At 37.4% G+C, this 72,089-nt stretch overlaps 1 protein-coding gene and 1 long non-coding RNA gene across 2 annotated transcripts; one reads left to right on the top strand and one right to left on the bottom strand.

The window, feature by feature from the left end:
- Positions 1-22,334: 22,334 nt before the first annotated feature.
- On the bottom strand, positions 22,335-25,664 carry LOC133709008 (uncharacterized). The gene is made up of 3 exons (XR_009846128.1): positions 25,468-25,664; positions 25,216-25,287; positions 22,335-22,434 (listed from the first exon to the last, which is right to left on the bottom strand). It is a non-coding gene; the product is annotated as an uncharacterized LOC133709008 (long non-coding RNA).
- Positions 25,665-42,808: 17,144 nt separating this feature from the next.
- LOC133712641 (protein SIEVE ELEMENT OCCLUSION B-like) lies at positions 42,809-46,289 on the top strand. The gene is made up of 7 exons (XM_062138750.1): positions 42,809-43,121; positions 43,250-43,342; positions 43,429-43,874; positions 44,064-44,158; positions 44,264-44,394; positions 44,498-44,962; positions 45,481-46,289. The coding sequence occupies exons 1-7, from the start codon at positions 42,891-42,893 to the stop codon at positions 46,066-46,068; spliced, it is 2,049 nt and encodes a 682-aa protein (XP_061994734.1). The 5' UTR covers positions 42,809-42,890; the 3' UTR covers positions 46,069-46,289.
- The last annotated feature ends 25,800 nt before the right edge of the window (positions 46,290-72,089 follow it).

Here is a 72,089-nt window from a genome sequence, read left to right as displayed (position 1 = left end):
CGCAGCGGGAATATCGAGGTGAGTAAACCTCACGTGGTTCATATTACGAACCGAATAAATTTAATTACTTTATTTTGTCGTAATTGTGTGAAAATATTTATGAAATAAATATTTGTTTTAAATCATATGGGCTTGATCAACTACGGTCCATAGGTAAGTAAAATGTATTTAAACTATAAAAATGAATTTCACGATTTTATTGTGTGGACTATAGTTGGTATTAGTGATTATCCCTGAGCGGATAATTACGTATATATATATTTATGTGGCATTGTGGTATGTGGATTATTGAATTGAATATTTCCATATGTCGGAAACATATATGTATTGGTAGAATTGTTGTGATGCAAACAATATTTGTGAGTGAGTTCATATATTGTTTTTGGGTATGACTTTTCGGGAAACAATATGTCGTGGGAAATGGTATTTCTATTGTTTTGAAAAGTGTTTGAGGATTTGGGGAGTTGCAGGTTGTGATTTCTCCTTTTGGGTTGGGAAACATTTTCAGGTCCGGTATGACCATTTTAAATGTTTTAATCTGACGACCGGTGGTCTGAGGATTTGAGAGTCACAGGTTGTGATTTCTCCGTTTGATTTGTTTTAACATTTTGGGTCCAGTGCGACTCGCTTAAATGTTTTGATCTAAGGGTCAGGTTGGCCTAAAGATCCGGGGTTTGCAGGTTGCATCCTCAGGCAATATATCGTAATTACGCCTTTGGCCCGGTTAGTGATTTCGATCAGTTAGAGCTCTAGTCTGTCTGCCAACGTGTCCAGGTTGGACCGGATTTTCATAATGATTTGTTAGGTTAACATTTCCTATGATTTTGTCACGATGTGACTTGTAAGAGTCCTTTTGGTAAAAGGTGTTGAGTTTTGGATGGATTTATTAGTGTGAGTTGATGATGTTTTTAATTAATTTCCTTGTTAATTCTTTTGTTTAAATTTCTATTCTTTTTCTCTTTTCTTCTTTTTCGGTTATATTGTTTATTATCTCTATTTATTTCCTTGATCATTTCTATGGTTCGATTTCCCGTTTATTTCTCGTTTTCATTTTATTGTTTGTTTTTAATGTAATCTCCTGAACTAAATTATATGCAGGGATTACTATGACTTCTGATTTTATGCGTGTTGGTTATTTCCTGAATTAATTTTCTATGCATGATTAATGTTCTTATTAGTTTAATTGGGAAGTGCAAAGATGGATGAGACTTGTAGAAAGTTGAGAAATATTATTCCGTATTGTGGGGATAAAGACATCTTGTTAAGAGTAGAGATGAGTGATTCATTTGATTTCTTTGTGTGTGATTTCAAATGATTTGGAGTTAATGATTTTGGTGATCAATTATCGAGATTGTGGTTTTCTTTGTGGATGTTGAAATTGTTGGTTGTTACTTGAGTTAAAAGTACTGTGTTATAATAAATCAACCATTCTTTCTTTTACTCATACTGGCTGTCAAAAGCTTACCGGGTTTTGTGTTGTTGCAATCCCGGTACACTATTCAAACGGTGTAGCGGATAATCCTACAGGACTGGAGAATTCAGGAAGGTGATCGAACCGTGTAGAGTAGCTGCTTTGTAATACTCTGATTTTCAGTTGTGAGGTTTGTTATGCTCATTAGAGCTTTACAATTTACTTTGTACGAGTGAGTTGTAATAATTAACTCGAGGTCTTCGAGTTTTGAATTTGAGCGTGAGTGGCGAGGTTGTTTCTGAGAAAGTTTAAGTTGTTTAATTCATGTTTCGGATTTGAATTTGTTATTCAAAATTCGGGGCGTGACAATATTGGTACCTGAACTTCTGACCCCGACCCAATATCAATATCTGGGAACAGTAAAATCGTTAACGGGGTTAATTTTTGAAGGGTAAATCTGTCATTTCACTGTTCATCATCTCCAAAACTCTCCCCTCTCTCTGCAATACCAGATTGCTTCTTCTTCTTCTTCTTCATACCTCATCACCACTATCAACCAACCTTTCACTTCTTCAATAGCCACCGTCCCATCCACCACCAACTCCTCTCACCTCTCACCTCTCCTTTGGTCGATTTGGGTTTTTGTGTGTGAGGTATGAAGAAGATAATGAAAAATCTGGGTTTGCAGAGAGAGGGGGGAGAGTTTTGGAGATGATGAACAGTGAAATGATAGATTTACCCTTCAAAAATTAACTCCGTTAACGATTTTACTGTTCCCAGATACTGATATTGGGTCGGGGTCAGAAGTTCAGGTACCAATCTGATATTTTTTGAACTTGAGGTACGAAAGTTATTAGTGGCTTGAAGTTCAGGTACTGTTTGTGAGTTTTTCCCTTATTTTTAACCGAAATTTCTACGGAAATCGAAATTTTCTCAGAAATTTCCTTAAATTTGAAGGACCGAAATTGAAATCGAAACCGAAATTTGAATCCTTGTCTAAGCCAATCTAAATTCATTAAAGTCTAAAGGGACGCTCACAAGACGCAATCCTAACTAAGCAAGAACAACCTCTCTTCTTTAAAGAAAAATCATTCATTTAGTCTAATTTACCAGCACACAATTGTGGTACAAATCACAACTAGAAACATCTTAGAAAAGTTTATAGAGTTTACCCTTACCTAAATAAGACTTGCATCCAATTGTCTAATAGCAAAAATTAAAATATAGCAGCTAACAACCTCGGCAACAAGTTGGTCTTCTTGCTTTTCTTTGAATGCTTACTCGAATAGAGTTCAGGCCCAAATGCCCAAGCCAAAATCCGAGTTACTAAAATAGAAGCCCAAACACGCTACCAGGCCGTCGTCGTCGGCATCATATTTTTCGGTAGTCGGCCTTTCCACCACATCATCTCTCTTCAATCAGCAAAGTACCAAAACTAGACAAATCTGGTTGGAAATCCCACTAATCTACCTTTGCCTACTACGATGCCTCCTGGACTCCACGCAACCAGGCGCCGAACTCCTAGTTAGGTCTAGCAAAAGCCAATTCCTGCGCTCTGCCTCCTTGAGCCCTACCAAGAATGCTCCGATCGACCTCCGATCTAACCACAACGCCGTTAGCAGCTATCTCAAATCTGTGATTCCAACCCGGATCCACCAACTCAAGCGCCTTCCAACACTAATAGCTACCTGCAGTCGACGATGGCAAGAGCCGCCTCTACAGGGCATGTCGCCACAAGCCAACGCTAAAACCGTGTACTCACCACCCACTACGAGGAACTCATCGGTTAAGAAGGGTCAGCAACCCCGCCGCCCTGCACTATGCTCAAAATCCTAGAGCTAGGTTTTGCTAGATACAATCCAATGTGTGTGGTTTGTTGTGCTCTAAAAAATAGTAAAGGAATTATTAAATATGGAATAGTAAAAAATATATTAATCTCTAATTAAAAAAATTAAGATATTTATTATTGATAAACATATATTTGTGAAATAGATCTAAATTAATATATCAAAATAAAATATTTTTAAAAATTAGATTATCCATTCTTATTCGTTTCCGTCCCCTCTCCCAACCACCAGTGTTTTTTTTTTTTCCTTCTTTTGAGCTCTCCCCCGATCATCTTAGCTCAATTCTTGAGCTTATATATGTTTGAACTAAAAGAATTAAGACTTGAGAGAGTCGGCGAGTAGCAGACCAGAACTTAAGTTTGCTTTCAAGGATATGGAGTTTTTCTATATCCTTATAATCTTTTTTTTTAGGGAAAATGATCCGTACGATACCCGAACTTTTCCTCCTTATAACTTTTGGTACCTGAACTTAAAAAAATATCAATACGGTACATGAAGTTCTCAGCCCAACCGAAGATTGGTACCTAGAGTCGTTAGGTCCGTTAAGGTGTCGGCCAACTGGCAATTTTTTAGGGGCATTTTCGTCCTTTCATGCCTTAATTTTTTTTTTTTCCTAAGCATCTCTCTCTCTTCTTTGAAATCGATTCTAGTCCAGCAAGAAAGAGTGTGTAGCCAGGTCAATCCTATTTGCTTTCCTTAACAGATTTTCAGCTTCGAATCCTCTCTCTATCTTCTTTGAATTTGATTCTAGTCCATTACATACACTCTTTCTAGATTCTTCTTCTCCTCCCCCCTCCCCACCCTGCTTTTATAAATCATATATGAAGCCCAGAAGCATCAAGATTCTGTTTCCAGTGGCGTCGAATCTCATTCCAAGGCTGACAAGAATGATCAAGAATCCAGGTCGGATCGTTCTTGACAGAGACACAGCACCAATTGGGTTGCAATTTCATAATCAATCCCAAAAAGAAATGAAAATCCTCTTCGTAAATCTGAAGTTTCATCTTTGATTGATGACTTGAATCTTTTATGCTTGATCTCTGATCGTTAATCTGAAATTTCATCCCAAATTGGGCACTTCCAGATCAAGGTCCGTTTGATGTTGTTTTGCAGGAGTAGTATGATATAGAGGAAGCTATTTTTCCTCTCTCTCCTTTCTTGTCTTCTTTTTCAGTCAATTTCTGATACAAGATCGCAAATTTAACTTGAAATTCCCAACACCAAGGGATCGTAGATTGATTGTGATGTTGATGGTGATAATGAGGTCATCAAATTCCAAAAAGTGGGGAATCATGTGGATTCATCACAACACAAGGTCCACTTCCGAATACCTATGAGGATTTCTGGGAGATGGTTATCCAGTACCGGTGCCCCGTTATCATTGTGCTTTCTATATTGGATACGGCTATTGGGAGAACCGAAACATGTTGCACAATCCAGGATACAATGAAGAGAAATCTTTAGATGAATTGGAAGACCTCACGGAGATGAGCATAATTGAGTGAATTCAACATAAGAATATTGGAATGAGTGCACCTTAGAAGAGGTGGCTGCATCAATAGATATTGCATTGCTCATTGAGATATTGCATTGCTCATTGTGATAATTTCTTTCCTGCATCTGTAGAGGCTTCTAGCCATTGCTATGCAAATCTGGAAATTAAGAGAAAACTCTCTCTCTCTCTCTCTCTAGTAGACCCAGAAGAAATCCCATTTAAATCACTTTGAAATTTCACCTCCACTGCAATCAAAACTGCCATTTTTGACTTCAATTGCACACACATTACAAACCCATCTTAAAAAACAGAGAAAACCCCCCAATATCTTTCAGTTACATATCCAAAGAACCCATCTTTTTGGCTCTAAAACTTCATCACACCACATTTGCGGAAACCCATCTTTCTATTTTGGGGTTTGAGCTAAAAACCCCAAAAATTCAGAACCCAAAACCCTTTTGCAAAACCCAGTCCGATCTGAGTCTGTATTGTGAAATTATTGTCAAAATTCTTCTTTTGCATTCACAGTAAAAAAATATTTAAAAAAATTGCTTTTTTTTTAAATATGAAGAAGATGAACTAAAGAAAAGAAAGGAAAAAAAAAAAACAAAGGGTAAATAAGTCATTTTAAGTTCAAAATTGCCAACTGGCAACTTTCGTAACGGACCTAACGGATTTAGGTACCAATCTTTGGTCGGGCTGCGAACCTCAGGTACCGTATTGATATTTTTTTAAGCTTAGGTACCAAAAGTTATAAGGAGGAAAAGTTTGAGTACTGTACGGACCATTTTCCTTTTTTTTTTTATCTCTTCTTTTCTTCCCTTTCTCCCCTTTCTAGGCAGTGAGAAATTTGCTCATAATTGGATTTTTTGGTGATTTGTTCCATGTGACTGGCATCTTTTTTTTATATTTTCAAGGAGTAATATTTTTAATGATCAGAATTGAGTACGTCATATTCCAATGACCGAGTAAGCCAAACATGTAATACCCCGGAAAATCCAAATTAAATTCCATGGTTTTTTAGAAATGATTTCACGATAGTAGGAGCGAGTACGAAGCTTGGAGAAGTTGTGGAATTAGTTCGAACGGTTTTATTTTCGAAAACGAACGTTTTTAGGGGGTCAACAAAGTTGACTTTTTATACGTTCAAAATTTGGGAAAACTTCCTTCATGAAAGTTGTAGAGCTCGTCGATACGAGTTCGTGGACATGTGGAACGCATTATTCGGAGTTCGTATGATTATGTTATGAATTTTTGAAATTTGGGAATTTTCTATAAATAGAGAAATTTTCCGAATTCTTTCTTTAAGGACAAAAAAATGGGAAATTTGCGTTTTGGCCCCCAGCTCTCTCCGTTCTCTCTCTCGTGCGTCCCTCAGACCCGACGGGTCGCGACCGACCCGACCCGGTCGGAAAGCCCACTTCCCGGACGCCACCGCCACCGGACCCGCACCAGACCGGCGCGCCTTGCCGAGCATAGCTGCTCTGTGGCCTCGCCCCGCCCCGCCGCTGCCTCCAAGCCGAGATCAAAGCCCGACCCAAGTGCAAAACGGACCCAGCCGGAAAACCACTTTTCCGGCGTTGCATGGGCCGATCGTTCCCATTTTCGTGATCTCCTCCTCCCCCTGATCATCCCCATATAGGCCTTGCTTGACGATTTGGAGTGTGGAGTGAAAGATCACAAGTTGAAGATTTCGACGTCCCTGATTCAATCTGGAATCTGATCAGACGCACGAGATTAATCCAACTTCAACGCTTGATCTAGGACGATCTAGGCCGAACCAGGCTTAGCTCCAGGTATGAAAGTCGACCACCCTTTCATTTTGAACCAGTTTGTAGTTGGTCACTTTGCCATCTGAGGTGGTTGACCGGCGTTGACCGCCGCGTTGACCGCCCACTGACCACCGCTTGTGGCGGCGCATCAGACCATATTTCGAGTTTTCATTATCTAGGCGATGATCTATGCATCCATACGAGCGTTTTGATATATAACATGGTCATGTTAGAAAAAGTTGATAAATAGTGGATTTACGTTTTGACGTTACTATTTAACGTTTTTACGTTTATCTTCGGTTTACGATCTGTGAAGATCTGACCATCGGTTTTGCTTCAATTTTGGATATGTTGATCGTATGACTGTCCCGGTGACCTTGTGAGGTCACGGGCGAAGATCCGACCGTTGGATCTTCGTATAATTGAGAAATAGTGATTCGGAAGGCGATTCGTGAGAATCTGACCGTCGGATTTTCATATAATTTTGTGGAGATGTTAGTAAAGGCGATTCAGGAAGATCTGACCGTTGGATCTTCGTGATAATTTTGGAGGATGATCCTAAAGGCGATCCGTGAGGATCCGACCGTTGGATCATCATTAAATTCAGATCCGACCGTTGGATCATCGTTTAATTTGAATCTGAGCGTTGGATCGTCGTTTAATTACATATTTGAGTTGTTGGCTAAGTCAAGATCATTATTGGACTAGGTGATTGACGGTTTGAGTTGGTGGACGATTGTGGATCGTATTTTGAGCTGAATTGAAGACGCAGCGGGATTATCGAGGTGAGTAAACCTCACGTGGTTCATATTACGAACCCAATACAATTAATTGCTTTATTTTGTTGCAATCATATGAACTATTGTTGGTGTTACTAGACATTCCTGTGTGAATGTCTGTATATATATTATTACGTGAAATAATATGTATTGTTGGAGTTGTGTTGAGTTATTGTTGAGAAACAATATATTGTGAGAGATATTGAGTTTATTGTTGAGAAACAATATATTGTGAGAGGTGTTGAGTTTTATTGTTGAGGAACAATAAATTGTTGTGATCTGTGGAGATCACTAGGTCACGAGGTGACCATGGCATCTATTAGTGAATCACGCTCTCGTACCGGGCTGGTGGTTATTAATAGTATTAAATCGTAATCACGTCTGTGGCCGGACGAGTGGTTACGTTCAGTTAGAGCTCTAGTCTGTCTGCCAAATGTGGAGTGACCTTATGAGTGAAATTGAGAGTAACTCATAAGTGTCAATATATATATGGTAACCTTATGAGGGAAATTGAGAGTAACTCATAAGGGTCTATATATATATATGAGTCTGTCTACCAAATGTTGGGAAATCTTATGAGCGAATTTGAGAGTAACTCATAAGTGTCTATATATATATATGAGAGTGAGGGATCTTATGAGCTAAATTGAGAGTAACTCATAAGTGTCTACATATATATATGAGAGTGAGTGATCTTATGAGCTAAATTGAGAGTAACTCATAAGTGTCTATATATATATATGAGAGTGAGAAAGTAACGTGGGTTTGTGGTAGTCTTGAAATCTAATAAATCAACAGTTCTTTCTTGTTTACTCATACTGGCTGTAAAAAGCTTACCGGGTTTTGTGTTGTTGCAACTCCCGGTACACTATTCAAATTGTGTAGCGGGTAATCCTACAGGACAGGAGAACCAGGACGGTGATCGTGCGGTTAGAGCAATTGTTAGAGTTTTACAACAATTGTAAGTTGTGAGGTGTGTTATGCTCATTTGAGCTTTATAATATATTGTGAGAGTGAATTGTAATAATGAACTCGAAGTTTCGAGATTTGGTTTTTTTGTAATTGTAATTATTCAGGTTTCGGATTTGAATTTATCATTCAAAATCCGGGGCGTGACAGTTTGGTATCAGAGCGTAAGGTGCATATTTGGTGATGTGTCAATACCTTTCGAGTGATGGCCCGTCTGCAGCGGATCCCCATCGTGTGCTCTTCGGTATTGGCTAAGTCATTGGGTATGCGTGAGTGTTGGGAGTTGTTTAGGCCGCTAGGTTGTTTAGGGAACGTGAATACCTTCCCTATAGTATTGACTTGGTTAATATGAAATTGTATTTGACTTATACTGTGTTTTAAGTGTTATACATGTATTAGCCAAGCATACTATACTCCTTAGGTGATGGATATTCGAAGGGGTTGTACTTAGAACCTTACAGTTGTCTTGTAGGTTCGTATGGGAATAAGTTCAGTGGCCGCAAGTTACAATCCTTGAGGAATAGGAACCTCTTGATTCAACTCTGTTAAGTCAACGAGGATTGTTGTATGGAAGTGAGGTTCTTTTGGATGTTGAAGTGTTGGTTGAAGGCATGATGTGGACTTATGCACGTACCTAGTGTGGATACGAGTATTAATGGATAGAAAGTTTGTCTTCTTAAGTTGGACGTACATATGTTTTTAGATGAGATGTACATGTCAAATAATAGATATCTTGTTTTGTAATGAGATGTCCTTGTGGAGTTTGTTAGTAGGGTTGAGGTTAGGGAAGAAATTATTGTGGTTACTTCTTCCTTGTGCTTGTAAGTTGTTAAGCAGGGTTTGAGGTGCGAGACAAGAATTTTATTTTGTGCTCGATGGTTAGAGATGAGAGACCATTGTTTTGGGTTGTCGTTGAGTACTATAATTCCTTCAGAATCAGGATTGTTGGTAGAATTGGAATTAGTAGTAGTTTTGGTGATTCGGAATTTGAATTGAGTTCGTGAGATATGTCTTATATACGTGGTTGATGTTGCTTGCATCATTTTGGAACGATATGTTGCGATTCACAAGGAAAACTGGATTTGAAATTTATTCATTTGAACACCATGGGTTGATGACCTGACCGTGACTTGTGAATATAGTTTTGTTCAAGTGAATGAAATTGAATTTTGAGGCCTATGTATGGTGCAGGAAGAAGCATGGAGGACATGTTAGAGTCAGGCAAGGGTTTGCCTTTGGTGATTGATTTTAGGTGATATAGTTAAACGCAATTTCAGATATTGATTTTAGTGACTTTGTTAGGTATCCATAGTGGTTCAAGTGAATTACTATGTGATATGGAGTTTGATTCGATTTCTGAATCGCTAAATGTTAGGGATTGAATTGTGGTGAGTTTTTGTTGAAGCAATTGATAGATGAAATTATCGAGATTCTATAAGAGTTGTAAGAGTAACTCTAAAGACGTGGGTTTTTCCTAGCTAACTCAGGATGTGTTTAGCTTTATAAATCCCTAATCCTATCGATGAAATTGTTGTGTTTGGTTTGACTCAGAGGATACTAGCTAGACCTCGATGCGACTTAATTGATTGTTGGATTCTTTTTGAGTGATTGTTTTTATTGCATCATTATGAAAGATGTGTGCAGTAGAGTTGTTTATGGTTTTGAAAATTGTATTGGGTGACCAAGGTTCGATCCTTGGTGTTGTTGTTGGTTAAACAAAAAGAAGAAACAACATGCACACCATCTTATTGATTTATTATTACAAAAAGGAAATTGGAACTACGCTATACTAAGCCTAATCAGCAGCTCCGGATGGGTTGAGGCTGAGCTCAAGAGAAACGTTTGAGCCACTGTGGTAACCGCCTGAGCCACCAGAATAGTAACCAAAAGCGCTACCTTCCTCGGAAGTAGTCTTCAGGTTACCAAAGACGTCCTCGCCGTGCACGGGGAACAGAGGAAGAGTTTGAACCTCCTGGTGATCTCCTCCTCGTTGTTGCAGGGATGTTTGTCCTCCTGTTGTGCCAAAAGAGTTGTACTGGTATTAGTGTTGAAGTGTGAGGAAGAATACGAAACAAAATTTAAGTAAATAAATCCTTCATTACCAGTAGAATAGGTGGAACCAAAGTTGAGATCAATGGATCTACCATCATCAGTAGAACTAGTGGACCCAAAATTGATGTCAATGGATCCACCAGCTGGCCCAAAATTGATGTCGATGGATCCACCAGCACCAGTAGAACCAGTGGACCCAAAATTGAGATCAATGGATCTACCAGTACCAAGAGAACTAGTTCTCATGGGCACTGGAGCAGCCTGATTACACCTATTCATCTGCTTCTCTCGAGCCCTGACGTTCTGGAACCAAAAGTAAATGTTCTTACCCTCAACATACCCATACTGGTTCAGCTGGAGACAGATCTCGTGAATCTGCTCTGTAGTTGGGCACTTAAATCCCTTGACATAGTAAAGATCCTTGAGGATTCTTATTTGTTCTGGAGTAGGAATCCACCTGGTACGGCTTCGCCAGAAATCCATGTTGGCACTACTTCCAGCTGCTTGGGTGTTTCCTCCCTCCTCTGTTGGTTGCTGTTGTTGTGGTTCCATTTGTTGCGGGGTTTGGAGCTCCATTAGTTGCAGAGTTCGTGGCTCTTGGGTCATGGGGTGAGAGGATGTGGAAATCGAGGAATACATGGTTTAGTGTTTGAGGGAGATTTTGTTAGAAGGATTGGAGTTGTTGAACTGGTGATTGGAGATCTGAGATTCTCAGAGGAAAGATGAGATCGAATCTTCAAATGGAAGAAAAGATCTGAGAAAGAAGGATTGAAGATTTGGAGGAAAATATTGAAGATCTGAAAGTTCAGAGGAAAGATGGGATTGAATCAACTAGATGGGAGAGAAGATCAGAAGAGAAGGATTGAAATTGATGAAGAAAGGATTTGAGAAGAGAAAGGCTGAAGAGTTGAGAGAGAAAGACTTGAGCTCGGAAGAAAATTTCTTTTCTTTTGGAGTGAACAGTTTTTCTCCAGAATGCACCTATTTATAGAACAAGGTGAGCAGATCTCCACCGTTGGATGAACGATCTCAGAATTTGAATCCACGCGTTGGATTAAAGTCGCCCCGAAAACCGGAAAAGCTGTTGGCGCGTGTTGAGCGTGTAAGGGGACCGAGGGAATCTCGAGGCGCTGTGGCAGACAGCTGTAGCCGAAAGCAGATTTGACTTTCCGTAAATCACGGAAGAGACGTGTCGTGGCACGTGGAGTGTACCGACAGTTTGTGTTTATTCTATTGCTTTTGATAGAATAAATAAAAGAATTGTGAGGACAACAGCGAGAGCAGCTGGTGCTCTAGTGGTTGAAGAGCAAAGCTCTTGTACAAGAGGTCAGAGGTTCGAACCTTGCCTCTCGTTTATTTTTATTATGTTCGCTTATGACATAATAAGTAAAACATTTGTACACATTATATTAAGCACAGCTTGTGCTCCAGTGGTTGGTGGGCAAAGCCCTTGTGCAGCAGGTTAAGGTTTCGAACCTTGCCTCCCCCGTTATTTTATTTATGTCGCTTATGACATAATAAATATAACACGTGAGCATATATTAATGAAGGCAGCTCTTGCTTCAGTGGTTGGGAGCAAAACCTTCGTGTTTGAGGTCGGGAGTTCGAACCTTACCTCTTACAAATATTTTTGGATCTCGTATATGCTTGATATACGGACGTATATACGGTATGTACGGTATACATACGTATATACGGTCTGTACGGTATGTATACTTATATACAGTTGTACAGTATGCATACGTATATACGGTCTGTACGGTATGCATACGAATATACAGTTGTACGGTATGCATACGTATATACGATCTGTACGGTATGCATACGTATATACGGTATGTACAATTTCATACCGTAGCCGAGCTGGAAGTTGGTGGGCCGATTGGTAGGCCCAAATAGTAAGCCCAAATAGTAAGCCCAAATAGTAAGCCCGAATGGTAGGCCCAAATGGTAGGCCCAAATGGTAAGCCCAATTGTTCGGCCCGAATAGTAGGCCCAAATGTTAAACCCAAAGTGGTTTGGGCCGGTTCGAAATGTGGATGGTCCGATTTCTTCAGGCCCAATTGGCCAGCCCTAGTGCTTAGCCCAAGGATTGAGCAAGCCCAAGTCATCATCATTGGGTGACATAATTTATTGGCGTGCTTTTGGGGATGATTTGTTTTGAGTGATGCATCTCTATGGTTGTGAAGAGTGGTGCATGCTTAAGTTTTACTATGGAGATTTACCGTGATGCTAATTGAGTAGCGAAACACTTTGTGGGAGTGTTTACTGTGCTTGTATGCCAGTACAGAGTGATGATCTATGTGAAGATCTATGTGATGATCTATGTGAAGATCTATGTGAGGATCTATGAGATGATCCATGTGACGATTTTGTGTATGTGATGTGGAGTGTTGTTGAGCAGTTGTTGTGTGAGTTTACGTTTGTGATGAAAGGATTTTAGTGGCCATAGGAATGTATTTTTATACAAGGGCTGTGGCTTTGTAGATTACTACAGATTTGGAAAAGATGGAGATTCTATAGTTAGGTCAACCTTAATCGAGAGGAATTGACTTACGCTTAAATTTCGGGACGAAATTTCTTTAAGGAGGGTAGACTGTAATACCCCGGAAAATCCAAATTAAATTCCATGGTTTTTTAGAAATGATTTCACGATAGTAGGAGCGAGTACGAAGCTTGGAGAAGTTGTGGAATTAGTTCGAACGGTTTTATTTTCGAAAACGAACGTTTTTAGGGGGTCAACAAAGTTGACTTTTTATACGTTCAAAATTTGGGAAAACTTCCTTCATGAAAGTTGTAGAGCTCGTCGATACGAGTTCGTGGACATGTGGAACGCATTATTCGGAGTTCGTATGATTATGTTATGAATTTTTGAAATTTGGGAATTTTCTATAAATAGAGAAATTTTCCGAATTCTTTCTTTAAGGACAAAAAAATGGGAAATTTGCGTTTTGGCCCCCAGCTCTCTCCGTTCTCTCTCTCGTGCGTCCCTCAGACCCGACGGGTCGCGACCGACCCGACCCGGTCGGAAAGCCCACTTCCCGGACGCCACCGCCACCGGACCCGCACCAGACCGGCGCGCCTTGCCGAGCATAGCTGCTCTGTGGCCTCGCCCCGCCCCGCCGCTGCCTCCAAGCCGAGATCAAAGCCCGACCCAAGTGCAAAACGGACCCAGCCGGAAAACCACTTTTCCGGCGTTGCATGGGCCGATCGTTCCCATTTTCGTGATCTCCTCCTCCCCCTGATCATCCCCATATAGGCCTTGCTTGACGATTTGGAGTGTGGAGTGAAAGATCACAAGTTGAAGATTTCGACGTCCCTGATTCAATCTGGAATCTGATCAGACGCACGAGATTAATCCAACTTCAACGCTTGATCTAGGACGATCTAGGCCGAACCAGGCTTAGCTCCAGGTATGAAAGTCGACCACCCTTTCATTTTGAACCAGTTTGTAGTTGGTCACTTTGCCATCTGAGGTGGTTGACCGGCGTTGACCGCCGCGTTGACCGCCCACTGACCACCGCTTGTGGCGGCGCATCAGACCATATTTCGAGTTTTCATTATCTAGGCGATGATCTATGCATCCATACGAGCGTTTTGATATATAACATGGTCATGTTAGAAAAAGTTGATAAATAGTGGATTTACGTTTTGACGTTACTATTTAACGTTTTTACGTTTATCTTCGGTTTACGATCTGTGAAGATCTGACCATCGGTTTTGCTTCAATTTTGGATATGTTGATCGTATGACTGTCCCGGTGACCTTGTGAGGTCACGGGCGAAGATCCGACCGTTGGATCTTCGTATAATTGAGAAATAGTGATTCGGAAGGCGATTCGTGAGAATCTGACCGTCGGATTTTCATATAATTTTGTGGAGATGTTAGTAAAGGCGATTCAGGAAGATCTGACCGTTGGATCTTCGTGATAATTTTGGAGGATGATCCTAAAGGCGATCCGTGAGGATCCGACCGTTGGATCATCATTAAATTCAGATCCGACCGTTGGATCATCGTTTAATTTGAATCTGAGCGTTGGATCGTCGTTTAATTACATATTTGAGTTGTTGGCTAAGTCAAGATCATTATTGGACTAGGTGATTGACGGTTTGAGTTGGTGGACGATTGTGGATCGTATTTTGAGCTGAATTGAAGACGCAGCGGGATTATCGAGGTGAGTAAACCTCACGTGGTTCATATTACGAACCCAATACAATTAATTGCTTTATTTTGTTGCAATCATATGAACTATTGTTGGTGTTACTAGACATTCCTGTGTGAATGTCTGTATATATATTATTACGTGAAATAATATGTATTGTTGGAGTTGTGTTGAGTTATTGTTGAGAAACAATATATTGTGAGAGATATTGAGTTTATTGTTGAGAAACAATATATTGTGAGAGGTGTTGAGTTTTATTGTTGAGGAACAATAAATTGTTGTGATCTGTGGAGATCACTAGGTCACGAGGTGACCATGGCATCTATTAGTGAATCACGCTCTCGTACCGGGCTGGTGGTTATTAATAGTATTAAATCGTAATCACGTCTGTGGCCGGACGAGTGGTTACGTTCAGTTAGAGCTCTAGTCTGTCTGCCAAATGTGGAGTGACCTTATGAGTGAAATTGAGAGTAACTCATAAGTGTCAATATATATATGGTAACCTTATGAGGGAAATTGAGAGTAACTCATAAGGGTCTATATATATATATGAGTCTGTCTACCAAATGTTGGGAAATCTTATGAGCGAATTTGAGAGTAACTCATAAGTGTCTATATATATATATGAGAGTGAGGGATCTTATGAGCTAAATTGAGAGTAACTCATAAGTGTCTACATATATATATGAGAGTGAGTGATCTTATGAGCTAAATTGAGAGTAACTCATAAGTGTCTATATATATATATGAGAGTGAGAAAGTAACGTGGGTTTGTGGTAGTCTTGAAATCTAATAAATCAACAGTTCTTTCTTGTTTACTCATACTGGCTGTAAAAAGCTTACCGGGTTTTGTGTTGTTGCAACTCCCGGTACACTATTCAAATTGTGTAGCGGGTAATCCTACAGGACAGGAGAACCAGGACGGTGATCGTGCGGTTAGAGCAATTGTTAGAGTTTTACAACAATTGTAAGTTGTGAGGTGTGTTATGCTCATTTGAGCTTTATAATATATTGTGAGAGTGAATTGTAATAATGAACTCGAAGTTTCGAGATTTGGTTTTTTTGTAATTGTAATTATTCAGGTTTCGGATTTGAATTTATCATTCAAAATCCGGGGCGTGACAAAACAGGTGGCCGGCCTCCCTTCCCAAGAACAACTAGAACTCCCCTTAACTACAATTACCATTTTTATTTTATTTTCATCTACTTATAATTACCATCTTTATTCAATAATGGATTAAATTCTGCTTACTACCTTGTACTTTCAAGGGTTCATCATTTTAGTCCTTACACTTCTAATTTAATCAGAAAAGTCCTTGCACTCTCCAATTTCATCAAATCGATCCAATCCATCACTATTCCGTCAATTTTCGCTGTTAAAATGCTGAAGTGGGACTTTTCACAGGGAAAATTTCCAAACTACCCATCTCTAGGCAGCCCGCCGACGCGTTAGTGTTGTGAATGCAGATGGGTAGTTTGGAAATTTTTCCTGAAAATTGACGGAGTGGTGACAGATTGGATCGATTTGATGAAATTGGAGAGTGCAAGGACTTTTCTGATTAAATTAAAAGTGCAGAGACTAAACTGATGAACCCTTGAAAGTACAGGGTAGTAAGCAGAATTTAGTCCTTCAATAATTGTTCAGATCAAATAGAATTTACATGAGAAAAAGAAAAAGAAAAAAATTAAAGCTGTATATATTTACTATTTCCTCATATTTTGTTGATCGGTTGAGCAATAAGGCCAAAAGTAAAATGCCATATTCCACAAGATTGCATTTTCTGCTAGCAAATATCAGTGTGAAACTATTAATCATTTTGGGTGCAAGTGTTCTTTCATTTGTGAGCTAGCTTCTGCTCTTCTCAACCCTTCGCCACTTCTCTGCTAGTTATGGAATCCGGGCACTACTTTTCGAGTTTCGTTGCAAGGTTGTTTCTCCCAATTATTCTCCAAAACTGTATGCATTTTTTTGGTCCTCTTGCTGCCCAAAACTACTTCAAGAAGTAAGACTTCATCCAAAATTAGAGTCAGGTTGTAAGACTTGGTTGAAATTTATTCAAATTAAGTATTTTTTTTTTTGAAAGAATATCATATCGATATATTAATAATTCAACCAGAAATGACCATTACATATCCTCCTTCTATCGTCAAGGGGTAGATAAAGAGTTTGTGATAATAGCACAGTGATACATAGATTAGTTATGGAATCCGGGCACTACTTTTCGAGTTTCGTTACAAGGTTGTTTCTCCCAATTATTCTCCAAAACTGTATGCATTTTTTTTGGTCCTCTTGCTGCCCAAAACTACTTCAAGAAGTAAGACTTCATCCAAAATTAGAGTCAGGTTGTAAGACTTGGTTGAAATTTATTCAAATTAAGTTTTTTTTTTTTTTTGAAAGAATATCATATCGATATATTAATAATTCAACCAGAAATGACCATTACATATCCTCCTTCTATCGTCAAGGGGTAGATAAAGAGTTTGTGATAATAGCACAGTGATACATAGATTAGTTATGGAATCCGGGCACTACTTTTCGAGTTTCGTTACAAGGTTGTTTCTCCCAATTATTCTCCAAAACTGTATGCATTTTTTTTGGTCCTCTTGCTGCCCAAAACTACTTCAAGAAGTAAGACTTCATCCAAAATTAGAGTCAGGTTGTAAGACTTGGTTGAAATTTATTCAAATTAAGTATTTTTTTTTTTTAAAGAATATCATATCGATATATTAATAATTCAACCAGAAATGACCATTACATATCCTCCTTCTATCGTCAAGGGATAGATAAAGAGTTTGTGGTAATAGCACAGTGATACATAGATTAGTTCCAATCATTTGACGGTTCCATGCGCATAAAGGAAGCATATAGACTATTAAATACTACATAGTAAATAGGCAAAGTAAACTAGACTCGATGATGCTCACAAAAAAACTAGAAGCATAGCTCCCTAACAAAGTAGGGAATTATTGTAATCAAAATGACTAAACTAAAAAAATAGGGCCTTGGTCAATACAACCTAGCCCAAAATAGCAGCCTAACAGCCCCAAGAAAAGACCCAATTCAGGCCCAATAAAGAATGGCTTGACCCAAGCCCAAAGTCCATCTTCAGCCTCATTGGTCATCGACTGCCGCAACCCAGCGCCAGACCTCGCCGCCGCAAGCCAACGCAGGACCTCACCACCGCAACCCCCGTCCAAGCCCGACTGAGCCACTCTGCATCGAACCTAGCCTCCCAAGATGTAGTCGGATCCAGCACACCGCACCACTGTCTAGCCCCTCCATCATGTCGCTGATCTTGGAGGTGTCTCGACGAAGCGCGACCCATGCCGCACCTCCGCCATCACGCCCAAGAGTTCGTCCGGTGCTCATCGTCAAACCATCTAGCCCAACCACCTCCTAAGAGACTTCCAGGCATATGGCCATATGGGTGTTCAAACACATGTCCGACAGCAACCCATTAACAACGAGGTGGACCAACGCCAACCCTTAGATTGAAGACCGTCTGAGTTTTTTGGAGCTCTTGGACTATAACATTTGTATGTCCCAAAGTTTGGCAAAGAAATTTGATAGTCTCAAAATATAGAAGTTACTTACCAGTACAAAACTTTCGCCTTGTTGAAATTATTTGCATGCCAAGCACAGGGAATTGTTTTTGTCAAGTGAACTTGTTAGTGTCTTTCTCAAAAACAAAAACAAAAACAAAAACAAAAAAAAGTATGATCTTGTTAGTGACAACTTCTATATTAGTCAGTTATTAGATTCATGCATGTTTTATAAGGTTTGCGACGAGTAGGATAATTTTACTTCATCTCTAGCTTCTTTAATGTTGACACCCTCTTCTCATGCTCGATCTATCTTTATTGTCTCTCCATCCTAAAAATCACCCAAGAATATTTTTTTTTATAAAATCTCATGGGATTTACATGATCAATAAGTTTGAAATTACCAAAGTCAAATTGAATAAAAAGTATACCTTGACCTCCTGGTATAGTTTCTTTTCCCAATCATAGAGCCTCTGCACATTTGAACAATGGCTGCTATATATACCACACCATCAGTCCCAATTTCGCTGCCTAAATGACTTAATTAATACCATTTCGTCGTAACCCATTTTCCTAGGAGGTCAGCCATCATAGTATTATTATCACCTAAGCAAGCTTAACTTCAGAGTTCTTGTGAGATCTGGTGCATTATTGATGGTATGATTGCATCCAAAACATAACACTATGATTATAAACTTTACTTGTAGAAAAAATTAAACTTTACTTGTAGGAAAAACCCTCTTTTCCTTTTACTCTCCGTTTTCTCAGCAAACAAACATGAATTCAACAAATTTTAGTCAGCATAACATGAATCATTTTTCCAACTTGAGACAGTGTAAAATTGCAACAATACTTTTTTGTTTAAACTCTGAAAGAAGAAAATGAGAAATTAGTTATCTATTAAATTTTTAGCGACTATTTGGATAACTAATAGCTTTTGACACACGTCTTTTTTCTCTAGATTAGTTGTCTGGTGATTTAGCTTTTGAAGTTTCCTTCGCTTTTGAGTATCCTTGTTTGATCACCTAAACGTTTGGTCATTGTTTTTAATTTTTGTTTTTGAATTGCTGCTTGTCTTTCCAGGTATGTATACTTTAAAAATATATTCTTGCTTGGAATTCATGCATGGGTACTAATTAGAACTTCAATTAGATTAGTCTGTGTAAGAATAGTTGAACAAAACCTTCATTTCATGACGATTTTGATGTCGATGACATATGGATTTAAGTTGAGGTCTGGTAATTTATAATGTTTGACTATACTAAGAAATGCATGCGTCTATAAACAGAACAGTATAGTTATCAGTAGCTCTTCTTTGTTTGTATTTATCTTCATTCGTCAAATAATTTGATTTTGGTTGTGAATTGGAATTGATATAGTGGTCGGCACGTGTTATTATTATTATTTTTTTTTCTAAAATAAATTATTGACACCGTACCGTTTTAATTGTGACTGCATGATAAAGAAGTTAATATAATATTATAATGATAGACACCAATCAAATACACAGAAGAGAATAGGAATGGTGTGAATTGCCACAGAAAATAGGAATGGTGTGACTGCATGATTGATAGGAGACTGACATGTGATTGATGACTATACAGGGGCTGTTGAAAATAGGAGACTGACAGTGATTGATGACATGTGACCACCGAAACTTAATGGGACGTCGTGTCCTATAGCTATAATTGTAGTAATGGACAATGTAAAATAGCGAAAATACTGTCTAGTTTAAACTATGAAAAAAGAAAATGAGAAATAAGTTATTTATCAAATTTTCTTAATTAACAAGCTCGATCTATCATAAATATATATAGGAAAATTATTATACATATACTAAAGCTGCTAGAGCACTGTTCCTAGCACTGTATATTAAAAATACAGTTTTGCCCCTTTTTTTGACTGAAATTTACAATCTTGCCATACCATTTTTATTTTTACAATTCTACCATTTTTATTATTTATTTTTTTTAAGAAAGTTGTATTTGTAAATTTTTATAAATTATGAAAAATGTTTATTTTTTTGTCGTATCTCATTTATTGTTAATCTATTATGCAACAACTCAACGACTACACAAATCATATTTTAAGTAACGTTGATGTTTTTTAGATTGCGAGTATTCATCTATTACATATGAAACTTAAAAAAATAAAAAAAAACTGCAGCACTGCGCGGGTCAGTTTGCTAATAGATACGATTCCCTTGCATGCCTTTGCCTGGTTATATAATTTATCATTGTACGTATATGACCATGAGCTATCCTACTGATAGTGATGAATAGATTCTTTAATTAGATTGTTTTAGGACCATTTATGCATGTGCTAAAATAATGACTGATTTTAAGTATTGCCTTCAACAGCTAGATATATAATACTGCAAACTGGTCCAGTCCGTATAGTCATCTACTGCAGCTAAACTCCAAGCAAAGGAGCAAATGTTCCAGATGCTTATATGCAACCATTTCATTATCTCCATTTAGAAGAGATAATGGTGATTGCAATGAGCGAGTCTTGACCATACAAAAACAATGGTGGGTGTCCTCCCCCTCGTCTTCAACTACTAAAGCTAGACAATTAACTAAACTACTAAACTCCTAGCGAAGGCTCCTGATGCTTATAAGTTATTCGTGCAACCATTTCATTATCATCTACATATGGATCATATGATCGGTTTTCTTAGATTCACATGTTCAGCCTTTACTCTTTCTTTACTGGCATACATGTTTTAGTCTTTACTGGGAATCTTTTCTTCAAAGATCAACAAGCGACTTTACGAGGTGTGTATGCATGGGTTTGGCACTACATTCCTAAATGTGTTTGCGTGGAATTGGAACACGTACACTTTCATTTTTTGGTTTGGATCCATGTCCTTACTTTCTAAGTTTCTATTGGAGTTTGAAGAACGACACTGTTTTCTTGTATGTCGGTTGGGAAGACAAAAATATAGAAGTGAAATGGTGGACCACAAGCAATATATATATTGATATTGTGGGTTCTGCATGCAGATACGGAGTAAAAGAGACGAGTACCATATAATTTTTGAGGTGATGAAATGGTTTTTAAGCTATTTAATTTGGTTCACCGATCGATCTTAACATTATCCGCACGTGTTCATACAACTCTTGAATTCAAACCAAATAATTAATCAATAATCAATGAAACTTGTCTTCTGCACTTGATTGCCCAGGTAAACAACAATTATTATATGTCCGTAGCCCGGCAGTACGTACGTCGCCATGCATGGTGGGGGAGCGGATGAGGGGATTGTATGAAAATGACCCCTCAGCTCATATATATGCCATGAATCATTAATCGACAATAATCTATAAGACATATACTTAAGTCCTCCATTCATATCCGCGCTAGTATCAGAAGTCGCATGCACATGCTTTTGTCCGAGAAAAAAATTTATGTTTGCATTAGTATGCGAGTTTTCATGTCTGAAGAAATCTGGATAAGTATAGTTTTCGATCTTGAAATACAAACGATGAAGGAATCAATGAGAGAGCCCACTGAAAAGGGAGGGCAGGGCAGTCCATCATACGTACTATTAATTTTCAGATTGGAAAGGAGGGAAGTCATGATCCGATTTGAGGGCTTCTGTAGGCAAGAGCTGCAACATGATCAGCTGCTCTATTCGTGGGCATTTTTGCTTAACCAAATCCAGCTAACTTGCCAAACTATGGAGTTATACAAAGTTATATCTAATTCTAAACTCAAGACATGTTTGAACACGAAACTAACGCGGACTAAAACATCGTTGCCAAAGCGAGAAATTCATGTTGAGAGAAATTGATAAGAGGTGTATATTCATTATTTTCACTCATAATATATTATTTTTTGATGACGCACTCATAATATATATGAAGTTATGAACAATCGACATTAGTAAGGCTCATAACTCATAAGTACACAAAAATATTTATTTTGTCATTTGTATATCATTACCAAGATAGGATACATTGTATGGTCCGGCCCTGCGGGTTTTTTTTTTTTGAATATGTGGTGAATATACATGTGTTTCACGAGATTTAAGACTTAAAACATTGATCAATCATATAAGCTTAACATATAGATGTTTACCACACGTCAAACATTAAAGTCTACAATTTCTGTATGCAATTAGTTCTTTGATTCCCAAAGGTATTATTAGACATCTCGTGTTCATGGATATGACCTTTAACGTGACCTCGAAGTTCTCAATAATTTCTAAGGGCCCTCCATATAATGTGTGTTAATTAAGTTCACACTCACGAATATTGAGATACCAGGTAATTTAGATCCACCACGAATGTTAGATCGGAGGGGGAATAGTCGAATAGACATATCACAATCGATTCGCTTCGTTAACCGTGCATTAAAACTCCTCCTTGGCTCCTTGAGCATTAATGCGGGAGATGGTACCTGAAAGAATTTTTTATTATTTTTTTTTCTGTTATCACAGAAAAAACATTACAAAGAAAAACCACGAGCCACACTCCCCCTCCCATTTGATCTAAGTGGAACATTGGGGACGCAAAAAGAGGAAGACAAGAAAACCAACCTTTAGGATTCTGATGACTATAGGCAAGAGATGCCAACTAATCAGCTACAAAATTAGTTTATCTAAATATGTGTCTAAAGATTATAGAATGGAATTGAGAAGCCAATTGCTTGATATCCCTAACCAGGAGATATATGCACCAAGGGATGGAAGATCTACCCAATATACTATCAATGAGAAGTTTTGAATCTCCTTCCCCAATATACGTCGATGTATGCCATACATTAACTTTTTTGAATATTTTAGACCGTCGGATATAATTAAACTGAGAATATATCTAACGGTTCAGAATATTCAATGATGGTGACCTGCTCACCTGGTAGCCTTTTTTTTTTTTTTTTTTTTTTTTTTTTTTTTGCAAAATTCTGAATTACATGATAAATCAATTTCATAAATTATAACTATAATCCACGACATAAACCCTAATTCCTAAAGACCAGAAACTATCTCGGCCACCCCATCGTTCATTCAACAGCTACTCATTCAACCTAGCAGAGTTGCGAAGGCTTCGTATCCAGGTAAACGGCATAATTGAATTTGGTTGACCCCATATATATTTCATTCAACAGCTACCATCATTGGAATCATTCAACCTATAACAATTTGGTCAGCACGTACGTTTATGTTGATTTTTGATTGCAGTGAGTACATGATCATTTTGCTCAAGGACGAGGACAAGGAGGCGAAAGAGAAGATGCTGTAACCCAGGTACATGGTCATTTTGATCATTCTGTTCAGTATAATATTGAACCAAGAAATCCGAAGGTTATCAACCCAGGTATGAGGCTTCATTTTTCTTTGCAGCAATTTTTATCTTTTGTAGTGTGAGAAACTAGTCTTTACTCTTTCGAATTATTTAAACTAATCCTCATCTTACTGCATAGCATAAGTTGGACTGTAGCTATGTTCTTGTTGCATCTTTGTCTATTATCAAACTTTCACACATTTGTGTGTGTGAAGAGGTGTATGCTTCAATCTTATTAGTTTGTCAAGACGTGTTAATTTCTGTGTTTCTTTGTTTTACGTTTTTCCTTCTTAAGAGGAGTTTTTATTTATGTAATGAGCACAAACCTCGCGGTCTTTTCTTTAAGTCAAGTCTTTGTCCTTTTCTAAAACTAGAAATCTTCTGCAAGTGTTTAATACTATTGGCTTTGTTGCTTTCATTGATGTCCTTAGTAAGTGTTTAACATGTTGGTTTGTTGGGTTGTGATGTATGGTGTAGGCAAAAATATGCAAAACCTGGGGAGCTGAACTATGACTGCCCAACGCTAAATTCCTTCTTCAACCACTTCGGTGAAGACGGTGATGGCGCAGTTGAGGAGGAGGAGTACTAGTTAAACAACATATAAAACTTAGCAGTGAGTTCATATCATTGATCACACAAGCAGATTACCTATAATGCTTCAATCAAATTAATTCTTTGTAGTTCCGAAGGAACATTCAAATTCTTTAACAATTACAAAAGGGATCCAAATACCAGAAACCACTGTGACAATTAATATGCATTGTTCTGGATAGGTTTTTTATGTGTTTTATTGTCCTCTCCTTTTTTTTTTTTTAATGTTTTTATTTTATTTTAGTAGTCTTTTGTTTCTCACTTTGTGTACAGTTCTACGTTAAGTTCATATGATTTTAAGAATATGCTCTAATATATATGAAGCTTTTACTAGTTTTACATTGCTTTCATCTCTTTAATTGGTCCTCTGTTTTACTCTATTAATTACTAGTTGGATTTATATTGTTCTCTATGTTTTAAAATGGGATGGTTCAGCATTTGTCAAGTGAGTTTCCATGTTGTTCTTCTGGTCTTGTTCTTTTTGTTTGTATCTAAATTAGATAGACATTGATCTCTAAATCAGACAATCAGTAATAACACATGAATATGTTAGGCTTCCAAATATTGAATAATCACCAAACTTATGTATTGCAGGTTCTTCTCTAAGTCAATTCTTCTACATAAATCAGTTGCCAAAAAAAGAGTTTTTAGCACAGAAGTAATTAGTTCATGATTACTATTTGCTACCAGTTAATAATCACTGTCATAATAATATTCAAAGAGTGGAAATACTATACAAATTGATTCCAAAGTCAAAAACTATACATGAGTATGTAACTTTCTGCAAGAAATTACAAATCTTTACAACAATATCAATGAAAAAGTGCAGTTGCCTTGAAGAATTGATATGTACCATACCAATTTACACATCTGCTTTCAAGTAACCAAATAGATTTATGAACTTTAGAAAGAGGTAACTAAAATTGCTCTAAAGTTCCAAAAATGAAGGCAACCAAAACAATAACTGCCCATCATCTTTGAAAACAAAAATACAAACATGCAGGTATGCTTTCATGCAGAGTCGAGAATTATCATATGATAAACTAAAATGTCCTTTTATCTTCAATGTAAGAACAATTCATGGTATCACTACTGCTCATGAATTACAGTAAAACTAAAGGATGCAAAACAGAAACATTAAGACACCCAGAATATTCACAAAAACCAAAGCAAACAAAATAAGCATATGTTCTCAACTCTACTTCAATTAAATTTCATGCCATCAGGAAACAACTAATAATGCCAAACAGAAAGAAAACTAATCCAATCCATATCTAGAAGACAAACAAAAAAATATGCTACTCACTCAACTGCAGAAGTTTCTCTATGGAACTGTTGCAGCCCGTCCAAAGTGTCTTTTCGAGCATTCTTGATTTACCTATATATGTATCAAAAAATGGGTACTGAAAATCATATTTCAATTGAAGCACATGCCCAATACTATGATTATATTGCACTAATGATGTCGTTGATTCCAAACCCCAAAACCATTTGCCTTGAGAAAGAAAGAAATTCACTTTTTGAATTGTTGTACATAAAATCATATAAAAAAACCAACCTTCACACTCAGAGTCTTCGGTTAAGGGCGGTGCTAAAGCCGTCTTGAATTCCTCAGATTCTTTCGTACCCGGCCCCTCAGTCTTTGGAAATTCGATCACTCTCTTTCGTTGTGAATTCCTCTCCCGTTTCCTCCAGAATCACCTTCCCTCTCCTCACCCAAATCAATCACGTACCCAGGAAGTCAGACATACACCCAACAATCTTTCACAAAAACCCTAAACCAAATAAGTGCTAAATCGAACAGAAACGACAACATGCAGAGATAGACAATCCAATATGAAACAGAATTTCAACAATTCACACTTTAGAAAATAGAAAATCTCCATCCCTCCCAACAAATTGGACATTACTGGAATTGGAGTTCGAATTAGTCGGCTTCTGGCTCCGACGATGACTAAGAGAGATCGAAAATTTTAGGGTTTGGGAATTCTGATTTGGGATTTTGGGGCTTCTTCGATTAGATTTCTGTAAATTCAAAGAGAAGAGAAACTAAGGATGGAGAAAATTGCAGCGGAGAAGTGAATCAAGTGATAGCGGAGCGATGTTCAGGCAGCCATGGATCTGACACGCTAGAATTTCAACTATGAACCAAGGAGGAGGAAGGAAGAAGGACGCTGGAAGAGAGACAAATAGAGAACCCCAAATCCTCAGTTCGAAAAAAAAAAGGGAAAAAAAAAACACAACACAATCTCTTGATAGAACGAATTATTGTAAAAAGTGGTAGTCAAGTTGTAATTAGTGTTAATATTTCACTATAACAAGTTTGAGAACAGTTTTACCAATAAAACAACGAATTGTGGTAAAAAGTGGTAATTTAGTTATAATAAGTGTTAATACTTCATTAGTACAAGTTTTCAGAACCACTTTACTAATAAAACAACGAATGTGTTGCTATAATAGTAAAACTTCATATATTTAAGTAAATTTACGGTGAGTCCTTTATGGTGTAATAAGGTTGTCTAACTTGTAATTACTGTCCTTTATGAGTTATTTACATATTTAACGATGTTTTTTCCTGATTTTACGACAATTGAGGTCCAAAGTAGTAACTAAGGTTGTATTTATGGTAATTCTTTACTATTACAAGTTTGAGAACCATTTAACCGATAAAACAACGAATTGTTGTAGAAGTAGTAATCAAGCTCTTATTTGTAGTAATTTTTTATATTACAAGTCTGAGACCCATTTTACTAATGTGACAACGAATTGCTGTTAACGTGGTAAAACTTTATGTATTTATTATAAATGAGGTGCGAGTCCTTAATTGTGTATTAAAGTTCTATATTTTGTAATTTAATACTTTTCTTGTGTAAATCTCATCATCCATGAGATAATTACTCGTTTGACAATGCATTTTACTATAAATTACAACAATTGAGGTATAACGTTGTAATTATGGTTGTTTTTATGATAATTACATGAAATGTGATCCATTTACAAAAAAAAATGATCCCTTTACCAATGCTACAACAAATGTTTTGTTTATATGGTAAATAATCATATTAGACCTAAAACTTTTCAAGTCCTTATTCTTGTAATCCAGTTGTTCTTTTTGTAATTAGAGTCCTTTCTTTTGTAAATTATATCATCGATGAGACATTTTACAACAAAAGACCACATTGGACGTATTTAGTGATAATTATAGTTGTAATAAAAGTAATTACAACATTTACGATCTTCATTACAAGTTTTTGAACGATTTACGTATAAAAGAATAAATGAGTACTTAGTATGGTAATTTTTTTTTTTTAAGTACACATGTCAAATTATAAGTGGATAACCTGTTGACCTGTACAACAGGTTTCACTAACTAATTTAATTTAATATATATTAATTAAAAAGTTGATGTATGACAAACATCAACACACCTTAGACTTCCCCTAATATGAGAGACTTTTTAAAGAAACATGAAGACCTTCCCGCAAAGCAGTAGTTTTTGCAACTAAAATGTTAGTACGTAGATCCAAGGTTCCTACAAGCAGCAAGTAATGGATTTCCATCAACATTTCTAAGGATAAAACCAATTGAAGCATTACCATTTTTAACTAAACCATCAAAATTTAATTTAACAAATTGATTCGATCTCTGGAGGTTGCCATTTTATATAAAAGGATTTTGAAACTTTAGGAGGAGAATTCTTAGAATTAACTTGAACGTAATGGTTTCCTAACATAACAGCTGCAAAGCAAGTTTTAGAAGGTGAAAGAACAACATCTTGAAAGATTAGTTTATTTCTAGAGTTCCAAATAGACCAGATAAGAAGAAAAATCTTTACCAAGCATTCAGAACTAGCCTTAAGATTACTAATATGATCTAACGAAGAAATAAAAGAACCACACCATGAAAGAGGATTAGGCAGTTGAGAGATCGACCAAACCTGGGAAGCAAAAGAACATTTCTTAAATAAATGATCAATAGATTCTGTAGTACGTAGCATTACAGAATGGAAAAAGATGAGAAATAGTATGATTAAAGGCTGAAAGTTTATCTCTTGTTCAAAGTCGATTTCTAATTAAAATCCAAGAATTTTTTTTTACTTTAGGGAGAATATTTAACTTCCACATTTTAGTTAGAAGTTTAGTTTTGGAATGTGAAGGAAATCGATTATATTGAATCCAAGAAGCACTCTTAACAGTAAAGGCACCAGAACTGGATGGCCCCCAAACAAACTCATCAGCAGTAGGAAATATAGGTAGAGGAATTGCAACAATTTTAGCTACAATATCTTGAGGTAGAATAGTAAGCAAGGCTTGTTGATTCCAGGTAGATTGATGAATAATATCGGCCACTTTGAGACCAATTTAAGCTAATACGATTTTGATCAGGAATCAGATAGTAGAGAGGAAAAGAAAGAATCCAATTAAAAGTCCAAAAAAGAATGGATTGACCATCACTAACAATCCATCTAAGACCTTTAGTAAGAAGATCTCTAACATCTAAAATACCTTTCCAATCTCTACATGCCATGATGGTTCCGATTATTTGCATTCTTTTATGGATAATTTAGGTTGTAAATGCATAATTTCAAAAGGGAGGAAGAGATAGATTAATAAAGCAGAAGAAGAAAGTTTCAAACCTCTCAAGGGTAAACAAGTAATCTTCAATGAAAATTGAGTCAAATGACTGATATAACCTCATACCTAACGGCCTATTGACGGAAAATTGACAAAGGTATTCTGTTGATGTGTTTTTCATAGTCCAGATACCTTTTTAATCACTTTTAAAAGTTGAGTATCATTTCATTCGGTGCTCAAAAGTTTAGACCCCCGTAGGTGAAAAAAAAAACCCTCAATAATTTGACAAGACTAGCTTGGGTAAAGCTATATTAGTTTAACATTTCTCATACATGTCTTATTTTATGTAATATTTACCACTTTGAAGGCTCATGGTACCACTTTGAGGACTCATGTGGTTACTAGAAAAAAGTCCTCATTAAGGTAAATAAGGTTCTCGTTAGAGTAAAGTAGGTTCTCATTTGAGTAATTAAGTCATAAAAATGGTAATTATAATAGGTTCTCATTTGAGTAATTAAGTCATAAAAATGGTAATTATAATAGGTTCTCATTTGAGTAAATAAGTCATCAAAATGGTAATTATATGTATGTTATATGATAACATATTGTAGAATCTCCCAAGTAGCTTATATAGTTACTAAACTTTTTACTGCATGTGGTAAAGTGAAATAGGAAATATGAAGTTGAGACTAAAGTTATAGACCTATAATCTAAAGTAGTAAAATGTTGATTGACGTTAAGTTCATGTACTATTTATAGGGTTTTCTTTCTAGAAAAGTTAATAAGTTTTTTTAGAAACGCAAAATATTAAGAAAAATGTTATTAACACTCCAATAGTCACTATTGCAACATTCATTTAGTTATAAAATAATGTAGTCCGTATTATATTAACGTGTGTTCTCTCCTTATTCCTTCTTTTTCTCCAATATTTTTGTTAGATTATTGCATATAGATCAGTGAAAATGATTTTGTTCTGGATTAATATGGGGAGATGAAAAATTATTATATAGTTATTGACCACCACATGTATTCTGGCTGGAATAATCTATTGATCCACATGGTATATATTTGTTGTTGATTGGTCTCATTAATTTATTTTATCTCTTGCATATATTGAGCTCCACTAAGATATTATGGGAAATGCTCATTTACCCAATTTTAGCTTAAAATTTGCTACTTGCTCCACTAACATTTTTTTAACCCCATTTACCCAAAACACTCTAAGGGATTATTTCCCCTTTACCCAATTAATTCTTTTTTTATTCTTTTTGGGACTTTTTTGCCCTCTCCTTCTTTCTCACTTAGAGGGAGAAGTCATCCTCCACCTTGCCGGACTTCGGTGACCAGTGGCCGGCCGCCGACTCCGGTGACCGGAATCCGACTGCCGGTGACCGGAATCCGGAATCCGGTTACTGGACTGGTGTTGGGATTCCGGTGACTGAATTTATTGCCCCATAATAATACCCAGAAACCATATTATTGCCCCCCAGTAATGTTATTATTGCCCCCCAATACTCATATTATTGCCCCCCAATACTCATATTATTGTCTCCCAAAAATCATATTATTTCCGTCCAGTGAATTGTATAAACTCCCAAAACCAAAATGAATACACTACAGGCACAATTGATCATATTATTGCCCTCCAGTAATCATATTATTGCCCCCCAATACTCATATAATTGCCTCTCAATAATCATATTATTGCCTCCAATAATCATATTATTTCCGTCCAGTGAATTGTATAAACTCCCAAAACCAAAATGAATACACTACAGACACAATTGATCATATTATTGCCCCCCAATAATATGATTACTGGGCACCCAGAAATTGCTCTGGGCACCAGATCAGAATGACTGGGGACGAAGAAACTCGATATCGGACCGGAGCGCCCAGATCTTGAAGCTTTGGGCCGACGAGCCTCGTCTCCCGCGGCTTCTTCCTCCACCGCACCACCGCCGACCTCAACCTCAACCACCTTACGTCTTTGTCGCCGTCGGGTTCCCCAAGGAAGACCCGGCCAAGATCCAGATCGAGAAACAGAGCCGAGTTGGCCCAAAATCCGCCGGAAAGGTTTCGTCACCGTCATCGACTCACCGGGCGACGACTTCTGCAGCGAAGTCTTCACCGCCCTGGATCAGATTCCTGTGCTCCGACGCTCCAACGAGGAGGAGGAGGAGGAGGAGGAGGAGAGAGAGAGAGAGAGAGAGAGAGAGAGAGAGAGAGAGAGAGAGAGAGAGAGAGAGAGAGAGAGAGAGAGAGAGAGAGAGAGAGAGAGAGAGAGAGAGAGAGAGAGAGAGAGTCTGATAGTAGGAGAGAGAGAATTTTGTAGTTTATTAATTTGATTGTGGGTAAAAATATAACTTGCGTTTAAATTGGGTAAATGAGGTCAAAAAACTCTTAGTGTAGCAAGTGGACAATTTTTAAGTTAAAATTGGGTAAGTGGTCACGACCCCAAGATATTATGATTTTATTGATCTGAACCACTGCATAACAATACCACACAATAATGTGAGACCATAAAATAATTGCAAAAGAGAAGACCAAGATGAGTTTTAAAGTTAAGGGTCTTTTCCTGGATACCCAAAAAGCTCTTGTATTTATCACAACTGCCCAAAACTTTTGTATTTCACTATTGCTGATAGAAAAAGACTAACAAGATGGTTTCTTTTGAAAAAGGTCTTCTGTATCCTATGTTGACCCGTGATTTTAATAATATTGTTCGACAAAAAAAAACTTTGCCCTAGACGACAAAAATTCTAACAAAACTAGCCTTCAACATGCCCAAGTTTTTTCACCTAACGGTTACTTTAACAGGCGGAATCACTGCTGCTTGGTCTAATTTTTGGTTCTAAGACTGATTTTTTCCAGATGAACAATACTATTAAGACTTTGGATTTCTATAGGATGCATGCATTTAGAAACATGATTGACAACGATGATTATGACAACAACAACATCTATAATTATAAAAATATAATGCTGACTTATATTAGTTGAAGAAGTGGGTGAGCAACCATCTGAATTCATTTATTCAAATATACATACATGCTGAATATTCAGAGCCTCATTCTCAGGTAAACAGCAAAAGGCTGTTTAGCTATCCATAAGGATGAGAACAGGTACTTACTTGTACTGAGAGCACACTACTTCACACTCAAACAGGAAGGGAAGCACACTGCTAAACTATTTGAGAGAAGACTCTTCTGCTCAATGAATCTAAAACTGATATGGCAATTTTCGAATATTGGACTGATGTTTCCGTTTTCGAATGCCTTACAAATGAAACTAAAGCTCTTTATATAGAGAGCGGAACTCAAACTAGAATTCAAAACATAACAATGTACAGAACAACTCCGTGACTTTTCAGCTTTCTGAGTGCTCCTGATGATGGAGGTCGGATGGAGAAAGCAGAAAAGGATTGGGTGAAGTGTCTCTTTCTTCTTTTGAAAAAGCAAAAGTAGCTTTAGAAAAAGTCTAAAGTTCTACAGTTGCAAATTTGGAGCTTTAGTCTTCTCCTGTGGCTTCACATGTTCTCATCTGTTTCAGAATTGTGGCCAAAGACAAAGGAGTTGTTGTCTGTCTGGGCCATGCGAGTGGTTGTAGCGTTGTCTTCGACATCTGTATCAACATACATCTTATAGTGGTTGTCATTTTCAAGCTTTTCCACCCACTGCATGCATGCCATTGTCGAGTCTATCTCTTTTCTGGTGAGAGATAGGAATAGATCACTGCTGACTACGTCAGGATGATCATAGGCAGTGATAATAGTTTTCTCTCCTGCTGCCAGGAAGGTATTGTTGATGTCTTCAGAGATGATCTTTTTAATGTACTCCAGGGCCATGGCCTTCATCCATAGGATGCTTGAGTTTGGCTGACCATTGTACCCAACGCAGGCAGGTTGTAGATATTTTCTTTGAATAATTCTCACATAATGATATGGAGAAATATATTCAACCTCACCGTTTGCCTTTCGGATCCATCCTGGGGGAGTGGATCTAAACTTTAGTCGAAGTGTGCTGTCAGCATTTCTGACATTCTTGACAGTGTTGACGATGATGGGCGGCAAACCTTTTAGATCATCATTTGTTTTAGTCCACAGATTATGGACAAAACCATTTTCAACAAGCCAAAGCTTGTGTTCTTGGGGATGTTCACTCTGAACATTTACCAGGTATCTTCCAACATATGGTCCCGCTATGATGAAGAGGGTTGGAGGAACTAGGTCTTCTGAATTGTGTCTTCCTATCAGATTGTGGAAGTCATGCCAATCTGTTTCAGTGAGTGCCATGATAGGGATCCTAGCACTTTCTGGATTTTCAAGGAAATTAATTTTTTCTTTCTTGACAGCACTCTGCTGTAGTTCTTCGAACTGTGGCCTGCCATTTTCATAGAGTTCCTCAGCTAAAACGAAAAGAGATGGGAACATTAGACCACTGCTTCTTTCTTGGAAGGCGAATAAAAGATTGTCCAGAATTGCCTTCTGGTGGTAGGCGAGTCTCCTGCCAGTTCTAAACACAGGAGTATCAAAAGTTCGAAGTTCATAATTAAAAACATTAATTACTCCAGTTGGAGTAGGTTTGCTTTTTGGCAAAGCAACAGCCGTCAACGGTCTTGATGAGCCTTTACCGTCTGCCGTTTGAGACGGGCTAGCCAATCCTTTACCCTGGGATTGATCAGTTATGGCTGGTCTTTTTGGACCTAGCAGGAATTTTTTGAGGATTTCTTCTTTGGGATCCTCGATATCCTCATGTTCTTTCCCAAGTCTTCTGCTTCTGGGATTGCGACCTTCGTCATCATCTCTTCTGTTGAACATGGCTAATTCTCTTGTCAAGGCGTCTGGAAGAAAGTTCTTGTTTCCTGCAATTAATTCAACAACATAATCATATTGGTTAAGAAATAATTGCCAGTTAGCTAGTCTTCCTCTATCAGCAGCTTTATCAAGTTTGAAATTTTTGAAATTCTTTACTCTGGCACAATCGGTGCGAACAGTAAAGGGTTTTCCAAGAAAAGCTGGAGAATTTAAAATCGTTTTCTTTACAGCCAAAATTTCTTTTTCCCCTGTGGGATAATTCAGTTCTGCAGGGCTGAACTTGCCACTACAAAATTTACAGATTTTTTCAATGTTAGTTCCAGGCGTTTTTGCCAGAACAACACCGGACCAGTAATTATCACTCGCATCTGTTTGGAGGATAATTTCATCATTCTCTTCTGGTTGTTGAAGAGGAGGGAGGTTTTTGCAGAGATTCTTTATCTGCTTCACAGTTTTTTCATCATCTTCTGTGAAGTTCCATTTTCTTTTGGAACTTGTCTTTGGGGATAACATTGTTGTTAACCCTGAGATCTTGGGGATGAAATCTCTCCCATAATTTATGACACCAAGGAATCTCTCTAGACTCTTAGCATCAGGAATTCTATCTGGGAACTTCCAGATTTTCTCAAGGATATGAGGTTGGAGTTTTATCACTCCATTTTTGATATTTATACCTAGGAAATCAACTTCATCAAGGATAAAGAAGATTTTCTTTTCACCTAGGATAATTCCATGCTGAACTATCAGCTTTACAACCTCATGGAGGTGTTTCATTTGTTCTTCTCTGTTTTTGGAGAAGACCAGAATGTCATCTATGTAGACGACGCAAAACTCCGCAACGTGCTTGAAGATATTATCCATTTTTCTCTGGAATATTGAGGGAGCTTGCTTTAAACCAAAAGGCATTACTAACCATTCGTAATGTCCTTGTGGTGTTCCAAATGCAGTGAGAGGTACACTCTCAGGATGCATTTTGACTTGCCAAAATCCTGACTTTGCATCAAATTTTGAAAAGACTTTAGCTCCTCTGAGCTGGTTGATCAATACTCTTACTTGAGCAATTTGATAGCCGTCTTTGACAGTCTTCTTATTGACATCTCGATAGTCAATAACCATTCTAGCTTTTCCTCGAAGGGTTTCTGCATGATTTCTCACGTAGAATGCTCCATGATGAGGGCTAGTGGAAGGTTGAATCAATCTCTTGTTCAGGAGATCTTCAATATCTTTTCTGAATTCTTTTTGGTCTTCCTCTTTGTACTGAGGAATGGCTTTGACATGACAGATAGCATTCATGTCATGTAATCTTAATTCACAGACCACTGGGTCTTTTTCCCAAAACTTCTGAGGATCTACATCGATGTTCTGCTCGAGTAGTTTCTTGATTTTCTCAAGAGTGGGAATTTTCTGAGACTCAAGCTTATTCTGAAAGTGCTTGAGGTTATGCTCATGGATGAAACTAGCTTCTTCTTCTTCACTAGTTTCTGCTGCTTCTTCTTCTTCAGAAGATTCTTCAACAAGTAATTCTTCTTGTTGTTTGATTTGGAGTATGGGTTCAAATTTGGGTTTGTAGGGGGTAAGATCACCACTATTCTGTTGCGATCTCTGATATTGGGTAGTAAAGTTTGGACCTACAATACTTTTGGCCTGAGTAAGCCTATCAGCCCAGAACACCCGTTCTCCTTTTCTGAAGCCGATTGCTTCTTCATCCTGAATAAATCTCTGTTGGAGAATGAAATCATTACCCAACAAGAAATCTGCGCCTTGTCCTTCAGATTGCCAGACGTTATGGATGATAAATGTTCCTCCACCAATGGTAATGTGAACATTTTTTGCTACTTTATTCATGGTGAGATGGCTTCCATCGAAAGTAACACCAGTAGCTGTTTTCTTTTCTTCTTTCCAGAGTTTTTCTGGAATTGCAAATCTTTTTGCAACTGTAAATCCTGATCCAATATCTACAAAGGCATGTAGATGATATTTTTTGTGATCAGGGAATTTTAGCCCAATCTCTATGTAGTTGCTGTATCTACTCGTAGAGACGACTTTCGATTGTTGAAGCTCATTTTCTTGAGCTTGTTCCTTTGGAATGAACGGTTTACATTCTTCTGGAACAATTTCTGGTGGTTCAACCAGTTCATAATTTATATTTTCATCGGTTCTTTCTTCTTTGATGATTTCTTCCTTTATTTTTGAGGAAGATGGTTCTACAATTTCTTGGAACAAAGTTTCTACTTCTTTCTCTTTTTTCTCAGAGAAATATTCTTCATATTCTTGATCAACCAATTGGCTGACAAAGCCATTCTTGGTTTTTCTTCTTGCTTCAGCTATGAAGCATTCTTTGTGATAAGTCTTTTTTGACTCTTCACAAAACATAGGGAGACCATTCTTTTCATGACATAAACAGTAGTCACAAACGAATGTACCAGGGTTCACCTGATAAGAAGACATTAACAATTCTGTCTTACTTTCTTCCCAGTTTTTGATTTTCAAAACATTCATTTGTCTGGATTCGAAGTACTCTACTTCAGAATCTGTCTCAGACTCAGATGAATCTTCTTCTTCGGACCAGGCAGAATAAACTGACCTGTCATCTTCTTCATCATCAGAATAGGCTATTTCGTAGCCTTTCATATTTGCTGATTCTACTATATGCTCATATTCTTCAAAGAGAGCCTTAGTAGAAGATCTTTTACCCTTTTCCGGGCATTCATTGGCATAGTGCCCTTCAGCTTTACATAACCAACATCTGCAAGCTTTCTTGCTTGGTTGTTTATGTTGATGAGTATTCTTCTTTTTCTTGAAGAATTTCTTTTTTGGATCTTCATCCTGTTGTTTCTTGTAATTGGAGCTTTTCTTGAATTTCCAATTCTTTCTTTGATTACTCTTTTTGAATTTTTTAGAGTAATATTTTCCTTTCTTCTTTCTGTGGAACTTGGCTTCATGGCATCCCCAGTTGGTTGGCATATCCAGTATTCCGTAACAGAAATTTTCAACTCCTTTGAGTTGTTTCTTGGCCATCTTAGCTCTAAGATTGGCTTTGCATTGTTCTTTCAATAGTTGCCGGATTCTATCGGCAATTCCTCCAACTGAAAATCTTTCAATTGGTTTTTCTGCTATGCTTTCTCGCACAGCTGTTCTCCATGGTTCAGGGAGTTTCCTGTGCAACAGGTTGACTAGATCAGTATTTTCTAGTTCACCAATTGTACAGTAATATTCTTGAAATTCATTCAAGTATTCTTCAAAATATCTCATGTCACAAATTTTGAGAGCATAGATATTTTATTTGGCCGTTTCTCTAGCCTTTTCACTCATATTTGCAAGATCTCCACAGAACTGATCATACAGTGGTGCTGCAAAATCATACGGAGATTTTGAAGTTTTGATCTCTTCCAGCCATTCTTTTCCTCTGGCTGTTTCTTTGAAAGAATAGTAGTACTTCTTGGCTACTCCTGTGAGGGTAGTTTCAAAGTACATCTGAAGATCAGGAGCTTCAAATTTTCCAAGAGTTAGAGCAGATGCCATCATCAGGCTGTCTACCCATTGATCAAGAGTTTTTCTCTTGTCTAGAGCTTTATCTAAGTCGAGCCAAATACCATAGTTGGAGATAGGTACTCTGGGTATCTTGTCCTCTGGGACAAATCTTTGAGAATTTCTTTCTCCATTTCTGCCCGTAGGGGCCTTCTGTATAGGGAGTTTCACTTTTCCTTTTTCTCTAGTGATGGAAGTTTTGGAGCTTTCTCCTTCTTCCATTTCAACATCCTGGTAGGGAAGGAGTTTTCTTTCCTTTCCTGGATTGAAATTTTTCATTTCTTCGATTAGTTTTTCTAATCTTTCTGGGTTTTCACAGAATTCTGCTTCTTCATAGAGATCATAGAGCTTTTGTGCTCCAAGCATATTGACTGGTCTGTTTAGATCAGCTTCAAGGTCTTCTTCAGTAATTGGCTCTTCAATAGTGGATTTTGTGCCACTAGTACTAGCTTCTCTAGTGCTGTAGCTTCTTCTGAGAAAATTTTTGTTTATCCTGATATTCTCAGGACAGACATCACTTTTTCTGTGATTGTCAAAATTTAGACTGATTTCTCCAGTCTTTCTGCTTTCATAAATTTTAGCTTTTGCACTTTCTGCTGGTAGCTTCGGACCAGATAATTTCCATTCAATAGGAAACGTTACTTCATTCCAAGTAACCTTGTGGATATGTTGTGAATGGTTCTTCTGACTGGTGAGGAATCCAGTAGTAAGACCAGGGATGTTTGATATCCTTGTCTTTGGCTCTACTGTGGTACTCATCAGTTTATAGTATATTCGGTATACTATTGCCAATTCTTGCATATCATTTTTCATAGATATGCCATCTGTCTTGACTCTCAGTCGGAGACAGTGAGCTGCATCTTTCAAGCTGGTAGAGAAGTTGGGGAAGCAGTTGAAATATGCTACTTGGTTGCACAGAGATGCTTCAAGGGTTCCCAAAAGACTAGCTTGAAAATCTTCCAGTCTATTGTCTTGTAAGACACATAGAACTGAACAGTTTATGCCTTCTCGAGCTAAAAGTTTTATGCCTACTTGGACTGCTCCAATATGCATAAATTGATAATTTTTTGCTTTTGCTCTGGCGACTTCTGCAGGAGTGATCAGTAGTAGATCTGTTTCTCCTGTTGTAGAGGGGGTTGTAAATTCCAGCAATTTGAAATGATGGCTGTCCATCAGGTCAAATGGTCCCCTTTTGTATATTTGCTTGAAATCTAGCTTTGGAATTGAGGCGTTTTTTACCTCATGCTCGATTTCATTGTATTCAAATTCTTCAGAATTTAGGAGTTGTACTCCTTTCTTTTTCCCGAAGATGCTCATCATATTGACATCTCGAGTTTCTTTCGGGTTTTCATACCGAATACTAGTAGAACTAGTTGAGGGATCCAGAAAAATCAAGTTTGGAACAGGATTCTCTGGTCTTTCTAATGGTTTGAATCCATTAGCTTTCTTTTTTACTGTAGGCACTTTCTTGTCCTTCAGTATATTTTTTATAGAATCCAGCGTTTTTTGCTGTTCATTGATTTTTTTACTAACACTTGTTAGCTTTTCTTCTTCCGTTTTTGGAAGCCCTTTGATATAATCCAGTTTGTTTTCCAGTTTTTCTAACTGGTGGATTATAACAGGAATTTTTTCTAGATGTTCTTGATATCTAGATATTTCTTGCTGCAGGATCTGATATTTTTCATCAGAAGATTTTAATAGAGAATTCAGTCTCTCTATTATTAAATCAGACATTGTCTCCATCGGGGATTCCCCTGCTGAGCTATTTTACAAGCTCTGATACCAGTGATTTGTGATGGAATTCCTGCAAGTATACAGGGTGGATGTAGTATAGTAATGGAAGAAAAGGGGTTGTCGTTCCCACGAGGATATTAGTTCACTTCACAATATGAAAACCTACGTTAATTAAACGAAAAACACACAAAACAATAAGCACAAATCGACTAAGACACACACAATGACTCAAACTAAGACTTATGATTTTCACGGTTTTGAAAATAGTTGTTGATAATGGGAAAATAACTTGAAAACAGAAACTTAAAAAGTGAATCTAAATAAACTGAAATTGAAAAGAGTCTATAATGATTGAAAGTAAGAATATGATGATGATGAGCCTAGGGTGTCGGAATCAACCACAAGCAATCTTATCTACGTTTTGAACCAACCAATGGATTCTTTCGTTTCTTTTGATAAAAATTCCCGTATCTAAGTTCAGGTACGACACTTAGACCATAGTTTTCCTTAAGTGTATGATTCTCTCCAGGTACGGCAGAGGTCGTATATCCTAGCATGCAGTCTATCCAGGTACGGCATAAATTTAACATATAGGACTCATTACATTCTAGAAAACAAGGGAATCATGCAAACCATTACTTCAGGTACGACAATAATGTAATTCACAATTCTTTATCTCATGAAGCTAATTTGAATTATATTGCAGGTACGCCTCAAATTCATCTTTTGATAACTAGATGCAAAGCCCTAAAGGTCGCGAATCAATAGAACTTTAACATAAGCAACAATTCAAGCAGAGATTAAGAATTTATCAAAAAGAAACTATTAATCCATCAATTGAATATCAAAACATGTAAACAATCATGCTAGGGCCTCATCCTAGCCCTAGAAAAGGAGTTTAGCTACTCATGTTCAAAGAAAACATAATAGAAAATCTTAAAAACATAAAAGAACTTGTTGAATGGAGATGGAAGGTGAACACGTGATGGCAGCAGCTTTCTTTGATGAAAATCTGATATTGAATGGTGAATCCTCTATCTTGACACATTCTTCTTTTATAAGGTGCAACTTTTCCTTCTTGCTTTAGGCCTCTGGAACTCCTTAATAACTTAGCACAAAAGAAAGGTGATGTGGCACCCTAAAATTCCAAGGAAACATATGTTGGGCTCTCAAATGGTCCATAATGCTAGATCAATCTTCTCAGAATTTTGCTAAGTCATTCAGGCCTTGAAAACTCGAGCTCTTGGAAACACGTCGCAGATCCGCGTATCGACTGAACTGCCTGTACTTAAACTGCCATATCTCTCTCTAGGAATATCGAAATCACGAACCGTAAAATTCTCCAGAAACTAGACATTCAGGGCTTTCCGTGAATATAAGGCTCGTCTTCTGGTTATCTCTGGATCAGTACAGTTTAATCCTCAAAGTTAGCCATTCTGCAGAGGCTGCTTCAGTTTTTAGGATTGCAAAGCACCTTCAATCCTGTTCCTCTCTTTTTCCTTCTTTTTCTCATCCTTGCTCTTCATACCTATAAACACACTAAACTAAGTAAATAGACTATAAACAAGGAGAACTAAACATAAATATCAAGATTAAGAGGTACAACAATATAGGAAAATATGAGCACATCAATTTGCGGATCTAACCAATGCTCAAATAATCAAGAGGTTTTTGTTCCTCTTCTAGAACATATAAAAGATTATCAATATCTTGTTCTAGTTTATAAATTCTTGTCTGAAGTCTATAGAGGATATCCCAATAATTGGGAGTTTCCCTAGGAAGACGTTCTCTATAGTCTTTCAATTTTCTCAATTTTTCTCTTTCCTGATTCAATTCTTTGCTAGTGTTTTTGCAGATAGCATTTAACTCAAGTCTGTCAACTATCAAAATTCTGGATAATAAAGTGTACTGTTTACCTTTGAAATAGAGGATGATTGCAACATCTGTATATATATTCAAACGAATAAAACTCTGATGGGCCCACTACGTTTCAAAACAAAAATAAATATGCAGACTCTAAGGCAGACAAACAACAACTGAAAAAGAAAGCAACAAGGGGTACTAATGGTAGAGAAATTGACAAGACGGGTGGGTAGGAATAGAAAGGGGAAAGACTTGTGTAGAGAGGAAGAAAAATCATACAGTGGGGTGTATGAGAAGTATTCTCAGGATTATGGGGTGTATAAGCATTAACCCTAAAGTTAAATATCATGAATGGTCAATCCTTCCATCCTTCTCCTAAAAAGGAGAACAAACAAGATTGATGTGAAATGTCAGCCAAATATGTCATTACTGTTTGGAGCTGCACAAAATTTGAGTGTTGCGGTTTATGCATGCGGATGAGGAGTAAACCAAAGGAGTACTAGATTGAAAAAGCAATGGACGGAGAATGAGACCAACTTGAAAATGAAAACGTAGCTAGGACCGCTGGAAGCTAGTGCCAGAAATTAGTTACAAGTAATAATGGGTGATATTATGTCTACTATTTCTTTTGCAACAGTCAATTTGAGGGATTTAGTTTCCAGCCCGATATTGTTAATAAATAGAGAAACATATGATATTAGTTTTTTTTGCGACAATTGATTTGAGATGTCTAGTGTCTATTCATTTTTATATCATTACTTTTGAATATATATTTCTTATATTTTCATCAGTAGATTTAAAATGTTAATTATTTATCTGTGTTTATAGAGTTCTTTCAAACACACACAGAAAACGTACTTGTAACACAAGCGAGAGGAGACACACAACGGCTAATAAATCAAACTTGTCTTGTTCACTTCACTGCTCAAAAGGCAAAATTTTAATTTGTCTCGTACATTGTGAAGCTTCAGATCTAGATCTAATTATCATTTTGAAGCCGAAGAAGACATGCAAAGGTTTTCAGTGACCAATTATTATCTGTTCCCTAATCGTCAAAAAAAAAAAAAATTATTATCTGTTCCCTTTGGGTGTGTACCTGGCAAATGCATGAAAATTACCAGAAACCACAGTTCGCATATGCGACATATATGCAGAGCATGAATGAGATAGCCTGGGCCTTTTTCTACCATTCGAGATCAGTATTCACATGCACACTTGAACAAGGGAGACAGAAAAATTGTCCCATTTTCTATTGCTTTAGAAAAAAAAAAAAAAAAAATCACTACCCAGTTTAATTATTTGGAGGTTAATATATTCATTATCTTTGTATACTTCTAAGACCATCTTCAATGGTTATGTCATTTGCCAGATGGACACTCCAACAACTACTTTTGACATGTTATTTTCCTCCAACCCTTATGTCAAATCTGACGTGGAAATAACATATTCATTTGGTCTGTCAAATTTGACAGAGGCAACCTCATATGTCTTTTATTTTTTTATTGTTTCTCTCTCATTCTCCTTCTTTCATTCTCTTCTCTCTCTCTTTCTTCCTACCCATAGATAGAATAGAATATATTAAAATAACAAACAATTTTGACACATTGGTTGGAGTAAGATTAGCAAAAAAATGAAGGTTGCCATGTCACATGTCAAATTTGAATTTGACACAAGCCAAAAGAAATATCCATTGGAGATGCTCTAAGTGTAGTTAATTATGATTTTCTTATTTTCTTATTTTTGTCTTCTACCAACTAATGTAGAAGAAAACAGTGTCGTTCTTCAAACTCCAATAGAAAGTAAGGATCCGGACATGGATCCAATCCAAAAAAGAAAAAGAAAAAGGGCATGGATTCAGACCAAAGGAGGAAAAGAGAGTGTGTTCCCAGTCCACGCAAAACACATTGCCAAACCCTATCCCTATGCATACGCACCGCGTATAGTTGCTTGTCCATCTTTTAAGTTGCAGTGTCTTTTTTCCCAGTAAGGACTAACACATGCACGCCAGTAAAGAAAGAGTAAAGGCTGAACATGTGAATATAAAAGAACCGGTCATACGGTCCATATGGAGATAATGAAATGGTTGCACGTACAAGCATCTGCAGCCTTTGCTTGGAGTCTAGCACTTAATGAATATACGTACTGGACCAGTTTGCAGTATTATATGTCTAGCTATAGTAGTTGAGGACAAATACTTAAATCGAGGCCAAACATCAATTAATCAGGATTCTGACATTAAATTCACGTGTGTTGTTATCTGGTTCTCAAACTTCAATCCACACCCTTCACGTGGCATGATCTTGTAGAAATACACCACTGATCGGGACTACCATACAACCTAGATAGGGCTATAAATAGGGCAATTGCATCTTGCAAGAGCAGCACCACCAAGAAGCAAACACAAACCATTAGCCATAAGTCTGCATTCCTTGTTCTCTCCATCCCTGCCTTTAAGCCACCATCATCATGCTAGGCCTAGCACACAATGTGGCTACCAAGGTAGCCTCAGTAGTCCACACTACTCAGAAAACCATTGCTGGGGAGCTTAGCCTGTTTGCCATGCCTGACAAGAAGATCTTGGAGGAGATTTACACAACTCATGTCCACGCTGATGAATCCTTTGATGACGATTCTCTCTTCGTCATTGTTGAGAACATCCTCAAGCGTGCAACCCAAAATGTTGATAAAATAGTGCAGGTATATATTTTCTGATTATAATGCGTGCAAGAATGCCAATGATTTTTTAGTTGCTAGAAAATGCCGTTTTTGTTCTTGTTTTGGTTTTTTGGTAGTGACGTACTGCTACATTCTTGTGATTGTTGCAGGGTACTCAAGTGCATGTGGACAACATAGAGGAGAAAAACCCCAAAGCCAGTTTCAGCGTACCATTGTGCACGCTTAAGAGAATTTCCTGCGAGGTCATTACTTGTGAAAATTCATAATTTTCAATAGATATTTTAAATTATTTGTTATAGTTTCACAGTGACATATTTGAATTTTTCAGATGCAATGCAAGCCTCCTGGTGACGAAATCGCCCACAACACAACAGTGGCAATACTCAACAAGCTCTCAAAGTATTCATGGGAAGCAAAGGCATCACTGACCCTAGCAGCTTTTGCTATGGAATATGGTGAATTCTGGCTCCTGGCGCAGCTTCGCGAATCAGACCACCTTGCCAAATCAATTGCAATCCTCAAACGAGTCCCTGTTCTACTCAAGCCGTCAGAGCTGCACAAGCGCAGGCAATCAATTCTTGAGCTTAACAATCTGATCAAGGCCACACTGCAAGTGATCGAATGCATCGACCAGTTCAATAAGTATTCCACTTATGACCCAAAAGATGTCCCCGATTTGTCGATAGCCTTGGATCATATTCCGGTTGATGTCTATTGGGTTATCATCACTGTTGTTGCTTGTGCCACTAAGATCACTATACTCACTAGTGATGAGTAAGTTCTTCTCCATCGTTTTATTGAATTGTTTCACATCCATTTACAACAAAAAATATTAGCCCTATGTAAATATTTTGCATTGTGTTGTGGGACATTGAATAATGAAAATTATCATGTACCAGTTTATAATATCTTCTCCATTGAATTTTTAACACTTAAATTTATTATATTTACCAATGTTTACAGGGACAAGGAGTATGATCTAGCCCCCTATTCTCAAAAAATCCACTATGTCCTAAACAAGCTAACGATTCAGCTAAGAGGTTGCAGGAAACAAATTGGTAGATTACTAGTTTACAGATCATTAATTAATTGAAATTTAATAATATACAATATGTTGCATTTGGAAATGAAATGTTGAAGAGTATTATTGTTGCATAATGCAGAGGAGGCAGAGACTTACAGAAGGATCACGAAATTGTTCCGAACCCCTACTGAAATTATGGAGGTTTTCAAGGGACTGATATTTACAAAGGATAATGTCCAGCCACTCATAGATGGTTCAACTAAGCAAACGGTTTGCTCATGTCTATAGTGACATTACTGATTTACTGCTATCGTTCAGTGAAGTATATCAGCTACTATAGTGGAATGTAATTGTTAGATATTTGGTTCAACAGGTTAAGATCGACATCCTAAGGAGAAAGAATGTGTTATTGTTCATTTCCACCCTAGACGTCTCTGACGATGACATTTCGATTCTGAAACCGATCCACGAGTTCACAAAGAGAGACAATCAGTACAAGATTGTCTGGATTCCAATTGTGGAGCAATGGACTGATGACCTGAGAAAAAAATTTGATATCCTGAAGAACAAAATGCCTTGGTTTACGGTGCAGTACTCTGGACCTATTGCAGGCATCAAGTTCATCAAGGAGGAGTGGAATTTCAAGGGTAAGCCTACGGTAGTGGTGATGAACCCACAAGGAAAGGTCGAACACTCCAACGCTCTGCACATGATTCGGGTATGGGGAGCCAAGGCCTTCCCTTTCACAAAGACAACAGAAGAAGAACTGTCACATTCTCATGCAGGAAAATGGGTTGGCTCCGTTGTTGAAGGAACTCACCCATCTGTGCACACTTGGGTACGTAATTCTTCTCAACCGATCAAAGTGCATATTTAAACTCACTGTTCCCTCTTGCCACGATTACTTATCAGTTATTGCATTATGGGATTAATATATTAACGTTGACCAATAAGTTCACAAAATGGTAGAATTACTTTACAGTTGTCTATGATAGGCTTACCATTGCACATACGGAACTAGCTAGCCTAGTACATGAAACGTAATATATAGTAACATTTTATTGAACTCGCATGTATAACATCATTAAAAGATCTTATTTATTAAAAGAATAGTGCTAGCTGATTTATCACCAAATTAATTATCTTATGAAATGATATGTTCAATTAAAACGGGGTTAGATTTGAATAATAAACAATCACAGATCATTTGAGGAGAAAGATTTAGTGTATATATATAATTAAGGTGCACTTAATCAAATTTGTTATGCTTTCATTTGCATTTTTTTAAGGAAAATAATTTGTTATTCTTTTCAATAATTGAATTTTTGCAATTCAACTATCATGGTACTCAAACAGATCAAAGAGGATAAGTACATCTTCTTCTATGGCGGTAAAGACAACGAATGGATTCAGCAATTCACAAAGAAAGCGACTGCCCTTGCAAATGATCCAATCTTCAAGGAAGCAAAGATTCACCTAGAGTTGGTCTGCGTCGGAAAAGGCAGCAAAGGAGAAGATGACCATGGCGTTCTAGGCCGCTTCTGGACCAGTGTAGAGAGCCTGTTCTTCACCAAAGGCCACAAGCAGGTGGAGTCAGTGAATCAAGAAATCCAGAAGCTTCTCTCTTACAAAAACGAAAGTGGATGGGCGGTGCTTAGCAAAGGGTCGACTGTGTTGGTCACAGGTCATGGTGTCTCGGTGTTGAAGGTGGTTGAGGACTTTGAGAAATGGAAGGACCATGTCAAGGAGAAAGGATTTGAGTTTTGTTTCAAGGCCTATCATGAGAAGATTAGTCAGGCTAGTCGACCTTGCTGCCGTCTGGACATTCCGGGGTCTAACGGCAAGGTTCCAGAGTCGATGAGGTGCCCTGATTGCCACCGTAATATGGAGACTTTTATCAGTTACAAGTGCTGCCACATTGATGGTCCTACTGCACATCATTAAGTGCGGGCTTAATTTGTGTTTTCAGTCTTTCAGTACTAGTAATGATGGACTATGTTATGTTATCTTTTACTTTTGCTAGAATAAACAATGGGGCATGTGATGCATTGTGATGCTTGGGCATTACCCAGACTTATGATTTGAATTTTCGTGCTATAGCAATATGGCTACTATGTTCGATGTTAATGTACGTTGTGAATCGAATAAAACCAATGTTTTGGTGACTTTGTGGATTGTGAAATTATTTAAGAATTTTACTATCTATCTCCATTTACTGTAAAGGGAGATCTGGCGTCTAGTGTCACATACTCCGCCATATTATGTGATGCTTGAAATGCTTTAAAGAATAAGAAAAAAAAAATTATAAATTCATCCTAGCTCAGGTTGTTAATTGATTATATGGTCAGTCGTACTCAACTGTTGTTGGATTTAGAATTAATGGTGGAAAAATAATAAAGTAGTTGGAATGCTGATTACTTTTCATCGTTAGATTTAAATCCAAGAGCAGCCTGTGCACAACTGAATACCAATTAATTGACTACCAGAGCATGACTCTAACTATTATGGTAAAACAAAAAACAAAAAAATAATGTGAAAAAATTGAGAAGTGACCAAAAAAATCTTCGCAACGCACAAATATGAGGTTACACATAGTATGTTGAAGGAAAGAACTTGGCTGACCAGCCCTGGTCAGCCCATCCTGACCACAGCCACTAATAACTTGACACCTGTTTTTTTTTCCCCCCCTCCTTCTTCAGTTCTTCCTCCTCTGTTCTCCTTCCTCTTCTCCACTCCCATGGCTGCCCATCGACTCTGCTTCGATCTCATCTCCGCCGTCGCTCTCTCAGTTCGGCGTCTGCGTCCCTTTCTCTTCTCCTTCTTCAGTTCTTCTTCGATCTCATCTCTGCCGTCGCTCTCTCAGTTCGGCGTCTTGGTAGCGCAATGAAGTCCATGGTCGCCTCCGCAGCCCAGAAGCCACCGGAGCCGCTCCTCTGCTTCGATCTCATCTCCGCCATCGCCGAAGAGCCCAAGGTCCCGCTCCTCTGTTATTGTGGAGATGGTGAACTGCAGGAGTCGAAGAAGGAGAACGGGGGGAAGAATTGAAGAAGGAGAAGAGAAGGGGAAAGAGCCCAAAAAATAAAAGACAGATGTCAAGTTATTAGTGGCTGTGGTTAGGATGGGCTGACCAGGGCTGGTCAGCCAAGTTCTTTCCTATGTTGAAACTAATCCACAAAAGCATTAATTATGAACTTGTGTCGAAATGTTTTAAGATTATTAAGCTGACCCATAATGAAGTAGTTGGTAGCTAGTACTTATGAAGGCTGAACTCTTGTCCTTGAGATTTCTGAGGTTGAAATTATCTACGCCGTCTACCAATGGCAAAGTTAAAGTCAGCTTAGCCATTATGGTTGAGGACCTAAGAACATTCTAATCCAAGCAAAGAGTTTGTTTTTATTTTTTATTATTATTATTTTTTTATAAAGGTTTCGGCATGTTTCGCATCTCAATTTGAAATTTCTGACACATCCCTTGAGTCGACTTTTCCTCTCTGCTAGGGTTTTTTCTTTAGTGGGGAAACTGATTGAGTTTCGAATTGTGATGGCGGCAGAGGAGGCTATTGTGCACCTAGTTGGGGGCGAGGATGCAATCCAAGATCCTTTTTTCTATGTATGTGGCCGGTTGCTTTCTCAGAAATTGGTCCTGCTTCTGTCGTTTTCAGCAGCGATTTCCGGCATATGGGGGTTGAAAGAGCGGATTTTGATCCGTGAGGAAGAATGGGGGATCTTTGTTTTTCAATTCAAGGAGCAAGAGATCACGTCCTCAACGGCGGGCCTTGGTTCTTTAACAATTTCATGCTTCTCTTGGCAAATTATCACAGAATCCGTGATCTAGCAGAGGTATCGCTGACTTTTATAGAGGTTTGGGTGGTGGTGAAGGGTTTGTGCATGGCCATGCGCAATGGCGGCGCCCTAACCCTATTTGGGAACGCGTTGGGGATCTTTGTAAGGTATGATCAGGCGACATTGCAGAGGAATGATACTAAGCAAAGGATCTGTGTTGTGCACAACGCCACTGTATATGGGCTCGTCGTATGTACTCATTTTCGGCGAAGGTGGCGGTGGAATTGGAGCTAAGACACGAGAAGTGTCATGGTATTTGCCGGAGCTATGGTTTCTTCGATCATGAGCTGGGTAGCTGCGACGACGCAGTGACGGCGGTAATGGCGTCGGGTTCAGCTTTGGAGGCCGCATTGGTGGTGGCTGAGACGGTTGAAGAAAGGCCGCCCAGCTGTTCTGATGTGCTGCCAGTGGTAGGTCAAAGTTTGGAGCCTCGGGCGGAAGGGACTGTGGTGGTAGGGTCAGTACCTGTGCACGGGTAGGCATCGGGGCTGGAGGACGTAGCTGCTCCTGTTTTTTCGGCGGGAAACCCTGATTTGATAGTAGGGCTATTTGCCGGGCCGGGTAGTAGTGGGCCTGTTGTTACGTCCCGAATCGCAATTTACCGGTTTACTAGTCTTTCGGACGGTAAAGGACGTTTACTTTTACTTTTGACTTCGTTTCAATTTTTTGGGTGGCCCTAAAAGTTGACTTTTTGTTTTGGTCAGATTTTGAGAAAATTTTCTTCACGGAACTTGTAGAGGACATTAAACCAAGTTCGTGGACATGTGGTACGCTAAAATCGGAGTTCGTATGTGGAAGTTATTAGAGAAAAACTAAAGTTACTGTTTATGGTAACTTTCTATATAAAAGGAGAGTTACTGTGGTAGTTTCTATTTTCAAAAATCTACCCCGTCACTTTCTCTCTCCCCGACCCCGTCGGCTTTGGCCGGCGGTTTCTCCTTCGTCCGGCGACGGATTTGGACGCCGCCTAGGGCAATGGAACCCTCTCTTCCTCTTCTTCATGTTTGTGGTACTTTGGTGGCGCGATTTGGACCGTAGGAGGCGCAACAAGGCGGTGAATGCAGTGGCTACTTCGGGTCTCCGACAATTTCCCATTTTCAGGCCATTTCTGGCCGTGCCACCACCCATTTCTTGTAGTTCTCTTCATCGTGGTTCGACCCATGCCAGTGGGTAGCTGCAATTTTGCAGGATTACGGCAAATCGACAACGAGAAGATTCTCACGGATTTGAGGTAAATTCGGGTACTTAGACTTGAAATTGAGCTAGGTCACAGTTATGAAAGATGTTTAGAATGTTGAGATGATGTTGTGGATGAAATTTGGTAACCAGATTTAAGGTTGGAACCGGTGGCGCGTGGGGCCCACGTGCAGTCGCTTGTGGCAGCGCGTGGGGGGGGGGGGGGCGTCCAGCTGTTCCTGGCGGCTAGTGTTGTGAAATTTTAATTAAAACTCGCAAGCGCACGAATCGTCGTTAGTATAGTGTGCAAGTACGAGGTCGTTCCAACTGAGGATTGATAATCAATTTAAATCCTAACCTAATTAGTCCAAACACAAAAACACATAAACAATCAAACTAAAGAAGATATGGTTTTAAGGTTTTCGACTAAACAAATAATGTGAAAATTAAAGAAAGAAAGAAAGAAAGAAACAAATAATGATAATACATAGGGTTTCGAAATCAACCACTAACAATCTTATTTATGTTTCGATGCAATTAACAGATTCTTTTATTTCTTTTGGTGATAATTTTCGTATCTAAGTCCTTCTCAGGTACTCTAGACCATAGTTTTCCTTAAGTGTATGATGCTCTCCCTCTCGGGTAAAGATCGTATATCCTAACTATGCAATTTATCCTTCTCAGGTATAAATTTAACATGCAAGACTCATTACGCTTTAGAAAACAAGGGAATCAAGCAAACCATTAGTCTTTCTCAAGTAATAATGTAATTTACCACACTTAATCTCAAGAAGCTAATCAAATTATATTTCATCTCTGCTTCAAATTTGTCTTCCAATTACTATATGCAAAGCCCTAAGGTGATCAATCAAAGAACTTAATCATAAAGCATCAATTCAAATAGTGATTAAGCATTCATTATAAAGAAACTATAAATCCATCAATAAAACATCAAAGTACATAAACAATCATGATAGGGCATCATCCTAACCCTAGAAAAGGTTTAACAAAAGATAACTAAATAAAGGGCTAAATACTAGTTACTACCCTGTGGTTTAGGTCCAAAATCAATTCAGTCCCTGGACTTCTAATTTCATCAAAAACACCCCTGCACTTTCAATTTTGATCTAATAGGTCTAATTCGTTAATATTCTATTATGAGTTCAAGCTATAGTTGGATTATTTGTTGAAAAACTATTTATTTTTAATAGTAGGACTCACTCCTAAATTGACTATGCAGGCCAGCTTGACACCACATCATAAAACATAGGCCATATATGAGCCACGTTAACAAGTTAAATAACTTCAATTATTCGAAAACTAACAAATTGGACCTATTAGATCAAAATTGAAAGTGCAGGGGTGTTTTTGATGAAATTAGAAGTTCATGGACTGAATTGATTTTGGATCAAAACTACAGGGTACGTAGTAATCAGTATTTAGCCCCTAAATAAAACATAGGAAAAAACATAAAAAGAATGGAAAGGAAAAGAAAGGGAAGATGGATGAGTTGTCTCCGCTCCTTAGGCATCTACATTGTGCTCCGAGACTCTCCTTTCTCATGTAAATTCGTGCTCCCTTATATAGGGAAGATTTCTGCTCATCTTTGGCTTCATGTTTCCTTGTAAAACTTGGGTTTAGATTCCTTTCTTCATTTGGAATGGGAAAACCTTGAAATATCTCTTGTAGAAGTAGGAATAAGTTCATCATTTAATCCTCATCTGAATTAACTTCCTTGAAACATTAGGATTGATGATCTTGTGTTGCGAAACTTGAGTTCTCCACGAATGGTTGTACATTCCCGAGCAGATTTCCTGTCCGACCTATCTTCACTCAAATAATCATAACTTTCTCCAAAAGTATCGAAATCGAGATCCGTAAAATTTTACAGAAAGTAGATTCATTGTCTGATTCGATCTGGTTAACTCCCAATAATTCGGTGAAGTTAGGTGTTCTGCACAGACAGATTCCCAGTCTCAGATTGCACATTGCCTTTCAGTCCTAGTTAGCTCATTTTAGCTTCTTTTCTTCTTTCTACGAAACAAACCTACAAAAACACTTAAAGATGTAAATGAATCATAAATATAGAGAACTAAACATAAAAACTAAGATTAAGAGGCATAGAAATATAGGAAAATATAAGCATATCAAATACCTCCACACTTAGACTTTGCTAGTCCTCGAGCAAAACAACGAAAACTAAAAACTCAAAGACACAAAACAAAACAAATGAAACACACTAAGCCTTTCAACGTTAGTCTAAAAAATCTCGTACTTTCATGGCATCAAGATTAGCACAACAACCAAGAATCAATCCAACATTTATTCGAGAGTTAACAAAAATATATAACTTAACATATAAACATGTAGGACACGGGGGCAACATTGGTGATATTAATCTCAGCATGCTTCAAACAAGTTATGACTCAAATCCTCACCGGTTTACCCTCTTTCTTCTCTCAGATTCATTGGCTCATGCAAAAGCATATATTCACTCAAGTTATATGTGAGAGAGATAATATATAAGACAAACAAATAGCTGACATATAATAGAAAGAAAAAGCTTTTTCTGAAAATATTTTTCAAGTATGATCTCATGAAGGATACCAACTACTTGAACAAATGGACCCAAGCCATAGGTTCAACTCTTATAACTCATCTCCACAGATCAAAGGCTGCTCTTTTCAAGGATCAAAGAGGTCTTATAATTAAGGTTGTAATGGAGCCAAGGTTTAGGGTTTATAGAAACGAAGGGAAAGGAAAATCACAAAGTATCCTAAAAATCTAGTAGAGCTCTTGTTGATGTAGAGTGACAATCTTGAAATTCTACAAAGTAAAAACGTCATAGACTACTTCAAAGTCTTCATAAAGGGCCAAATGTCATCATTGTTGGGCTCATACTTCATTCTAAACTTCCTTTGAACACTTGTGAATTGGACAAAAACCAAATTTTCTTGAATAGGCCTTCACTTCAAAGCAAACTCCAAATCCACAATGGGGGGACTAAAATCCATAAACACTTATCATATTTTTTCTTTTGCCGTCACATATAATTTTTTTCAATTTTTTTGTTTGTTTTTTTTTTTTTCACAACACATACATACAATTTTTTTTTCTATGGACAAGTCTTACCCCCACACTTGAACTTCCTTCTCTTCTCCATCTTCATTCTTGACGCCAAAAACCTCTTGTATGTCTCAAAAATAAGCTCCACTAAGTCTTTAGAACAAAGGATAAAGATATAACTATACTAAGGTTTAGGGGTTAAGGATTATGAGGGTGATGAAAGAAAAGGCTTAATGTAGGCTCAAAGAGTTTTATATATCTAAGGGGTTGAACATCTTGTGTACACAAATAAGGATACATGACAATTTGGCAATGGTGGTAATTTCCTAGGGTGCCTTTATCCTTTCCAAGGTCCAAACATGTATTGATAAAAGTCTCAACAAGTATAAGAGTGAATTCTAGCATTCTATAGTCCATTAAACTTAATCTATGGCAAGCAATCAATCAAGATGAAAGAATAATGAGATCAACAAAATCATTACCAAGAAAATAAGATTACATATATTTTTTTCATTTAACACTCAACAAAGAAAAGGCAAATAGGCTCAAATATCTCACGTAGGTTATGTATGAATCAAAAACTTATCCTAACATACTCTTTTCTGTACCATGTAAGCAAAGCCACATCCACTACACATACATATGACAATCATACATCCTTATTAACCAAAGAATAAAGTCAAACATCATCTCAATTTTATGATCCTCTTAAGCCATGATTTCTGAAATATATACGCATCATAGTTGTTGAAAGGCATTTTAAGACTCAAGAAAACAAAAACAAATAACAAAGACGCAAAAAGAACAAAGAAAACGCAAATTTTTTTTTAAAATTTTTCTGATTTTTACGATTTTTTTATTTATAAACCCACAAAACTAACACCTAATAGAAACAAAAATCAAAATTTCTTCCCCCACACTTAAATCTAACATTGTCCTCAATGTTGAAAGAATTAAAGCATGCAATGCACATAAAAGCATGGAAAATAGATAAGTGAAAAATAAAGATAAGAAAGGAAAGAGAAGAGTTTAGAGCTCCCTGGGATTTAGTAAAGATTAGCACAAAGCCGATGTTGAAGTCAAAAAGATCGCCAAAGTTGTCGGAGAAAAATTTCCGCGCAGATTGAGCACTGTTCGGTATTTCTCAAATATCTCTTAGCTCACAGCTCCGAATAATGATCTGCTCAGTGGGTTGGAAACTAGACTCGCGTAGCTTTCCGGTGATATGTAATAAGGCAATTAAAACTTCCAGGAAGATATCCAAAATCTACTTCAAAATGCAGGTACAGAACCTAAAAAGTTAAATAGAAATTTAATGTTAGCAAATTCAAAACTGAGAATCACAGAAAATAGAGAAACAGGATAACAAAAAAAAAAAATTGGTAATCAAGTTAGAATCAAAATCAATAGTCGATCCCTGGCCGACGGCGCCAGCTAGTGTTGGTCTGTTGGGTAGTACATGTTGTTATGAATGTATAGATATGTGTTTGGTGGAAATCAGAGGAGGTTTGGATATTAATCAGAATTTCCGAAGTTTTGAGATTTTCGAATCGTGATTCGAGAAGATCGGACAATTGGATTGTTTTCAACTTTCACAGGGATGTTAGAATAATTAATTTGGCATAATCTTGGTAGTTAGGATTGATTCCGATGTAATTTCGGTTAGTTGAGGAATTATTTTCGTGCGAGGGGTTTTCAGATTTTAATATAGAATCGTATTTAAATTGCGAATGGTTGTTTACAAAAAATATTTGTGTACAGGGCGACGTACCGAGCTACTGCTTGACGAAGAAAACCGTATGCGTGGTCGCCTACATAGTACTGTGAGTGGACATTTGATTTTAAATAATTATGCATGCATTATTTGATTTATTTTATTATGTTCCGGTTGAGATTTAGTATATGATTTTAAGATATAATGATTTCCTTTAATTGTTGATTTATCGGAACCTCCTAAATTATATCTAGTGGCATGCTAATAATTTTTGAGTATTTGATTTATCGGGATTTATTGAAATATGCTTCCAGTGATTATTGAGGATTTATGGAATTAATATTGAGTTTTCTTTTTCGGAAGCATTTATTGATTTTTGAGTTATGAGAAATATTGAGAAGTGGTTTTCGGAGAGTGATTGATTGAGGAAATATTATGAGAATTAAGAATTTTCGAGTATTTGAGTATGGGTGATTTATCGAGATTTCTTGATTTATGTTTTTGACGATTTACGGATGATTTATTGAATTAATATTGAATTTCTTTCCAAAAGCAATTATTTAAAGAGATTGGTTCCAGTTTATTGAGGAGGTAAATAAGTCAGTGCATGCATGCATTACCTGATCGGCAGTCCCCTCCAGGTAATAGTCTGGTCGGCAATCCCCTCCAGAATATTCAAGTCGGCAGTCCCCTCCGATGCGTCATTTGGTCGGCATTCCCCTCCTGATGGCATGAGGTAGTTAGTCGGCAGTCCCCTCTAACTACCTATGGTTAGTCGGCAGTCCCCTCTAACCATCACCTCCTTGTCTGGTCGACAGTCCCCTTCGATTCGTCACTGGTCAGTAGTCCCCTCTAGGTGGCATGAGATGACTAGTCGGCAGTCCCCTCTAGTCATCGTCTATTTCAAGATATGAGTAATTTAACGAGATTTTTGAAATATCACTATATATTTGAGGGAATTGAGATTTTAAAGAGATTTCGAGATGTTCTACTTTACGTTATTGAGATTTCAGTAAAGAGGATGATTAAGAATATTTTCAAGATTTTTACTGCATGCGAGATTTTAGAGAATAACTTGGGAAAACATTAATTTTCACTTGTTCATTCGAAATTACTTGTTTTTCGTCGACTCACTCTAACGATTTTCAAATGCTTTTCCCCTGGGCCTTTCGGTTTCAAATGCCTAGTGTGCAGGCTAGATTAGTTGAGGTCGGGCGTACATGAAGTTGAGATATAGCTGTCACTGCTTCTGCATTGTAGAATGGATTGATCCTTTACCTTTCTGTTTCATCTTCTTGCATACCTTGTACGTTAGACTGCTCTGATGACCCGTGTGATTATTATTCTTAAATTGAGAATTGTTTTGTGAAATGGAAGATGTTGTGACTTGGGGAGCAGGGTGGCTCCAGGAGTTGAGGATGGTATTTGATATTAGAAGTATAAATGTTTTCCTACAGGTTTTGGGTGGTCCACTTTTAGGGGAAGTTCTGCTAAATTTTTGGTATAATTTCTTCTAAGGTGGGCCCCGCATGACCACTTCGGATTTCAGGGTGAAATCCGGGGCGGGTCCTGTCACCTGTGGCTAGGATGGATTTGATATTAGGCCCGGAACTTGGGCCTCTTAGAGTTAAGGTGGCAGAGGAGGTTGTTGGGCTGGTAGGGACTGGTGATGAACCTGATGGGTGTACATCTGCTATTGCACATGGGCCTGATGCTGCAAGAGGCACAGTTTTGGGGGTGCACAAATGGTGCCAAGGTGAGTGGAGCTTGGAGAAGCGGCTAAAGCTGAGCTTGGCGGTGATACCTCATGAATTTCATCTTGGTGAACTTGTGGAGGTCCCGGTTACTGTTGGGAAGACTCCGAAGAAAAAGGGTCGACCGACCTTGGGGTCGTCGGAACAAGCCTAAGTTTTAAGATGGAGGATTGAAAAGTAAGAGGACCAACATGATGCCGAGGTTGTTAGATGCTGAAAAGCTTGAGGCAGGTACTAACTCCGACCCCAAAGGGAAGGAGAAGGTACATGTTTAGGGTTTCAACAAAACAAGACATTATGGACGCGAGCCTTTGCGATAAGGTAATTTCTATAAGCTTTTTTAAGATGTTTCTAGTTGATATTTGTACTACAATTGCATGCTTGACAGATTAGACTAGATGAATATTTTTTCATAGAGGGTGAGATTATTCTTGCTTGGGTTAGGCTTAGGCCCAGTTTGGCATTGTTGTGCTGTGGGCAGAGTTGCTTTTGCTTCTGATGTGGGCAAAATCAGTTAAGTGTTTGGTAAATTTTTTTTCAAAAGTGTTGTGAGGATGAAAAGCTGTTTTAGGTGTTTGGTAAACTGTTAGTAAAAAAAGTTGTGGTTGTGTATAATCACCAAAGTGGACATGAATGCTTAATATGTTGAAAATATATTTATATCAGTCTTGTGTAATCTCAACTCAAATTAAACTACCCTCAATTTCTATTTTTTACGAAGTATTTCTTCCTATTCTTTTTTTTTTTGGGGGGCCAAAAAATGTCTTGAACTAAAACCAAACAAAGAAAAATTACATTTCGAGTATATGTTAATTTTAGCATTGCGGTGTCATGAAAATATAATGTAATTGGACTAAATTTGTTTTATATTCGTTTAAAATGATAATGAACATTAAGAACTCTTCACTCCCATCTCTTTCTGGCCAATATCCATGCTCAGGACCCATTTCTAATCATTTGCCAGCACCCATTTCAATTCATGAGCTACCAAGAACAGGTAACTATTGGAATTGTAAGGTGGAAAATTGCCAAAACCTTTGCCCATTAAAAGATTTGGCTCTATTTATTACCGGGAATCCTGAATTTGCTGGGAATTTGATTAATGGTTCCTCAGTTCTTTGGGTGAATTGCGTGGAGAGATGGGATAAATTTGCAGATTGTGTAGAGAGATGATCAATTAATTTGCAAATTGCTTAAATTGATAGAAGTATGGAAAGAATGAAAGAGACTGGTACCCAGAAATTCAAACAAAGTATTACTTCAATATATCGATTGAGAAAGAAAAACCTACAGATCAACACATACATGGTAATACTTCTAACCGATAAGACGGAAAAGAGGTTGTAGTTGACAGGCTCGGAGAGCTCTGAGGAAGAGGGACAACATCGAGAGAAGAGAAAGAAGAGGGCAGGTTGGTAGTTACAGAAAAATCATTTAATTGTACTGCTTCCTCGAGATGGTTTCAGCAGAAGCAGAAATGAAAAGCACCCTCATTGCTGCTTCTCATTTTTCGCTGCCACCGGAAGCGCTTCCACCCCAAAAGCAATTTCTGCTACTTTACCAAACACCCCTACTAAATTGTAAAAGCACTTTTGAGCTCAAAAGCAGGCTCAAAAGCAGTCCCAAACTGGGCCTTAATGTTTAGCAAGCGTCCCTTTAGATTTTAATGAGTTTGATTGTGGCTTAGATATATAGGTTCTGTCTAATTTTTCCCGGAATATCTTATGTAAGTTCTGTTAGACTCTGACCTATCTATCATGGCTTGATTATTAATAAAATCAACCCTATTAAAAAAAAAAAATGATCCAATTCATTGTTTCATATGTTTTCACAATAGTAAGGAATGCTAGATCTTTATGTATCAAAGAACTATGATGGATGATGAAGAATAACAAAGATAAAAGTTGAAGAAAGCATAAAGAAGATGAGCAACAGTTATGTCATACTGGTATTAATCTCTGGTACTAATTTTACAATGTGTTGCTATAAGAATTAAGAGGAAGATGACAACCCCTTATATATGGCATGTTATACTGGCTGGGTAAAGCTATGGTATGTTAACATTTCTCATACATCAACTATTTTTACCCCTCTAAGGACTCATTTTATCACTTTGAGGACTAATATTACTATTTTCAGGACTCATATGCTAAACTAAGAAAATTTACCACTTTAAGGACTCATGTTACCACTTTGAGGACTAATATTACTATTTTGAGGACACATGTGGTAACTAAGAAAATTTACCACTTTAAGGACTCATGTTACTACTTTGAGGACTAATATTACTATTTTGAGAACTCATTTTACCACTTTTAAGGCAATTGTATGCATGTTATACATTAACACATTGTAGAATTTTCCTGGCTCAATGATGTAACTAATTGTCTAACTTCACCTCTACACGTGTGACAGGTGTTCTTCATTTGAAGAATTTAGAAAGAATAATTTTAAATACACACCTCTACTTTATTAATACACATTCTCCCTTTCAAAAAAAAAAAATACACATTCTAATTTTTTTTTAGCCCTTTTTCCCCAATTTTTTATTCTATACCCTTTCTCTATCCCTCTCTTCTCAATTGTCGTTGTTCATCATCACTGCTTTGTTCTATAAATAATTGAGGGCCACCTTATGGTTTTTCTTCCGCATATTGGTATCACAGCTTTAACCACTCTATTTTACAAGTGTCATCTCGATCTATTTACTTTGCCATATAAATTATGTTTATTATAATAAATATAAAAAACCACACCCGCGGTGATTTCTAAGTCAAAGGAGAGAAGAAAAGAATTCATATATAAAGAATCTTGGAAGATAAAACTCTATTAACGCACTATGATCAATATTGGAAGATAAAACTCAGTGATTCATTATACAAAGCGTACACAATCAATATATGCGCTTCATATATAAGGGTTTACATAATAGGTTTAAACATCAAGCTAACAACAAACTTAAAATATCTAGCTAACTAGCTTTCTGGTGTAATCTGTAGACCCAAAAAATATAAGTTATTTTCCGCCTTAATCATTACGTGCAGTAGTTCTTTGATTTGTTGTTTGCCTCTTTCTTCATATTCCATTTGTTCTAGGAGGCTTTTGAGTTGGAGTTTCTCTCCATATGGTAGTTGATTCCAAGAAAAAGCAATTTTGAAGTTCCAAGCCATTCCTTTGATCGATCATTTTCAATGTTTGATTAGATCTTCTATTTTCATTTGAAACTCTTCTTGTTGTATTTGTAATGAATTTTTTAATGTGGATTTGTAATCAGTCTCTTCCCTCTTTTTTCTCTTTGCCAACTCCACAGCGTCGCTTTGTCCACTTACGTACGTTGTCATCACATGCCTCCTGCCCTCCTCCTCCTTGCCGTCAAACAAAAGGCAGAGTTTTTATTTATTTTATTTTACTTATTTATTTATTTATTTTTTTAAGAATATCATGTCGATATATTAATATTACTCAGGCCAGAAATGACCATTCCTCCCTCTACCATTTATGGGTAGATAGAGAGTTTGTAGTAAACCACAGCGGTACATAAACTAGATCCGATCATTTGACGGTACCCATGCTCACTTATTCAAAGCAAGCCTATAACTATGAACTAATCTCGCATAGTAGTAGGCTAGTTAAAAACAAAACTAATAATTAAATAATGGGTACAAAGACCCAATACTCATTCTGGACCCAAGAGATCCCGGCCCAAAACTTGATTTCAGAGTTGTAGTCTCAACCAGTGGCCCAAGAAGCCCATGGACTCCCCAGCATGCTTTCCCTGCCACCAGAGTCGCCGACGGCCATTCAACCAGCCATGATTTGAACACTGACATAGTCAACGGTAAGTCCTCAGTCTTCACCGTCCAAGCCATCGAGGGTTGGGCACGGATAGGAGCCCAAAAGTGACACACCGCCTGCCATACTAATCTGGACACCCAGATCTAGTTATGAACCTGAGCCCAAGCCCATGTAATTTCGCCACTAGCAGCTAGCTTCGCCGACATCAGCATCCTCACCGCGACATCACCGTCACATGCTTGTAGTAGCACTCCCCCGTCCTTGCATTGGTCTCCGGTCCAAACAAATCAAACCCTAAGGACCCAAGATCAACATCGCCGCCATACCCAATGGCATCGGTAAAACTCATCTCCTCACTCAACAGCAGCCAAATGGTTCCGTTGGCTCCTCCACCTACTAGTAGTGCTCCTCTATCTGCTTCAACAAGCGCATCATTAGCAGCCTTGGGGAAGTTCAATCGCAGCCACATAGGCATCACATCGATCCCAGCCATTGTAGGAGACAACGAGGACGAGGAAACCGGGTCACCATCGTGGATGAAGCAGATATTTGCCAGCCTTTCACCACCTCCATGGCTTTTGCCAGCCCAAATTAACGGGGCTCCAGGACCTTCGCCAAAATAGCCTTCAATAATAGGGGTCAGATCCGGCCAAGATAGATCAATGGAAGGGCAGAGGTGCCCTGAGATTGGAAATCGGCCGGAGCCGCTAAGCGCCTCGCCGGCAAGAGGAGGCGGGGTTAGAGTTAGCTCAAAGGGAGGTGCCGCTAGAGAGAATAGGGTTTTCATCAGAAATATTTGGGTTTTTATTTCTTTTTCAGAATAGGGAATTGATGAAGCGGCTCCTGCATGTATTTTTACTTATTTATTTAGAAAGGGGTTGAGGGGTGAAATATGAATAAAAAAATTTATAGAAAAGTGGGATGTGTATTTAGTATTAAGCGATGTGTATATAAAATTTCTCATTTAGAAATCTTACCTCTATAACCAACCTGCTTAGCATCCTAATTTCAAGGGAGCTAAAAACGGTAGCCAGTCAAAATGGACTAAGCTGCAGGCTAGACTCTGTTTTGCACAAAAAGTGACACTTTTTCATTCTTTTCTTAACTATTGAACCTGCACACAAACTAAAAACATAAAAAAGGACAAAATATGAAACAAAGAAATAGAATAAAAGGAATAAAGATAGCGTCCTTTAGAAATTGAAGCTTTGAATGCCACAATCTTTCTCCTCCATTCATTGGGTTGCCTCCCAAGAAGCGTGACTTGGATACACAATTACGCAAGCGTACGTATCGTTGTCAAGATAGGGAAGTATTGTACCCAAGATTATCGTACCACGGGAATTAGTGGCTAACCCACAATCCTTAGGTGGTCGGAACTAAAGTCACTAAGCAAACAAAAGCAAAAGAAAAAAAAAAAAATAAAATAAAAATACTAATCTAAGGCACCAAGCCCTAGCAATGCTCGGCTTTGATTTTCACCAAAGCCTAATCAAAACTAAGAGCCTAGTGGTGGCTATTTACAAGGAGGTAGAAATTGTCATTTGAAATTGTGATTTTAATTTTCTAATAATTAAATTGCAAGAATTTAAATGAAAGGTTTAGCTAACAACTAAATTAAATAAAGAAAAGAAAAGTAAGAAATGGAAATTAGGTCACTAGGGTGTCCTCCTAGCCAAATTCAATGCACAAATATGCTCCGACAATGGCCAAACAATTCATAATAGCATCAAGAACCGTACCCAAGGCTTTTCAAGGCTCATGGGTCATTAGATTCCTTAAAGGGTATTCCTACTCCGGATCAAGGGCCGTAGAAACTCAATTGGGACAATCTAGAGCCTTGTTAGGGCCTCTAGTTGCACCAAAAGGCGAAGAGTCCTAGAATCAAGGTTCCCAAGCTAGCCAATACGGCAATCGAAATTGGTATTGTAACTAACCATGTTCTAAACAAGTGTCCTAGCCATAAATTAGAGAAGTGATTAGGTCCCCTAATTTGTTCTAGACATGCTCATCTACACATTCAAGAGTTAATCAAGCTCCTAATCATGCATCTAAGCCAAATATTATAGAATAGAACATATGCCAAATACAAAATTGAAAACCCATTAAATCAAAACATATTTATTACATTAAATCCATGCTAGGGCTCAAACCCTAGCTTCCTAGATAGACTACTCACAACCCATCAACAACAAGATACATCAATTACAATAAATTAAAGAGAGTAAGGTAAAGAGAATGGAGAAGTTACAAGGACAAGCCACAATTGCTATGGAGCAAATATGACAAGCCTTGATTTATGGCTTCTCACTTTTACCCAAGTTTAAATCTTGATGCTCCTTGATAAATTGATGAAGATTTGTTTGTGAGGATGTGAGAAAAGAAAAAGAAAATGAAAGAGGAAGAGATTGGGAGAGAACAGCCCTAAGGGCTGCCTCTTTGGTTGTGCGGCGCTGCTGCTCTTCTGTAGGGTTCTGTCAAGTGTAGGTAAGAGGAAAGGATTAAATAGAAAGCCGGTGCCCGGTGGTGTGCTGCTAAAAGCAAAACCTTGATGACGTGGCGGCGTGTGTATGGCTAGGAGAGAATAGGAGATAAAGTTGATGGATGCGTGCAGATGATTGAAGAAGCCAATTAAGCAATTATGCTTATGCTGCACGTGGGCTTTTGGTTCAAAATAAAGGAGGTTACTTGATCAATTAGGTAATTAATCACTTGATTAATTAACTTAATTAATCAAGCTGCATTTTTTTTTCTCTTCAGTTTCCTCAATGCTCATCCGCATGTTGTTTAGCTACCCTCATGACCTTGACCCTAGTTGACCGGCGTCGCCAATTTCGTCATTTTGTCGAAAACTCTAATTTGCTCCAATTTTGCCTCATTTTGTCTTGTTTCTGCAATTCCGCTTATTTTCTACAAAATAAATAAAAATTAATTAATTACATATTAATTGACATGGGGATTTGCTTATTTATAGTGTTTTAGATATAATTATACGCATAAAAATGCGTGTAATCAAAGCGCTTGAATTTAACGTCTTTCAGTCAGACGATACCTCCATTTAGTATTCAGGTTATGGGCTGTTTTGGAGGGGTACTTCAGAGGGGTACTTCCTCCACATCATGCTCCACAAAAGATTCATAGTAGAGTTTCAAGCGATGGCCATTCACTTGAACTCGCTTCCTGTACTAAATACAAGCAAGAATATACAAGTGTAATTAACATAAATTTGTATAGAAAAATTAAAACAAGTATATATCAACAAGTAAACGTAAAAACAAGTGCTTTTCTATCCTCGGCAACGGCGCCAAAAATTGATACGCTAAAAACAAGCGCTCAACCACTACTACAAAAATTGAATCAGACGACACCTCTCAGACGACGCATCATAGTTTTCCGTCGTCTGATTGATTTTTATTTTTTTGTACGTCGTTTTTATAAAACTCGTCGTCTGATATGGAATTATGAACTAGTTCACAAGACGTTTAAAGATAAAACTGTTGTGTGACCCTAAAAAAATTGAGCGGCAAGTTTCCCACCATGTCTGTGGTGCCAAACCTCGTCTCAAACCCCAAATTTTCTCCCAACATATATTAATCATACGACGAGAAACAATAAAACTGTGGTCTGATTAATATGTTTGGCAGAAAGTAAGAGATGTTTCACCATCATTTTTCTCCAACTCCCCAACGAGGGAAGTCAAATTGATAGGAGGCAAATTTCAAATTTTAAACTCATGTACTCAGACAACATTTTTATAAAATTCTGTTGTGTGAGTCTTTGTAGGGCTTGTCCATATTCATAGGGCAGGGCTTGAGACCCTACACTTAAGCCAAAAAAATAACAAAAATAACAACATATCGACCCAAAATCCAAAACCCTCACTCCTCACCCTCGACAGCGCCCCGCGCCTCAATCTCTCTCGACACAAACCCAAAACCAAAACCCTCACTCTCTCTTCGACAAAGCTCTCTCTCTCCTCGACAAACCCTATCTCTTCTTTGACAAACCCCACCAAAGCGGTCTCTCTCTTCGACAAGCCTCGACCACATGGGTTATTCGATCTGGGAAATAGCGAAGGCCTTCATCGACGACCACTCCGAGCTCACCGCTGACCTCTACACCCAGGCCATCGTCGTCGACCCCAACAACTCCGAGCTCTACTCCGACCGCACTAGGCCAACATCAAATCCAACAATCTCACTGGTAAAAACCCCTCCTCTCTCTCTCTCTCTCTTGCAATTTCCGAAGCCCGTTCTTCGTCGTCTTCTTGTTTTGTTTCTGAGACCTAAAATTGAAGAAATTGAATCAGAGATAGGAGACCTAAGATTGCCAGGGCTTTGAAATTTTCTCAATTAGATAGTTGCTTCTCACCTTGTTTACGTTTTCATGGTGTTCTTCTCTCCTATTTGTGATTCTTCGTCGCCATTCTCTTCTGGATTGTCAAGTTCCTGAATTTCCTCATCTGGGTCTCATTCAATTTTTTCTGTTCTTCAATCTTCTGGGCTGGTGAGTTTTCTCTTAGCTTCCTTTATTTTTCCACTTTTTCTCATCTGGGTCTCCTTGTTTTCTCAATTTCAAGTTTTCTGGGATTCAAAGTTGGGGTTTTTTTCCTCAATTGCTTGTTTCAGTGACACAAAGTTGGGTCTCTTTTGTTTTGGGTTCTGGATCTTGTTGCTACTGCATGCTGGGTTTCTGGAGAGATTTTGGTTCTGGGAGTTGATCATTCTCAGTAGATTTGGTTTTTCTTCCTTGAATGTTAGCTACTAGGTGGATTAGAGTTGGAATTTTTTATCAGAACGTTGGAAATTGAGGCCAGTCTCAGTGTTGTAAACTAGGGGATGTGATGGTTTTTGGGCTCTTAAGTTTTGTGTGAGGAGCTTGAGCTTCTTTGCTGTTGCCAACTCTGTTGGGGGTCTTCAGGGAAACAATGTTTCATGCTCAGGGAACTTGTAGTGTCCTTCTTCCTTGAATGTTGTTAGAAGCACGTTTTTGTTCTCAGCTTATTAAGTGAATTGGGTGTTTTAGTTTAGTTTATAATTTTACAATGTCTTGACTCTTTGAATGTAGGTTCAAACTCTGACTAACTGCAAAGAGGAGTTCCGTAAATTGCTTGAATGTAGGTTCAATCTTACAATATTTTACAATGTCTTGACTCTTTCTATCTTTTGTGCTCAAGTTGGTGCAAAATGTGTAAGCACTTTACTTGATCATTATCTTTTGCATTCAAGATATTCAACAAGTTTATGTCTTGTTATGTTCTCTATCCTATACTAAGAGATAACACTTCGCCACCATAGTTTCCTCTTTCTTTTATCTGATACTTGATGATTATGATTGGTTCTATTTTATCTAAATATTCTTTCTATATAAGCTTCTTAGAGAAAACAATTGGTGAACTTCCTGATCTATCACCAGCGTTCAAAACTGACTGAAATTTTGTTTACTACAGTTTATAGGAAAGAAAGCTGCCTATGCCTTGAACGAGGGTCTGGGAGTAATTGAAGATAGGTCATGTACAATGACTTATTGTATTCTTGTAAGTACTTTGCTTTCCCTTGGACCGACTTATTAATCTGACTTACACATGTATAAGCCAACCAATGGTACTGCTAACTTTTTTAGTTCTGCAGGATTTGATATTGATGAGGAGGTTGATGTTATAATTTCAGAGTGGATGGGATACATGCTTCTGTATGAGGTAGCTATCAAAAATTTTGTATATTATATTCTTAAAATGTTGGTTATTGGATTGTATAATTACTGCTAGTTTATAATTGTGCCTCTGAACATATACATGGGCATATATGGTTCGAAATTATTTTGTTGAAATGCTAAATGAATTTGGTACAACATTAGATGCTAAATGAATTTGGTTCTATCATGCTAATTTTGTTGTTGACTGCTTGCATTTGTACATAGCCCCTATATATTCATGTTGCAGGTTTCATAGCTATGTATGCTACACTTGCCAGTCGCGATACGTTTGATTCCAGATTCCCCCTTTCTTTCTTAAAAGGACGAGGTGGACTTTTTGAGTTCATTGAAAAACGACTCAGAAAATGGACATATGGTTATTGTGATTGCTGAGGGAGCAGGACATGATCTTCTTTTATAGAGCTTGTAATCCATGAACCAGCAAGATGCTTCAAGAAACAAGCAACTTAAAGACGTTGGGTTATGGATATCTCAGAGGATCAGGGTATTACTCGCAATCCTACAGAGTTAGTGCTTGGAAACTTCCAAAGCTAGACTCCAATGAGGCCATGAGAGCAGCAAAGCTTGCAAAGCTAGACACAAGTAAATTTCTGGATGTATTTTGCTAGGAGAGTACTATTAGATGTACTCCTTTTGGGGATAAAAGATTAACTTTGCACAATCCATTTTGGTGCATGATGTGAATTATAACAATTTCTTCTATATATATATATATATTGATCAGTTAATTTGGTCTTTTTTGATTCCACATCCAGCAAATATAATGCATTGAATCCTTCTATTAGGACAACAATAACCACAAAAAAACTGTCGTATGTGCACAATAGTCACAATGACCCAAAAATAAAAACTGTCGTCTGAATGTAAAATAGATAATGGATACTTTGAAAAACTGTCGTCTGAATGAAAGTCACACAACGGGCATAAAATAAAGCGACCTCTGAATTGCCTTCACACGACAGTTTCTAAAGTCGTCCGTCGTCTGAAGAATAGTCACGCAACAACTAATGCTGTCGACAGGCTGCCGACATGCTGCGCGCCATGCTGCCGAGCCCTTCACACGACGGTTCCCTACAATCGATCTTCATCAGACGGCGCCTCGATAGACGACGCTTTGCCTCCATATCAGACAACGGTTTTTAGCCGTCGTCTGATTCAATTTTTGTAGTAGTGAACTTAACCCTGCAAGAATGTAGTTGTTAATATAGAATAAGTAGGGATCGTTCAAGCCGGGGATTGAGGGTATACAATTAATTACTAAACAAATAAAAAAAATTAAAGTATGAATATAATTATGTACGAAAATAATGAAAGAATATATGAACATGAAATCGTAAAAAGGGGGGGGGGTTTAGGTTATGTAACGCGTAAAATTAAAGTAAAACATATAAACAATGCGGGATATACAATGATATGAATGAAGATGTTAGACACTCGGAAATCCACCACCAAAACACGCTCAAGACAAGTTTATTATCCTAGATTCAATTACTAAGTCATGAAAAAGTTTCAATCAAGAACAAACCGTGAACGCACTGCATAAGTTCTTATTACTTCCCTAGATTACTTAAGCAAGATGAACACACCATTACTAAGCCTTTAGAACAAATAATGAAGGTATAGAATGCTATCCTATCAACAATTTATTCTAAGCATTAAGCACATGTGGAAGTTTGATCGAAACAAGTATGCAAAACTAGTGTGGAACGCCTACCTAGCATGCAATCCTTTTTATTTGGTTTCACCTATTCTCCTATAGGTTTTACTACCATTGAAATAAGCATTATTAATCGTTTAGGAGATTAAATCACCTATTTCTAGCCCCATTTACAAGTTCATAATGTTCTATGCACGCGTTCATGAACATAAACAAGTAAGAGATATCCATAAATCAAAACCAAATAAACAAATTCACAACAAAGTAGTTTCAAAACTAAGAATCAAAACAATGTCAAAACCATGTCTTAGGGCTTCAAACCTCGCCCCTAACAAAAGTAATTTAGTTATACATTGTCTTAAAAATCACAAGCATAAAACATAAAAATAGAGAAAAAGAAACGGATGGTGGCGGACGAAAAAGAAAGAGAGATAGAAAAGAAGGTGAAAGGTGTGGTCCTCTTCATTGTGTTGCAGAGACTTTTTATATAGGGGATACACAGCCTAGTTTCTTTCTTCAACTCTGCTTGTAATTTGCTTGAGGTTTCCTTCGATTGGTGCACAATTTAATTACTTTCAAGCCAATAAAATAATTCCATGTCATCAAGATTGAGTCATCATCTCCAATTCGTATCCAAGTATGATTGGGGAAGCCTTTGGATGTCATAAACTCTAGAATCTTCATGTAAATATAAATTCCAGTCAAAAATCAGATTCACGCGTAGCTTCACCTACCTGTATTAAATCGGCCAAAACTTCTTCTAGAAAAATGATATCGACGAACTGTAAAGAGCTGTGTTTATTAGACATCCGAGGCTTTCCAAAAATATAAAGATCATTATCTGGTTCGTTCTGAGCTACTGTCTGTCGATATCAGACTACTGTCTGTCAAAGTTTTTTTGTTTTTGTTTTTTAAAAAAAAATTTTGTTTTTGTTTTTTTTTTTCAGGAAGCGGTGTAAGAGCTAACTCAGCGCTCTTACTCGAATTTATTAAAAATCAAGTAAAAAAAGATACATATCAAGGGGGGCTAAACCAAACCTTACCGAGAGAGCGAAGTTGACTGATCTGCACAGGTAGATTTCTCGATTTCGCCTTTCATGCGTCTTTTCTCCTTTACTCCACAGGAATCCTAAAACAATAAAACAAACATTAATACTTTCTATTAAGAGAAATAGTGTGACAAAATGCAAGGAAATATTAATATAAATGTCGCACATTATGCTCCTATCATCCATTCTTATTCGTTTTGGTCCCCTCCCCCACCACCAGCGTTTTTTCCTTCTTTCAAGCTCTCCCCCGATCATCTTAGCTCGATTCTTGATCTTATATATGTTTGAACAAAAAGAATTAAGACTTCAGAGAGTCCGCGAGTAGTAAACTCCTCTGCTTTGAACTTAAGCCTGCTTTCAAGGATATGAAGTTTTTCTATATCCTTATAATCTTTTTCCCCCCTTCTCCGCAAAGATCAAGTGAAGAATTCATTATTATTTTTTGGTACAATGAGTGCAGAATCGAATTTTACAACTTGCTTTGGTGAGCTATGACCTATTGGTTAGTTATAATTCAAACATTGTAAATGTCATACGTTCGATTCTCACTTAATATGTAAGAGGGTGGGTTAAGGATTTAAAAAAAAAATGTTTTACAACTTGCTAACTAGGCAGTGAGAAATTTGCTCATAATTGGATTTTTGGGTGATTTGTTCCATGTGACTGGCATTTTTTATTTCAAGGAGTAATATTTTTAAGAGTTTTTATCACCACTAGGGTCAAAACTTTCTTGCGCCGGAAAAAATAATACCCAACTTTCAAAAGTGATCAAAATGATACCTAAATTTTTAAAAAACAAATCAACTTGATACCCAACTTTCATAAGTGATCAAAATGATACCTAAAGTTTTAAAAACAAATCAACTTGATACCTCGGTTTATTTTTTCTAATTTCTTTGTTAAAATTGATCACGTGTGGTGCGATGTTTTGTGGGGTTATAATAATATTTTACACAAAAACTGTTTTTCAATTATTTTTTATTTTACTTTGTTAATTCTCTTTCTCTTCTATCTCTGCCTCTCTCTCTCTCTCTTCCCATTTTTCTTTGTTTCTTTAGAAGTTGGGAAACATCCGAATTTTATTTGTTTCTACGATCGATGGTAGAAATTGAAATTGAATAGAAGCTTTTTTTTAATTCTATAGAAGACGAGGATTGGGGTATAGATGGTTGATGAAAAATTCTACAAAATGTTAACGTATGACATGCATACAATTGCCTTAAAAGTGGTAATTTGAGTCCTCAAAATTGTAATATTAGTCCTCAAAGTGGTAACATGAGTCCTTAAAGTGGTAAATTTTCTTAGTTACCACATGAGTCCTCAAAATAGTAATATTAGTCCTCAAAGTGGTAACATGAGTCCTTAAAGTGGTAAATTTTATTAGTTTACCATATGAGTCCTCAAAATAGTAATATTAGTCCTCAAAGTGGTAACATGAGTCCTTAAAGTGGTAAAAATAGTTGATGTATGAGAAATGTTAACATACTATAGCTTTACCCGATGGTTGATGGCCCTCTGACCACAAATTACTTCAATTTTTGGGCTTGATTTTGCATTTGTTTAACACAGAAGTTAGAAAAAAATATACCGAGGTATCAAGTTGATTTGTTTTTAAAACTTTAGGTATCATTTTGATCACTTATGAAAGTTGGGTATCAAGTTGATTTGTTTTTAAAAGTTTAGGTATCATTTTGATCACTTTTGAAAGTTGTGTATCATTTTGTCCGGTGCAAGAAAGTTTTGACTCTAGTGGTGATAAAAACTCTATTTTTAATGATCAAAATTGAGTACATCATATTCGAAGGATTGAGTAAGCCAAACAGGTGGCCTCCCATTCCTAGAACAACTAGAACTCCACTTAACTACAATTACCATTTTTATGTAAGGTTTGGCATATTTTCATTTAGCTATAATGACCATCTTTATTCAATAATTATTCAGGTCAAATAGAATTTACATGAGAAAAAGAAAAAACAAAAAAAATTAAAGTTGTATATTTTTACGTAATATGAGGTGATCGGTCATGCAATAAGGCCAAAAATGAAGTACCATAGTCCGCAAGATTGCATTACTTGCTAGCATCAGTGTGAAACTATTAATCATTTTGAGTGCAAGTGTTCTTTCATTTGTAAGCTTATGCCTTTCTCAACCCTTCGCCACTTCTTTGCCGGTTCTGGAATCCGGGCATTACTTTTCAAGTTTTGTTGCAAGGTTGTTTCTCCCAATTATTCTCTAAAACTGTACGCATTTGGTATTGCTGGTATGATCTCACCCAATACAGAACACTATGGTTATAAACTTTACTTGTAGGAAAAACCCTCTTTTCCTTTTACTCTCCGTTTTCTTAGAAAACAAACATGAGTTCAACAAATTTTGGTCAGCATAACATGAATCAGTTATCCAATTTGAGACAGTGTAAAATCGCGATAGTACTGTACGTTTGGTTTAAACCTTGGAAGAAGAAAATGAGAAATTAGTTATCAATTAAATTTTCTTAATTAGCAATTATTTGGATTTGACTCGAGGCTTTTTCTCTAATTTAGTTGTCTGGTGGTTAAGCTTTTGAAATTTCCTTCGCTTTTGAGCATCCTTGTTTGATCACCTAAACGTTTGGTCCTTGTTTTTAATCTTTGGTTTTGGACGTCGCTTGTCCTTTAAAAATCTACTCTTGCTTGGAATTTAGTGGGTACTTAGAATTTCAATTAGAGTAGTCTGTGTAAGAATAGTTGAACAAAACCTTCATTTCATGACGATTTTCAAGTAGATAGTATGTGGATTTAAGTTGAGGGAATATGCTCTTGTACGAACTTCATTTGTGACTTCAAGGCATACTTATAATTAAATCTCGCACACTGTAAGAAGCTAGCTGCAGGAGTCCTTCTTGAGTAAGCATTGGACAGCTAAATTGGGCACTCCTACAACCTGTGTACCTTGATAGGTTGAACTCAACAATGGACCTTGATAGGTTGAACTCAACAATGGAGAAGATGGTAATTTATAATGTTTGACTATACTAAGAAATGCTATAGTCTATAATTTTTGAGAAAATTCTATAATGTGTTAACGTATGACATGCATACAATTGCCTTAAAAGTGGTAAAATAAGTCCTCAAAATAGTAATATTAGTTCTCAAAGTAGTAACATGAGTCCTTAAAGTGGTAAATTTTCTTAGTTACCACATGAGTCTTCAAAATAGTAATATTAGTCCTCAAAGTGGTAACATGAGTCCTTAAAGTGGTAAATTTTCTTAGTTTACCATATGAGTCCTGAAAATAGTAATATTAGTCCTCAAAGTGATAACATGAGTACTTAGAGGGGTAAAAATAGTTGATGTATGAAAAATGTTAACATACCATAGCTTTACCCTTATTTTTCTACAATATGTTAACATATGACATACATACGATTACCACTTTTAGGACTTAATTACTCAAATGAGAACCTACTAAAATTACCACTTTTAAGACTTAATTACTCAAACAAGGACCTTATTAACCTTAATGAGGACTTTTTCTGGTTACCAGCCCCATGAGTTCTCAAAATGGTAACATGATCGAGTCCTCAAAGTGGTAAATATAACATGAAATATGACATGTATGAGGAATGTTAACGTATTATAGCTTTACCCATTTTACCAACAACCCATCACCATTTAGACTCTTCCCCAGTGATATGTTCTTTTTTGGATTGCAAAGGTATTATTATGGTCTAAGTGGTCGGGGCTTGATCTGATTCAGTACAATTGGTGACTTTGTCTTTCTAAATTCATGAATTTTGGGCACCTATAGGGATGAGAAAGACGATCTCTAAAGGATTGCATGTTGGTCTATGACTTGGATACACATTTACGCAAGCGTACGTATCATTGTCAAGATAGGGAAATATTATGCCCAAAGTTATCGTACCACGGGGATTAGTGGCTAACCCACAATCCTTGGGTAATCGGAAATAAAGACACATAGCAAACAAAAGAAAAAGAAAAAGAAAATAAATAAAAATGCTACTCTAAGGCACCAAGCCTTAGCAATGCTCGGCTTTAGTTTGCACCAAAACCTAATCAAAGCTATTAGCCTAGTGATGACTATTTACAATGAAGTAGGAAATGTCACCGAAAATAGTAATTTGCATTTCTAACAACTAAAGTGCAAGAATTTAAATGGAGACTTTAATTAACAACTAAATTAAATAAAGCAAAG

Source organism: Rosa rugosa, chromosome 5, assembly GCF_958449725.1.
Source record: "Rosa rugosa chromosome 5, drRosRugo1.1, whole genome shotgun sequence".
NCBI lineage: Eukaryota > Viridiplantae > Streptophyta > Magnoliopsida > Rosales > Rosaceae > Rosa > Rosa rugosa.
Note: the sequence above shows the minus strand (reverse complement) of the source record. Positions and strands in the feature narration are given on the sequence as shown.

Coding starts and splice junctions, on each gene's coding strand:
- LOC133712641 (XM_062138750.1), top strand. CDS start 42,891: ATGCTAGGCCTAGCACACAATGTGGCTACCAAGGTAGCCTCAGTAGTC. Junction 43,875..44,063: donor ACTATACTCACTAGTGATGA/GTAAGTTCTTCT, acceptor CAATGTTTACAG/GGACAAGGAGTATGATCTAG. Junction 44,395..44,497: donor ATGGTTCAACTAAGCAAACG/GTTTGCTCATGT, acceptor TTGGTTCAACAG/GTTAAGATCGACATCCTAAG.